General features: G+C 49.2%; 1 long non-coding RNA gene across 12 annotated transcripts; it reads left to right on the plus strand.

The window, feature by feature from the left end:
• The first annotated feature begins 29,000 nt into the window (after window positions 1–29,000).
• On the plus strand, window positions 29,001–44,174 carry LOC128852371 (uncharacterized). Of its 12 annotated transcripts, none has more exons than XR_008450172.1 (10): window positions 29,001–29,176; window positions 29,474–29,624; window positions 33,979–34,195; window positions 34,306–34,380; window positions 35,295–35,435; window positions 35,854–36,048; window positions 36,413–36,501; window positions 36,597–36,717; window positions 37,701–42,506; window positions 43,181–44,174. It is a non-coding gene; the product is annotated as an uncharacterized LOC128852371 (long non-coding RNA). The 12 variants fall into 12 exon arrangements; XR_008450175.1 differs by lacking the exon at window positions 36,413–36,501 and having other exon boundaries at window positions 37,701–41,700; window positions 42,325–42,506; XR_008450179.1 differs by lacking the exon at window positions 36,413–36,501 and having other exon boundaries at window positions 37,701–37,852; window positions 40,408–42,506.
• Window positions 44,175–71,339: the final 27,165 nt, after the last annotated feature.

Consider the following 71,339-nt stretch of genomic DNA (forward strand, 5'->3'; position numbering starts at 1 on the left):
CAGCGCCATTGCTGGGGCTGCCTGCCCAGGCTGTGGATGGCCATCAGCAAGCACAGGCTGACACACACAGGGCACGTGGGCAGTGTTGGTTGAGCATTTCTCACAACAGAAGACAGGCAAGGAAACGCGCTGGCCTAAGCTTTAAAGAAACATGAGGCAGTGTGTTTGTCACACAGCCCCCAGGCGGACTGGGACATCGCTGCCATATGCTGCTAGAGATGTCGGAGTACAAATCTCCACCACAGAGGAAATGAACAAATTCATGTGATAAGAAGGTCTAACAGTGACCAGATGTCACTGCTGGAGAAGCCTTTAAGGGGTGAGAAAAGCATGTTGCAGGAGGGAGCTGGAGCAGGTGTGGTGTGGGATGAGCGGAGGTGGTGAGGCCAGGGCCCCCAGCCCCCATCCTGAGCAGACCCTCTCACATTTCCAACTGCTGTGTCAGGTAGAAACATTTCATAAAATCATAGAATAGTTAGGGTTGGAAGTGACCTTAAAGATCATATAGTTCCAACCCCCTGCCATGGGCAGGGATGTCCCACTAAATCAGTCTGCTCGAGGCCCATTCCCCCTGGTCCTGTCCCCACAAGCCTTTACGAATAGTCCCTCTCCAGCTTTCCTGGAGCCCCTTCAGGTACTGGAAGGTCACTATGAGATCTCCTCTGAGCCTCCTCTTCTCCAGGCTGAACAACCCCAACTCTCTCAGCCTGTCCTGGAAAATGCTCCAGCCCTTCGATCATCTTTGTAGCCTCCTCTGGACCCATTCCAACAGCTCCATGTCCTTCTTACTTGGAGGTGTTGGAAGGGGTCCATTTCTCCTAGGCAACTTTGCTGTCCTAGTGTGCTTCACAGCCACTTGCAGCAAAGGTTTGGTTTAAGCCACCTTTTGGCTTCTGCTACTCCTAGACAAGAGCCAGGCTCCTGTCTGGACCCCATCACAGTCTGGAAAAGCTCAGAGCTGCATTGTCACCATAGTTAAGTTCCAAGTGCAGGACAAGGAGTGTCATAAAACTCCATGTCACATCCTGTAGAAGGGGAAAGTGACCTTTATTCGCAATATCCTTAAGCAAGTTGGTTTTGTGCATTCCTTTCGACTCTTACACAAGCACCAGATGAAATCATTCTGTTCCTGGTTCCCCTCATCTACTTCTGAAACAAAAAGAAAGCAACTGTCTCGTTCCACAAGGGGAAAGGGGATGAAAGTCTGTTAATTCCCCCCGGTTAGAGAAAACAAAAAGGTCCATAAACACAAAACAATTTCTTGCTGATACGTGCCCGCTCTACTGAATCACACCGGCAAAATGTGCACCTTCAAACACAATCATGGTGCTACCACGTGTGTGAAATGAGCAGCACCAGACACGACCCCGATGGGTGGTTGTTAAGCGAAAACGAGAAAAAGAGAGGGGAAAAAAGAAGAAAGGAGATCAGCAGTCCTGGTTCCAACGCTGACCCATCCGCCGGGAGGTTCAGTCTGTAGAACACTCTGCCTGAAGTTTTTCATAGAACCATGGAATCACAAGGGTTGGAAAAGCCCTCCAAGCTCACCCAGTCCAACCATCATCCAACCGCACGGCACCTGCTAAACCCTGTCCCCAGGTGCCACATTTTGAACCCTTCCAGGGATGGAGACTCCACCGCCTCCCTGGGCAGCCTCTGCCGGGGCTTCACCACTCGGTCAGTAGTTTCTCCTAATATCCAATCTAACCCTCTCCTGGCACAACTTGAGGCCAATGCCTCTCACCGCAGCACTTGGTTGGGGAGCCCAACACCCACCTCACCGCATCCTCCTTCCATGAGCTGCAAAGAGCGATGAGGTCTCTCACCTTCCCCCCAGTGCTGGTCTCTATCCTTCTGCTGTGACACTGCAATCCTCCCGCAGCTCACAACGAGTCAATTAGCGGCTCTTTAACGCCTGAGACAGATAAGAGCAAATGACCCCCAGCCTTTGTCCTTCTCTCCGGGTGCTAAACACCCTCTCCGGGTGCATCCTTTCCCTTTAATCCACCCTTTGTCTCTGGGATTAAAGGCTGGTGGGGCCCCAGGGTCGCTGCTCTGTCCTGGTCTCCTGCCATAACCTTTGAGGGGAGAACCTGAACTGGCTGGAGTTTTTCTGGAGCCACAAAAAGATGCCACATCAGTGCAACAGCCAGAGGGGTTTTCCTGGATGTAATTGAGAGATTTACCCTTCTCTCTTTCACCAAGCGAGGTAAAAGATGTCCTTCTGAAGGAATAAACCAGCAGAAGCCGAAGAGAAAGGACTAAAGGTCTGCGCTGGAGCTGTTAGATCATCTCTCCTGGCCTGTCCCCCTGTCCTGGGGGCAGGAGTGGCATCAGTGCCTCCTGCTCTGGGGGGAGCATGAGAGTGGGGAGGCCCTGGCCCAGGCTGCCCAGGGAGGCTGTGGCTGCCCCATCCCTGGAGGTGTTCAGGGCCAGGCTGGGTGGGCCTTGGGCAGCCTGATTTACTGGGATGTCCCTGCCCGTGGCAGGGGGGTTGGGACCAGACGATCTTTAAGGTCCCTTCCAACCCAAACTATACTACTCACGTCCCATGAGGCACCGTCCTTGTTGGTCCCCACTATGCTGCCCGCTGCTTCACTCCCTGGAGCTGCTTGCAGATCTGATGGTGGCTGGAAAGAAAAAACCGAGAATATGAGAAGTGACAAAATTAATGGAGCACATTAAAGCCAGGAATTTAACAACCATGCTTCAGTCTCAGCTGAGAGCTCACTTGAGGATGACGCTGCCGCCACCTCAAGCTGCGGGAGGCTGCACATAGCTGGTGGAGAGCCCACAGCTGATGGAGAGCCAGCGGCTGGTGAAGAGTCAATGGCAGATGGAGATCCCATGGCTGATGGGGAAGCCACAGCTTATGGGGAGCCCACGGCTGATGGGGAACCCATGACTGATGGAGAGCCCTTGGGTCTGGAAGGACTGCACACACCCTCTCCGTGTTAGTAGTTAGAGCTGGAGCTGCTGCACCCTGTGAACCCTCAGGGGTGGATGGCAAAGGGGACCCAGGTCAGGGAGCCCAGGAAAAATAGATCAGCAGGATGGTGCTGAGCTGAATTCAAACCAGCTCTGTATTGAATGCTCGATTTCCTTCAGATTCACAAAAAGATGCAGAGTGAAGCTGCGCACAATCAGCTCTTTCTATTGCATTATTTATCATTCATTGCCTCCCCAGGGGACTGAAGACTCTCAATGTGTCAGTCCGGCACTTTGTAGGACACAAGAAGCGTTTTGTCATTGAAGATATTCTTGTTCTCCTCTCCTTGAAGATGATCACATTCAGAGGAAAAATTCCCGTAGCAGAAGGACCTGTGACCAGGATCATCTCAAGTAACACCGGACGCATCTCAACAAACATGTTCCCCACAAAAAAATGAGTTCCATTTCTGATTTACTACCCTTGAAAGAGCAAAATTGGCAAGAGCTCCTGCCTTTAAACTTACATTGAAATGCCCTTGTTAGCTTTGATTGCAGGATTCCCTCTGCCCATTCCGTGTAATCTCTCGAGCCCTGCCTCACAGGGCTGTGCGCACCGTGCAGTTCATAGCAGGTTGATGACAGGCGGGCAATGCTACACCTTCTCCTTCCAAACATAGAATCATAGAATGGTTTGGATTAGAAGAGCCTTAGAGACCATCTAATTCCACCCCCTGCCATGGGCAGGGACACCTCCCACTGGATCAGGGGCTCCAAGCCCCATCCAACCTGGCCTGGAACCCCTCCAGGGATGGGGCAGCCCCCACTGCTCTGGGCAACCTGGGCCAGGGCCTCCCTACCCTCACCATGAAGAATTTCCTCCTAATTTCTAGGCTAAATCTTTCCCTCTCCAATTTAAAGCCATTCCCCTCGTCCTATCACTCCATGCCTTTGTAAAAGTTTCCTTGTAGGCCCATGACAGGAGCTCCTGGCAGTGCTAGAGCACCCCCGCACACGGCTTGCTGGGAGACCAGCTCCTGTTCGAGCCCTCCCAGTCTGGGACCCCAGGCCGACAACGCAGTCCTTGCCTCCCCGGCTCCTGCTGGTGGGCTGCATTCAGTCTGGGGTGGGGGATGGCTTGAGTCATTGGTTCTTCAGAACAATGGGAACTACAAAACCTGATGCTTCTCCTTATAAAAGTCCTCAAGGCTGAGGTGCAGGAATACCTGATGGCATTGCTGAGGTGCAGGAATACCTGATGGCATTCCTGGCGCTTGCACCACCAGTGCAATGTATGGACAGCTGAGTCAACGATCTCTCCAGCTGAAAATGATCTCTCTCGGCTGAAGGGTGAAGGAAACAGCTCACTGCAAGCCATTTGTGGAATGCATTTTCCTTATAGTATGCGCACGGCACATTGGAATTGCATGTGTGTTTGTATAAAGCTGCACATCCTTCTCATTATGGTTATTAAAAAACAGGTATTTAAAGTAAAAATCACACAGATCATTCATGTGGAGTGTTTTTTTTTCAAATAAATACACATCAAATGTATTCATTTAAAAAAAGAGAGCATAGCTACTAGCTTGAAAGACAAGAATGTATCTCATTTCCCTGAGAGGGATGTAAGCTTCGTTAAAACCCTAGTCGTGAGAGCGGGTGTTTGAAATCACACAGGAGCAAACAGGATAGAATTGAGTACGGAGAACAGAACTTTTACACCTCCCAGTGTAATTAAAGAAAAAACAAACACAGATCAGTCAGACTTCACAGCCAATTACTCGCCTAAAGAATCGTTCCTGTTTGGTCAAGAGGAACCAGAGGTAATACATCTGAATTATTAAAGAGTTCTTCATTTGGCAGTTGCACAGCAGCAGCGCGGCCCGACGGCTCTGCTCACGCTGCTCGCAGCGCAGAGAGAAATCCTGAAGATAGCTGCGAGAAGGGTCAGCCCAGCATTGTGACCCTGGAGAAGACAATGCTCTCCTCGCGTCAACTCGTGATCATTTTGCCGACCAGCGACCTGCTTACAGTGACACCGACATTGGGACTTGTCTCTCTGCAACGCAGCCCTTCTCAATGGAACCCCAGGAGCTTTGAAATCACTGAGGTTTCAGGCTCCCTGCGCAGACAGGCATTACTGCGAGTGAGGGCAGACCCTCAGGCTGGGCTCTGCCAGACTGGTTTGAGGCAGCAGACGGCACCGTGAGCCTCTGCCTGAAAACCCGTCTGAGATGCAGGGGAGCCTGGTCGGATGGGGACATGAGGATGAGGTTTTGTAGGTCTGGACAGAGGGAGTTTTTAAGCTGAGCTCATTCGGATTTGTGGCTGCCAAAGTAAATAACTAAGTGCCCTTCTCCAGCTGCGTGGATCCTCCTGGGGAAAAGCGGGCAGGAAGGCATTGCCAGAGGTGAAATACAAATGCCAGCAACAAGCAGAAGCAAAAAAGAAAGGGAGTGAGCAAAGCCAGTGCAAGATGTGCTGAGGGAGTGTGATAGGACTGGGAAGCCAGGAGTGAGCAGGCGGTGGGGCACGGAGCACCAGCAGCCTCTCGGGCACGGTGCGAGCCAGGGCGTCTGCTGTGCCCCATGGGGTGGGGAGCACCCTGGGCACCTGCCAGAGACATGGAATTTCCTCTTGGATTTTCCCTTTTTAGTTACATTCAGTCTGTGCTGATCCTTCAGGTGCTGAGGCCCGTGGCTGGCACAGAGGGTCGGTCTCAGATGCATGGCACTCAGCTGGATAGTGCCCACAGCGACCTGTGCTGCTAATTAAAACCCTTCCAATGAGTTACTGGGGCTGGCAAAATGCCCTGGTCTGCACAACCCTCGGCACAACAAGGCCCTCCTTCCTGTGGCCTCCTTTTTATTATGTGATAGAATGATTAAAATACAGTTATGGTGGGATATTTTTATTATCATTTTTATATGTATTGAGTATCCTTTCTAATTCCCCAAAAAGTAAAATCTGGAATGTTTCCTTAGGAATGGAAGTTGAATATATGTTATTTGGGAGGAATTTGAGGCAGAAATGTAGTAGCAGTAGTCAGATAAAACAACTGAAATAGTCTGTCTCTTGTCCGGCTCTGGTTCATCTCTCCAACTGTGTGTGGCAGCCTGGGGTGCACAGTGAGTTTGGAGGCAGATTCCTGATATTTTGATTTTTTGTTTTAATTCTTGTTGTTCACATAGTCAGAAACGATTTTGTCATATTGAAGCCATGCATCGGGACGAAGGATAACTTTCCATAAAGTCTGGATACTGGGATGCTTACCCTGCCCCTACAACTCCTTGGTGCATTCACAGGAACTGGGAGCTATTGGACACCTTGGACACTAGCCCTGGCCGGAGCCCAAGCCCAGGGTCTGGGGGGGACCACAGAGCCTGATGGCACAGGCAGATCCACTCCCAACAGGACCCAAGGACCAATGTACAGCACAGGAATCAAACGAGAGCAGCAAACCCGTCCAGAGGCTGTGATGGAATCACAATGTGAATATTACACCAAACTGCAAGGACTGAGATTTATCAAGTTTCTCTCATTCAAACAATTCATCACATTTTTTGCTTCCTGCTTGGATAATGGATATTCCACAGTTAATCACCAGAGGATGTCACCCTTTAAGTATGATTGCTATTGAAAGAAATAGATCCACACACAGAATTACCGTACGGACACACAACCTCCTCTTTGACAGTGCTGACTGCTCCGGGTGGGACCAGAGCCCTCGGCTGCTGGGCAGGTCTCTGGGCGGGGGAAGGCTCAGCGTGCCATGAGGAACAGCTCCAGGGAAAGCCCTGGGGTCGGGAGAGCAAACCTTCACCACTGCCACTGTGTGTGCAGCAGAATGCTCCTGGGGCCTGGGCGATGCCTCGGGCATTAATTGATGTCCATCTTGGAACTGGATGATCTTTAAGGTCCCTTCCAACCCAGACCATCTTGTGTCAGGTACTGGAGTGGTTAACAACACATCTCCTGGACTTAGGGGTCTTTTCCGTGGCCAGTCACCAGTGTATCTGAACTCCACCTAAAGCCGATGGAAAGAGCCCTGGCCACGGGACTCCATGAATCCCTGCTGAATCTCCTCTTTCAAGGAAATACTCCTGGCCGTGGTGAAACAGTCAGAGACTTTTAGATTCCCTCTGCTTTTATTTTCTGATCAGTTCTGCGCACACAAGCTCACATGGACAAGGGTGTATCTGTGCTGAGAATATCGTGATAAAGTTCATCCAGATATAAAATAATAGAGAAAGTTATCAGTTGATAAGGTGCTTATAATGCCTCACCGTACTGGTCTGATTTCCTCTCTTCCTTTCTGTTCTTCTCTTTTAATCTGTTTTGTTTTCAAACACAGGTACTTGAAACATCCGTGTTTTCAAACACAGGTACTTGAAACATCTGTGTTTTCAAACACAGGTACTTGAAGCAACTGAGTGACCTATTTTCCTGGTTACCCATAGCATTTTCATATCAGAGGCTGTGGAAAATGAGGATGTCAGAGCTCACAGCCATGGATTTTCACCCTAGAAGTTAAAGCTGATCTAAACTGGGATGCTGCAGTCCTCCTGCATCAGCTCCTTCAGGCAGTCCTGCAGCCCCTCTGTGAGGAGATTGTGCCCGGAGTGCCAGGGAGACTGGGACAAACCTACCCCAAGAGCGAGCAGCGTCTGCGCTCGTCCCCAGGTCTCTGGGCTGAGCTCAGTTTTACTACAGACTCAGCAAGAGGAGGGATGGGGTCGTGCAGGATTGTGGGGCAGGAGAGTGCCAGGGCAGTGGTGGTCCTGGCATGGATTAGTTGAAATTGCCATGCAACTGGACCCCACATAGCCCTGAGAGCTTGTGCTCATTTGGGCTGAATCGTCAGTCCCACTTAGCTCAGGTCCTGCTCTGCTTCACCTGCACCAGCAGCTCCAGCAACAGCACGCCTGCTGCCAGCTCGAGCACAGAGCAGCCGCACGCCTTTGCGGGCACAGAGCAAGAAATGTGGGACATCTGCTTCATGTTATGAAGGTTCCAGACTTGTCAGTACTTGGTCGTTGGACTTGGGGAAGGCTTGGAAACCTTTCTGGTGTTCTTTCAGCCGAGCCCTGCTGCGTGGCAGCTGCGGAGAGTGCCTTAAGAAAGGAGCGGAACGACAGAGATGGAGCAGCAAAGCCCTGAGAAACCATCTAATGGTTCATTTCAGCAACTGGGTGTGAGTTAAACATCAGAAAGTAGTTGCAAGATTAGTCCTTACAGGCAGAAAGGAACAAATTTTTCCCCGTGGTCCTCTTTGCAAGCCCCTGTCAGCACTGCCCTGCACTCAGCACGGGAGGGGGAGCCCCGAGCTGTCCAAAGAGCTTCAGCTCAAATAGCTGAGGGAAAAAAACATCTCCTTGTAATTAAAAACCCTCTGCCCAAGCTGGAGCTGGGTGTCCCTGCCCATGGCAGGGGGCTGGAACTGCATGATTGCTAAGGTCCCTTCCAACCCAAAGCGTTCTGTGCTCCATGATTCACAGAGCTGTGACACAGGGAGGCTCAGAACCTTTCCCCCTGCACCGCTCCTGCTTTTCTGGCTGTTGACGAGGTGGTTCTGTGGTGCCAGATATACAAAACAGGTTTTCGACTGCATCAATCATTGTCACCAACCAGAGGTGGGGCGACCAGGAAACAGCCAGTCCTTACAGCAGCAGAATAAAGATCTGTTCTCCCCAGTGTCAGCACAAACAGTGCCAGGCATTTGTATTGCAAGGAGAAATGCTTGTTTTTCCCGCCTGCCATTACCCACCGCTGACAAAACACATCCCTCCACAGGAGGCCGATGCGCAGAACTCCCAAACTGTGTCTTTTTAAAGAATTCTTTGCACAAAAGTGGACTTCATAGGAGTCTCCCGCCTGGGGGAGGTGCAAAGCTGCCCCTGCCTGTGCTGTTTGCCAGGGGCTCGTTAAGCACCGTTACCCTTCTGCAGGTCTGGCAGTGCCAGTCCCCATCCCCGGTGCCATGTTTAGGGCCAGAGAAGCAGTCTCTGCAGGGGAACGGCGTAGACAAAGCTAAAGACTCCTTCATAAGAAAGCATGGTAGAAATGACTCTCAGGTACTTTCCATAGAACAAAGCTACAGGAAAACTGCGGAGGGGCTTTTTCCAAGGGCCTGGAATGATAGGACGGAGGGGGATGGCTCTAAATTGGAAGGGGGAAGATATAGGTTAGACATTAGGAAGAAATTCTTCATGCTGAGGGTGGGGAGGCCCTGGCCCAGGGTGCCCAGAGCAGTGGGGGCTGCCCCATCCCTGGAGGGGTTCCAGGCCAGGTTGGATGGGGCTTGGAGCCCCTGATCCAGTGGGAGGTGTCCCTGTCCATGGCAGGGGGTGGGACTGGATGGGCTTTGAGGTCCCTTCCAACCCAAACCATTCCCTGATTCTATAATAAATGTCATGGTAAAAGAAATTGTGGTTTATGTTTCTTGTCCCCTGTGGACAGAGTGAACCACAAGCTCAGGCTGGAGGGGCAAGGGGAAGAGAGTGCTTGGCACGTGGCAGCAGCCAGCACTGGAGGCTTTGCTCTCTTGCGGCCCCTGGGGAGTCCAGGAGCTGGGAAAAAGCATTTGTAGGAAATTGCAGAGGAGCCTGATGAGTGTTGTGACATGTTTATGGGGTTCCCTGGGGAGCAAATGAGCCACACAGATAGCTGAAAGGTACACATTTCACTTTTGCGTTTTGAAACTCAGAAAATAAAAGGGAAGCAGTGACAGCATTTCCTGAAGACCTGCATTACCTGTTCCGGAGAGAAAAACGACATGGCAATTTCCACCTGCCTGGCACCACAGGTAACTTCAATCCTTACAATCACTCCACTTGTAGATAGGCATGGAAAATAAATACGCACAGAGACTGCACTGAACTTTTAAAAACAATAATTGCTTTTCTTATTAACTCTTAATCATAGAATCATGGAATCACAGAATGGTTTGGGTTGGAAGGGACCTCAAAGCCCATCTGACCTTGAATCACCCACCCGGGCCAGGGCCTCCCCAACATCATCACAAAGGATTTCTTCCTAATGTCTGATCTAAATCTTCCCCCTTCTAATTTAAAATCATCCCCCTTATCCTCTCCCTTGATGGGAGAAATGGTGCCCCTTTCATCACTGGAAGCTGCTCTAAGGTCTCCCCGCAGCCTTCTGTTCTCCAGGCTCTCCTCGTTTCTCAGCTCCAGCTGGTCGTCAATTCGCTGAACCCGGCTAACCTCTCTTCTCATGTATGATTTCTTCCACTAAGAGAAGTCATCCTGCCAAATTAATAAGGATGGCTCTTTCTCCTTGCAGAAAAGTATGGTGGACATGGGGGTGTTGCACATTTCCTTAAATGAGGGAGGTTATCAAGCGTTGATTACTCCCAAGAAAAACACCTTGAGGGTGCATTTCCTTCCTACTTTTAAAGCAAGCTTGAGAAGCCGGTGCCAGGCGAGCGCAAGCACTGTGCAGATCAGAACAATTGGTGGATTAGGATGCAGTGAGGGCTGCTATCCCACACACTGCCATTAAATCACGATTGGAAGAATGGTTCCTTATCACCCGCTCTTGTTATTACAGTCTTTGTGAATGGCAGGGCATAAATTGTCTGAATAATAATGATGGTGGGTTTGGAACAGAATTACTCCAGAAACATTTGGCTAGTTCTGGAGGGGGCAGTGAAAGTGGGAGAGGATCCTTGGTGCACAGGGCAGACATTTCAAAGTTACACTTCTTTGGAGAAGAATAATACGTGATGGCTCTGACCAGCACTAGCCAGGCTTCTTTCTCTGCTTTTCGGTTTGACTTTCTCTCATCAAGAAGACGGCAAAGCAACCGGTTTTCACAAGATGTGCATTGGTGACAGCAGTTGGGCAACACGACAGGCAGTGGGGCGACACAGCAGCCCGAGGCTCTCACCAAGGAGCACAGGCTGGTGGGGACTGGGAGCAGCGCAGGCAGAGCAGGCAGGCGAGTGCTGCCTGTGCGGTACAGACATGTCTGTCTGTCTGTCCATCACTGAGCACACAGCTGGAGAGGGAGCACCACTGCTTTGTGCCTTGCTCTTGCAGCCAGGCACGGCTGAGGATCTCGGTGCTGGTGCATGGGAAAGCTCTCCAGGAGACCATGTGGGAGCTTGGCTGTGTCTGCATTTTGACACTAAACTGCTCACTTTTCTTTACCCATGAGCACACCGGAGCAGCTCTCTGATCACCCATAACATTTTGTGTCCCACCGCCCCAGCCCGAGCCTGGCAGTCGTCCCACCAGGGTGACCAGCAATGTTTCTCTGGCCTCAGCAGAGGTGAAGCTCTCTACATCCCTATTGAGGTTTGTGAGTCAGCGTATTGTGAGGCAAACCAAGGCCTGCTCAGATAACTCTTTATAGTGTGTGTGACACCTTTGTTTTCCTACTGAGCTTCTATATATTATGCTACATTTATGATGCTATATTATGCTTCTATCTATTACTCTATAATTACGCTATATATTAAGCAGACAGAAGGCAACCCACACTGGCATCTATTGGCATGAGGGATCTCCCTGTGAGGGGTTTGGCTGTTCCTAGCAAACATCTCTGGCATGTGACCTGCCTGCAGCTCCCTGGATTCCCCCTTTGGTCTTTCCTGACAAAAGGCACAAGCTTTGCCTTTCTACCCAAACCTCCACCACCCTTTGCAGCTGACAAACAGCAACATCCTTGCTGTGACCTCTGCCAGCTGGCTCAGCACCCCAACACAACAGATACCAGATTTACTGCGCCTGAACGTTGCCACTGGGAACTGCAAATGGAATTAATATTCTGGCCAAAATATTCTCCGTGTCTGATGCAATCCCACTCTCTTTTAAATGGCAAATCATGACACGGAGGGACTGAAACATCCTGGGTTGCCATGTGCCTGTTCTCAATCATCTCCCTTTTTACATCCCCACACTGCATCGTTATCGCTGCTGGGTTACCGCTCTCCCCCTCTTCTCATCGCTACCTCTCCCAGGTATTTTATTTCACACAATATCCTACTCTCACAAGGCAGAGAAGGCAACGGAAGGCAGACAATGTTCCCCTGATGCCTTTTCACCTCATAAACACTGTCAAGTGAATTTCGTTAACACTAAAGAAATAGAATTTCCCTGGGAAATGGATGTGGCCAGCTGGAAAGAAGGTGGACTCCCTTATGCAAACAAGAAATGTCTCTTGCTAACTTCTCTCTCAGTTCTTCCCCAGGACCATGGCATAACTCTGGGAAATGCAACCTGTGGCATTTCCTGAAGGCTTTAATACCTATCTCTTCTGAAGATCATATCTTGCAAATACTCCAGTTATTAAAAAATCCATTTGAAAATCAAGAGCTATATAAAATCAAATTGAAAATCATTAATTAAAATCAAAATTAGTCTCTTGATTCATCCCTACTTTAATTATTGTCTGAGAGGAGAATTTGCTCTCTTTGTGGCTCTGCATAACGTGCCACATCCAGCCTTTTCCCTGTGATTCAGCCTGGCACAACACCTTGAAGGAGAAACTGGGAAACAAGAGATGTTATGAGATCTGGGGAATTCCTCCAGCAGAGAAAACCCACTCACCCTTCATCTCTGCTCCCTAGCCAACAGCTGAGCCTGCAGCCCATGAGAAAGCACCCAATCAGCCCAGAAGGGTGGGAGCTGTTTTACTGGCAGAGGGGCTGTAGCACTTACGGGTTCTTTCTGCTGATGTTCAGTTGTGAGCAGTGATCCTGAGAAAGATTGTGTCAAGGAACCTGGGGCCTGAGCAATGCTCCCTCTCCTGGGACCTGTGTTCACTTGAGGTTTTGAGGCAATAGAAGCAAAGTCCCTTGTAGTATTAAATCTGCATCGTCTCTGCTCTGAATTGAGGAGCGAAGATGGAGAAGTAATGGATTTTGGTAGCGAGTGGAACTGTACATGGCTGTGTGTGAGCACACACCCATGGCTGAGAATCTCCTTTGAAGGTCTCAGCTAGTGTTCACAGTCTGGTTTATATCCTGCTGTGACAAATTATCCCAGCCCAGCTGTCTGCACGGTGAATCCAGAGGAGGAGTGCGGATGGGCAGAGCTGGAGATGCCATCGTACTGCCCGGGCGCATAATCGGCCACAGACCCGAAGGAGGACGTCACGGGCAGTGCTATCCCAGGAGGTGATGCTGGGTGCTGGTGTGTGGGGAGGCTGGCGCACAGAGAAGCACGGAGGGCACACTCAGTTGAAGCAGAAAACAGTCCTCAGTCTGCAGGGATTCAGACAAGATCGGAGAAAGTGCCTTCACGTCACCAGTGAATGTCACGCACTGTGAGTGCCAACAATCCTGGGAAGGTCTGGATGGGTTTGGGTGACAGCCTTCCAGGTGTGGGGTCCTGGAAACAGAAACTGAGTCTGATAGGAGTCAGAACAGGAGAGGAGCAGCACCCTCCACCCAGGGATGAGATCCCACCCTGCTTGGGTGGTGGGATGGAAGGGAAAATCTCCTGTTGGGAGAGCTCACTGTTCACATGGGACTGTGGCCATGCTTGAAAAGATCCAGGACCCGCAGCAGGTTCACTGCTTTCACTGCAGCAGCCTGAGCGTTCCCAGGCACTGAGGGGATCCAACCTTCATTCAAAGCCTCCCTGGGATGGGATTCCTGCTCCCCGTCTCTGAGGTATATCCATTTCGTGCCTAGCACTAAGGCAGATATAAGCAGTGTGAACTGATTTTGCCTCTGTAGCACTTGACACATAATTCAGATGAACAGGATGCTTTGGAAAATGGCCCTTGTGTGACAAGAGGTGAGGAGAGGCAGGTGACAGCTCCATCAAAGCTCACGTGAGCTCTGAGGTCGGCAAGCGAGTCCGTGCTCTCAGCAGCTCTATAACTTCCAGCGAGTGAACACTGATCTCATATAGAATCAAATATTTATTCAGGACCATGCACAATAAAGCATTTATTAGCCTCTAAAAGAAGCTAAATTGTCTCAAGACAAGGTAAAACTTTGATGTTTAATAACCTGTATTATAATAAGTATCTGCTTTGAAAAATAAGAAAGGAAAATTGAAGTCTTTCAAGCACAGCAATCATTCACCTGCTGCAAATTGGTTTACAAGACATTTTAATATATCACCAAATTATTACAGTTGCTGACCGGCAGACTTGGCACCCCGGGAAGGCAGCGCTGTGCCTGCCAGACCACCCCAGCAGGCAGGAGGAGACTGTACAACAGGCTCAGGCTGTCTTTTCTGAAGACATGACTTCAGTCCAGGAATGCATTTTAAATCACCTCACAACGGACACACCGAAAGGCAAAGCAAACCATCCACCTGGGAGCCTGGTCCATGCAAACTGAGGCCAAACAGGGCATTCGCCTCTCCTGTCCCCAGCATGAGGTGCAGCTGTTTTTTCACAACATAGTTCTTTGCTCCATAAAATATTTATTTTTCAGATTTGCTGAGAGCAAATGGGTCAGTGAGGTGGTCAAACCCTGGAAGAGGCCTCCTGGAGAGGCTGTCGATGCCCCAGGCCTGTCAGGGTTGAAGAGGCATTTGGATGATGCCCTTAACACCTGGATTTAACTGTTGGTCAGCCCCATGTGGTCCGGCAGTTGGATTTGGTCATCGTGGTGTGTCCCTTCCAGCTGGACCTATTCTGACCTAAATTAGGAATGAGGAATAAAGAATTCTAAAAGAATGGGGTTTTTTTGAAAGATGTGTGCTGTAAGGGACCGCTGCCTCGGTGCTTTCACCAGGAAGCAAGGAGGGTCCTAGCAGAAACATCATGGAAGCTTCAGTCACCCCAGAAGCTGCGAAAGCTCTTGCATGCAGAGAAAGCCGAGAATAAAAGCCCACAGTCCAGAGTTGGGGGGGGTTGGAGGCCGAGTGCGTGCTCGCTCACAGGATGGGGTACTGAGCAAAATGTTTCACAAACACTAGAAAGGGAATCACTCAAAGCAGAAGAGAAAGTCCTAGAGAGGAGATGTAAGAAAAGCAAGACAGTTGTTTGATAATGGGCAAAACAGCAGACATCAACATATCCCAAAACTGCTAGCACAACCAGGAACAGGAAAGTTCTGGACAGCCGACGGTGAAAACAAACAATTACATAGGAGATTGGAAACAATTCCTTGGCAGTAAAGGTTTGTAATGAGTTGCTCTCGTTATATCTTATCGTAGGCTTCTGTGTGGTGGTTGAACTCTGAGTGAGCAAAGGGTTTCGTCTGGTCTCCTCTCTGCTGAGCGTCTCTGCCATCAGACTTTCAATAGACCCCAATTAAAATGGACAGATCATTTTGAAATGCCCAAGTAAGGAGAATTAGGGCATTCTATCCATGTAAATGCAACAGCCAGCTCCACAGCTTCAGAGATAATATAGGAGGGAAATACCTGGGATTGTAATAAAAGGCGAATCCTCAGCACTCCCTCAAGTGAGGAGCAGCCCAGGGTTTGTGCTGAGGAGATCATCCCTCTCGGGGATGTTGGACTGTGATGCCAGGAGCAAGACATTGCAGGAGGGATGCTGCTGCTCCCACTGGCCCCTTGGAGAAACCATGGGGCACTCTGCTCCACACCGCACTGCAGGGCAGCTCCGGGTGAACCCCTCGCCCTGCACACAGCTCCCAAGACCCGGCACCACAGGGCACGAGCAGCAGCCTCCGCCACACCATCCCTCTCTCTGCTTCCTTTCATTTTGAAGGCAGAAATAAAAGATTTAATAACATGGAGCAAAAAAAAAGGGAAATTTAATGAGAGCTGTAGATCTAAATCTTCACCTTTTTTTCAGGACAATGTGTAAGTAGGAAAGAAAAAAATCACAAATCAAGAGAAAATTTGTTTCATGCCAATCATATTTTACTGTAATAAAGGGAACTAACATCTCCAACTAAGTTTGTCATATTTAGGGAAAGCTTCTTTCTCTCACGCTGTCATATTATCACTCATTTCCTCAGTTTAATTCTCCCTGGCTCCGTACATCCCTTCTCTGAATGCTTGCATGCGGGCTTGCCAGCTCGGTGTCTCCTGGGCGAGCAGCAGGTCTGACAGGGAACGCTCTGAGCAGCAAGCGCTGTGGAAAGGTGTTTATCCATCCAACACACTCATTCTTGGATAAAGGCATACAGGATTTGACAGGGACAAATGTTTTCCATGCGTAAGGAGACATAAAACCTATAGTACATTCTACCAGGTCACAAGCACAGTTGGGGGTTGGGGTTTTTTGTTGCGTTTTCTTTTGTTTTCTTTTTTAAGCAACTCTGAATGTAAGTGTTTCGAATTCTTGCAAGCTGATGAAGTCAAGCCATGCCTATGTAACCACAATACACAATGGGGTATAAAATGCAATAGGGATGAAGCTGCTTCCATTGCTGAGCCTCACGCATCTCTGCTCACACTGCAGTAACTCAGGCTCTGCAGGCAGCACCTGGTGTTTGCCTCCCCACTGCTCGGGAGATTCCCACCTTTGGGGGTCGTAGCCGGGCTGGCAGCGCTCAGCATCCTCCCCCAAAGCTTTCCAATAAATGGAACAATTCAGCTTTCTCGACTCCTAGTGAAGGTGCTGGGAGACCTGGCTGCTGGCAGAGAGCGATGACAGGGGTTACGGATTATCTTCACGAGCTGCTGTCCACTTCTCGGGCCCTTCAAACACCTCCTGCTTCACAGCGATGGCAGGATCTGAACTCCTGGGCTCTGCCCGCTGTCCCTGTCAGCTTTCCAAGCTACACATGTTCTCATCACCTTATTAGAACCTTCTGAGGATGCATATTGCGATTCGACTGCTGGCACCGAGCGGCAGCACAAAAGGTCCCAGGGATCAAAGTGATCTTTGCTGCTTGATTTTTAATCTGTGAACTCTTACAACTGGACATGGATCAATTCTATTATAATAGTGCTTGTATTGTATTTTTATCTCTTGTTTTAGTTTTTCAACACAACTGAAACTGTGTTTCTTTTCTCTGATGCTGCCGTAACAGTTTCTCTTCACCGCCCCAACTAATACACAGATTTTACTTACATTTCCAAGGTGCATCTTGCAAATATTTTCAGTTTAAAAATAATTCAGTTTTTCCCTATTACCTTTAATCACAAAATTAACCCCTCTGCACCCAGAAAGCAATAAAAATACTCCTGGCAGAGTAAATTTCCTTTGTGTAAGATATACGGGGAGGCAAAATTGGATTTTCTGAGAGGCTATGGGCTCCTGCCAGCAGTGGGAACGGTGGGTCTGCTCACTGACACAGGCAGTCCCCAAAACTCTCCAGCGAGCAGAAACAACCTTTGCCACTGTGAAATGAAGGACACGGGTCTGCTAGAGCGCATCCAGTGGAGGCCACAGAGATGATGTGAGGGCTGGAGCACCTCTGCTGTGAGGACAGGCTGAGAGAGTTGGAGTTGTTCAGCCTGGAGAAGAGAAGGCTGCAGAGAAACCTTAGAGCAGCTTCCAGTGCTGAAAGGGGCTCCAGGAAAGCTGGGGAGGGGCTCTGGATCAGGGAGGGCAGGGAGAGGATGAGGGGGAATGGTTTTCAGCCAAAAGAGGGGAGATTGAGATGAGATCTCAGGGAGGAATGTTTTGCTATGAGGGTGGGGAGCAGTGGGGAGGGTTGCCCAGAGCAGTGGGGCTGCCCCATCCCTGGAGGGGTTCCAGGCCAGGTTGGATGGGGCTTGGAGCCCCTGATCCAGTGGGAGGTGTCCCTGCCCATGGCAGGTGTGGGACTGGATGGGCTTTGAGGTCCCTTCCAACCCAAACCATTCTCTGACTCTATGAAAGCGGCCAGCACTGTCTCCATGCAGGCCACCAGCTGTGGATTTTGGGTTAGGACAACAACTCTCGCTGTGCAGCAAGCCTGCAGGCTGCTCACCCTGGAGAGCCCAAGCCTCATGTCCCTGCAGGAACCCCATCCCAGCTCATCCTGACCAGGGACCACCGCAGGCTCCTGCTTGTGCTCCAACCTCCTCACCACCTGCCTTATTTTTAATTGATTCATGACAAAGCTCTTGGTCTCGCAGACAACCCATAGGTATTGTAAACAGCAGAAAGCAAATATTTATAATCAGAAAGGGAAAGCAACATTTGCAGCTTCCTCACAAGTAAACAAACCTTCCCCATTCTCTGGGTGCTTTTTTTCCTCCTCACCTGCCATGTACCATGCTAAAAAAGAAACCATGAAAACAAAATGAAACCAATACCTCGAAAATATTTTCGTTTCCAAGAGAGTTTGTTATGGTAGCTTCAGCTTTATAAGTAACAACAGAACTGGTGCTGTAGTGTAGGAAGTTACAGTCACTTTTTTAAATGTTATTTCAACGTGGTCTCAACCCTTCTGTAAACATTTCCAAGATAAACTGCACTACCTAAGAGAGAAATCCCAGAACACCTAAAATGGGCACTTGTAGCGTTCACATTTCCATTTTGGTTATTCCTGTTATGGGTCCTGAAGGGAAATAAAAATGCCCAGAAGTGGTTAACGTGGAACCCCAATGGTCCCAGTGGGCAGTTGGGGTGTGAAGGACTGGGCTCTGCCCCTCTTGGTGGCAGCCGTCCCTGCTGCACAGCACAGCTCTGCCCAGGGAGCACACGATGGAGCCCGGCACCACGGGGGGAGTGCCCAAAAACTCCTTTGCATCAGCCTGCGATCAGTGTTCAGGCCTGAGGCTCAGACAGGAGATCTGCCCAGCACAGAGCAGCACCTCACCTGGCACAAAACACTGAGCTTGTCCAGGTAAGCTGAGAAATTTGGACAGAGAAGACTCTTACCTGACCGGCAGCAGGACCTTGAAGCAAGGCTCAAACACAAGGAAGCAAAGTTTTCTGGAAGGCACTACTGCTCCTTCTTTCTGGCTTACAAAAGCACAGGCTTTTTTTGTGTTTTTATCACCCTGTGAACTGCCAGGATCTGGGGTTACTTCGCATCCCAAGCTAAACACTGGCTGGTTTTGTCTTACTATTATGGAAAAAACAGCATCTTGTGACTGAGGAGGCACTGAGATAAATAAGCCCTGCAGGAAACCTGATTTAACACTTATGTTTTGCTAGAAAGGCTGCAGGTGGCCTGGTTTGCTTACTCTGGGCTCCCTCTTCCCTGGAACATGGTGCCAGCTGGAGGCAATCCAGAGGAGGGCCATAAAAATCTTCAGGTGGGCTCAGTACCTTCTAGTGGTTTCTAGAAGAAGTCTGTGCTGTTTCTTCTTCAGGTGGGTATGAGTCAAGAGAGGAAGGAGCTGGGTGCTTTAGGCTTCTCTGCAAGGTTTTGGTGTCTGCTGGGGCTACAGGGTTGGCTTCAGTGTGGAGGCACCAGAAGCTGTTCCTACGCTGGATAGAAGGACCTGCCGCTCCCTAAAGCTGTGCCTGTTAGTGTTGGTGGTGATTTGAGGTCAGTGGAGAAGGAGGTGGGACTCCAGGTTCCACAGCAGAGATACCCCTGTAACCCCTGGTGATGCAGTTTGCTCCCCTGCAGCCCACGGGGGGTGATGGGGGAGCAGGTGCCCATCTGCAGCCTGTGGACAACCCTGTGTTGGAGCAGGTGGATGTGCCTGAAGGGGGCTGTGACCCTATGGGAAGCTTATGCTGGAGCAGGCTCCTGGCAGGACCTGTGGGGAGAGGAGTCCATGCTGGAGCACTTTTTGTGGTAGAGATGGTGACCCCATGGGGGATCCCCACTGGAGCAGCCGCTTCCTGAAGGACTGAGCCCTGCGGAAGGGGCCCACTCTGGAGCAGGTAATGAAGAACCACAGCCTGGGGGAAGCTTGGGAAGCCCCCTCATGTTGGAGAAGCTGAGGAAGGGCTCCTTCCTCTGAGAGGGACCTTGAGCTGGAGCAGGGGAAGTGCTTGAGGAGGAGCAGCAGAGACCTTGAGGAAAATTTCTGGCAGTAAGAGTACAAGTAACAAAACTACCAAGCGAGGCTGTGAAGCCCCTGTCATGAGAAGTTTACGGTGGGGAAGGATGCTGCTGCCATGAGACGGAGCACGACGCAGCAGCCCCCAGGGCAGTTCCATGGCTGCGGCTGTGCCTCTGCATGTGCAGCTGGTGAGCAGAGTCAGGGCAGCGTGTGCTAAAGGCGTCACAAAACTCATCTAGTTCAACAGGTCTGAAAAAAAAGTGGTAGGTAAAGAGGCATGATGGCACAAAGGGCTTCTTAGCGGGGTCCTGCAGGGGTATTTTCCTACTCGGCTGCCAGTCTGTCTTGTGCCGTGAGTTGAGGCGTGAGTACAAATCACAGACAGTGAAACAACGGACGAGGATGGGTTCTGTCTGGTGGGTTTACTGCATTGTATGGCAAAATGAGACCACTTCCTTCAGCCCTGGGGCTTTATAGGGATGAAACCCAGCGTTCCTGCTGGGGCTAATGGGGAGAAGCGTTCTTTGGAAAAAGGTAACTGCAAATGATCCTGTGGTTCACGACCCACAGGCTTTGCACAGGCTGTGAGGCTGCATTCTGCTTTTTAATAGCATGAAGGGATTATCTGGGCAGTAGCCTTGTTGCTGGGGGTTGCAGGTCAGAAGGCTTTATCTGTGTGTCAGTGCAAAAACCAGGAAAGCAGAACTTGCCAATAATGGCTGGAGTAGAAGCTTTTTGCTTATGTGTGTTTAACTTTTGCCTGTTTGAACATAAAGGCTGTATGTCTGAGACAAGAGACACAGTGATCTTTGCTGCTCTGAATAAGAGGTTTGCCGTGTCCTCACCCTGGGCTCCCTACTAGATGAAAATGTCGTGGAGCAGTTGGGTAGACAGTGGGTAGCACCGATCCTCTGGGAGGAGGGAGGGCTCTGCACAGGTGTCCTGGGCTTTGCTTGGAAGCTAAGGTGTGGCTCTACTGCACAGAGGGCACTAAAAATTCCATCTGTATCGTAGAACAGGATCGTGGAATGGTTTGGGTTGGAAGGGACCTCAAGGCCCATCCAGTTCCACACCTCCCACTGGATCGGGGGCTCCAAGCCCCAACCAAGCTGGCCTTGAACACTGTGTCTTGAAAGGGCTCACCTCTCAGCTTGGCACTGGAATCGCTGTAAAGGCAAAGGTGCTGCTGAGACTTCTGTGAGGAAAAATGTTTCAGTTCTGGTGCCTGCATTTCAGGAAGGCTGTTGAACAGGAGGACATGGCTGTGCAGAACCCACCTGGGGGCTGGGAACCTGCTGTGTGGCGGGAGTGAAACAGGACACCCCTGTGTGCAGCCTGGGGGAAGTGGCATCGGGCAGGGAGTGCTCCCTCCTCTCTGATCGAGCAGCTATAAGAGCCAGTGATGGGGAACTAAAGTGAGGTGTTTCCAGCCCATATTTAAGAAAAATAACAGTTATAAACAATATTTTTTCTGGTCACTTTCTTATACACCTGTGTTGAGCCAGGCTTTATTTCCTGCCCTGCAGAGCGCTCCAGTGCCTTCTGTGGGACGTGTTTGCATCAACGTGGTGTGTGGCTTTCCCAGCTGAGTTGGAGGAGACTTTAAGGCCACACAATTGGGTCTGCAGAGTTTGTCAGCTGTTGGGTAGCTGTTGCTTTCAATATAAGTCTTATGTATGTGTCTAAAATCAAATGTTCCTCTAATCAAAGCAGTATAGATGTCATGTTCATTTATGTAAAACTATTTTGGGCTGTCTGTAGCTGAACTGAGTTGTGTAACAGGAAGATAAAACTTATACTGTGTGTTTAGTTGATTGTTTTGCATTGTTCTCTTGCAGAGAAGAGGCTTCTAGTGCTGGTTTATACGTAGACCAGCACTGTGGAAGGCACCACTCACCTGACTGTTGGTAAAAGCACTTGGTTTAGAGAGTTCTCTTGACTTCGAAATGGCTCACTCTGTAAGCAGGCACTGGTATGGGATGTAAGTGAGGAGCAATGATAGCTTGAGAGAGGCTTTGGAGGAGCCTTCAGGAAGGCTGTGCCAGTTTAATGTTAATGGCAGCTTAGGCTCTTAAACACTTTTCTTAAAAAACACTGATCACAGTGGTCTAATTAATCAATTCATGGCAAATGAAATGCTGTGACTGGTTTCACGTCTCCCAGAAACTTGTTACCTCGCATCCCCACCTGAAGAGCTGCTGTCTGCACCCAGCTCTGCCTCCTCTTCAGGCTGTTTCATGATGAGAAGTGTCACCTGCAAGGCCTGGCCACACTCGGGCTCCACCGTGCACAGGATCCCTGATGTGAACCAGAATTATATAACCTTGGAATCTGCATGATAAAAATACGTCTGAGAATGAGACAGATGCACTGACGTATGCCACTGAGTCATGGTGTTTCTGGAATGCAGCAGAGTGGATTTAGACCCTTGTAGCCAAGATATTAAAATGGTCCCACCGTACCCAAGCGTGTTTTTTTTGGGGAGACAGCCCCACCAGCATAACTCTTCTGGGATTTTTCTTTTTTCTTTTCTGCTGCGATTCTGGAGCCTTTAAGGTTGCAGTTACTCCGTGGTAAGCACACTCTTTATCGCACCCCACAGGCCCCTCTGTGGGTGCTCTGAGTTTCTTCTGTGCCTGCTGATGTAGTAGAGATGTCCAGAGGTTGTAGCTGCTGCAACCCTTCAGTGCCTACGGGTGCTCAGGACAGGATCCGTGAACTTGGGTGAGGCTCTTGGAGGTGAGAATATACTCAGACTTCCATCTCTTACAGTGGAAGGGGCCAGGCTTGAAAGAACTGGGATTCATCATCCCAGAAGGAATATGAAATGAGCAGATGTCTTTCCACAGATGCACAGCTTCTCTTTCTACAAAGAAACTCTGTCCTTTTCCAGTTTGGTCTGACACAGAGCAGCTAAGAGTAAAGAAAATGAGCTGGAAGCCACAGAGCTAAGCTGACAAAGGGGGATTTGTGGTAAATGTCATCTGTTTTACCCTTCCCTAGTTTTATACCTCACTGCTGCTTGTAGGTCACTCCTGGAAACAAAAGGATGAGTGTGTGAGAAAGGGCATCACTTCTTTGGAAAAGGTTCAAATCATGAGATTTCCCAGTATTGGGCACGGATTGCATCGTGGCAGGAGAATTGTGATGACAAACATTCTAGAAGCCTGCTGCCCAAATAGTGTTCACGGAGCAGTTTGGGTCAGAAGAGACCTCCAAGCCCACCCAGTGCCACCCCCTGCCATGGGCAGGGACACCTCCCGCTGGATCAGGGGCTGCAAGCCTCATCCAACCTGATCATATCCATGAAAGATGATTGAAACAAAGTGAGCAGCAAGTATGGGTTCTGAAGGGGCTTTGAAATGGAAGAGGAGAGTTTGGCCACACCTCATTTCCAGGTACTTCTGGCTTAGGGGCAGCCTGCATTAGTTTCTGCTTGGTGGAGGGAGTGTGTCATGGCATCTCTGGCATGACTTTGGGAGCCTCTGAGGGTCAGTGGCTGAAGAGAGGTTCCTGAGCAGGGTGGTGGGCCTGGGTTGTTGCTGCTGCTGTAGTACTGGGGATAGATTATTTATTGGTATCTTTCCTTTTGACTGAGACAACACAATAATAAACGTGAGCTAGGCTGAAGTTGTCCTGAATTTTGGAAGCAAAATATTCTAGGGATTTCCCTGCCTGTCCTGCACACTCACGATCCTCCCTGTACTGCGCAGGTTAATGTGAGCTGCCACGAGGTCAGTCCACTCCAGTGATTATATATATGCTTAAAGAAAAAGCGGTGAGTTCTGGTGTGATGTTTGTAATGGCTAAATATTACCAGCAGTGGAGTCCATCTATTTTCAAAGCAGTAAAAGTGGAGTTTCCAGTTTCCTTCCTGGATCCAATGAGGTACGAGTCGCAGGAAGCCAAGTGTATTGCATCAACAGTGATTTGCATCCATACCTGGTGCAGAAATACCCAGAGAAATTTATTGCATGTGGTGGTTCCTTTGTAATGCAGGGACAGAGACCCTGAGCTGAGGTTGGCTCAGGTTACCTAATGGCACAAAGCTATTTCTGCTGGTATTGCTTTTTTTCAGACGCAGAATTTTGTTGTTGTCATTAGCCTGAGAAGCAGAGATTGGAAAGGAGTTCCTATGTTGTCAGTGTCTGTGAGGAAATGAGTAAATTTGGCATCGAGATCTCTCCTGGGACTGAGAAATCCCTGACATCGTCTGCACATAGTACTGCATCTGTAATTTTGACAGAGATCAACAGCATTGATCTTTTGCAAAGCAACAAATTAGGAGGTCGAGCGAGACCCATGAATCAGGTTTCTCTGTCACTCTGTGGGTTTTTCACCTTTTCCCAAGGAAAGATAAAACAAAAGAGGCATCTCCTCTTTATGTTTCTGAGGCTGGAAGCTTAATGAATAAGATCACTGGAAGGAGCTGCTCTCAGAGACCATTCACAGCTTCTTGATACTGTTCCAACATCTGATTACAGGATCTGGAAACACACTGCCTTGAGAGTCCTGCAGCCTCACTGCTTGGGAAGGTCTGTGACCCCCACAGGGCCTGGGAGATCAGCGGGACCCACCTCTCACGTGTCATGCTCTCATGTGAGACGTGGAACACATTGGACCAAGCGGTGCTCGACCTCTGCTGTGTAAATACCAAAGAGCTCTCACTGATGGACTCTTTTCTTCATCAATGCCAGTGCCGGGATGTACAGGGATCCGCCTGCAGACTTCAGCCTTCATCTTCATAGGGACTAAGGTCACATCCCTGGAGAAGATCATAGAATCATGGAACACTTCGGGTTGTTAGGGACCTCAAAGCCCATCCAGTCCCACCCCTGCCATGGGCAGGGACACCTCCCACTGGATCAGGGGCTCCGAGCCCCATCCAACCTGGCCTGGAACCCCTCCAGGGATGGGGCAGCCCCCACTGCTCTGGGCACCCTGGGCCAGGGCCTCCTGACCATCATTGTGAAGAATTTTTAGCTCATATCGAATCAAAATCTTCCCATTCCAATTTAAAGCCATTCCCCCTCATCACTCCAGACCCATGGGAAAAGCCCCTCTCCAGCTTTCCTGGAGGCCCTTTCCGTACTGGAAGCTTCTCTAAGTTGTCCGTGGATCCTTTTCTTCTCCAGGCTGAACAACCCCAGCTCTCTCAAACTGGTTTGATGTCTGCGGTGAGTGATGGAACTGGTATTTTGTACATAAAAATATCCCAGGCAATGGCTTTTATCAGGCTGTTCCTATGATGTATATTCCTGCTCCCTGGCCCCTCACCTGATTTTCAATTGTAGTTAAACTCAGCCCTTCCTCTGCCCTCTCAGAACCAGCTAATCAATACCACAGTATCTGAGCTGGTCCCTAGTTGATGTACAACAATAGAAGCATTGTGTTCATGTTGAAGACAAATGACTTCTCTACTGCTGAACAATGCTGGCTGATAAGTATCTTCTAGATCTACAATAGACCAATCCACAGACAGGGGGTTTAATGGGCTGTCTGCTCGCCTGAGATATTCCTATGGAGCTATTTGTGCAGCTGTCTCCCATGTTTTGATAGCAGGCTGTATTAATCTTTGCCATTTTCATAGTATATGTTGTGGAGAGGAAACTATAATTGCGTATTTCTCTGAAAGAAGATGGGGAAAATTCAGTCATGTTCTGGAATTCCTTGCCAGCCTCCCCCCCGCAAAAAAAATAAATAGCAGAAAAATGAAGCTGAAACTGGAGTCTGAGAAGGTGTGAGGAGAGACTGAGCAGGGGGCTTGTGCAACCTGGAGCAGCAGAGGGGGATCCTTCTGCTGCCTTCAGCTCCCTGCAGCAGCCCATGGAGATGGAGCCAGGTTTCCCAGGGTGCCACGTGGAAAGCTGGGAAGCAGGGGCAGGTATGAATAATCTGATGTTATCTCTGAGTTTAGTGCTCAACTGGAGACCTCTGTGTCTCTCGCAAACTGTATTTTTCCACAACTACAGTCTGAATGAGTGTAAAGTCGTAATTAAAAGTGCCAGTGGGATCTGGGAATATGTGAGCAGAGGGATGCCTGGTAAAAGCTAGAGTGGCTGCGGGTGGAACAATACCCATACCCAGCATCCAGAGGTGTTTGAGGTGAAGGCCTAAGAATGAGGGAGGACCTTATAACAGGCTGTATAAAAAGCCATGAACTCCATAAGCCTTTCTTCAACCAAAAGCTGCTGAATTTCCTCATCTGTAGGTTTTCACATGATAATTTGGTGACAGATGAATTTGCGGAGAAACAGTTAAGGGTGTAAGAGCATTGAAGAGCTAAACAAATCCAGGGAAGGCATCCGTCATCTCCTGCAATGAGCACTGGGCAGTGGAGCATCGCTATAAGTTAACAGAGCACAGGTGTTGGGTTTGTTTGTTTGGGGGGTGGTTGGTGTAGGGTGGGGTTAACTCTGTTTTGTTGTGGAAGAGCCCTTCCCATTCTGAGGGAAGCAGAGCCCAGGGATGGTGGGAGGCAGACAGGATAACCACCACGCTTTTGGCTGCCTCTGGTTAAAATGCTCAGGAGTGGCAAGGAATCCCTCTGCACTTGTTCCCTTGTAATTGCCTCACCTACCAGTGACTAAATCTGGTGTTTCTGAGACCACAGATGATGTACTGTGACTCATTCATCTCTCTGAAAACCTGTTTGGTTTTGCCTCGCTACTTGGGAAGCAGTTATATCAATTGCCTTTTTTTCTTGAACAATTTATTATTATTACAGCTCTATTCTAGTTTTAAAATGTCTGTAGTTAATCATGAGTGCTATTAAGCCACTTTATCCCAAGTAGCTGTGAATATCTGGCTTTATCAGTGGTGATGCAACAATTCCTGTAACTCCAAGATGATGAAAAAGCTTTTATGTCTCATGTTAGAACCCAGAACTGAAGAACATTCTACAGCCAAGGTGAGAGATGAGCATGTTTTTTCCTGTTTGAAAAAGCGCTTCTGTGAGAAAGGAGTGGCACCTCAGAAAATATTCCTCCAGATCTTACACACCAAAACCAGTGAAGGTAAACTCAGATTGGGGTTTTATTTATAAATGGTTCTCAGAAAACCTTTCCAAATGCAAAATGTTCAGGTTTCTCGTCACCTGGACTGGGCCAATGAAACTCCCAAAGAGCAAAGCTGTGCCAGCACAGGCTGCCGAGTTCACTGTCTGTGGTTCAATCGTCCTTTTGTCTTTGCAGAGGGAGCGCAGGAGCTGGCTTGAACCAGTCTGGGGGCTTATTGAAGTTTGATGGGGTTTTCCCCCAAATTCAGGGCCCTGATCTCCTTGGAGATGAGTTACCTCAGTGCTCACAAGCCCAGGGCTGGCAAACAAGCATGAGATGAAAAGCCTGTGATAGTCAGGTGGGCACTCAGAGCTCTTTAATCTCCAGCTCGTTAATCAGTTGTTAACTATTGGCTTGATAAAATTATCTGTGGAAAGTAATAGCAGAGACAAGAGCTTTAACAATAACATTCTCAGGGTTTTCCTTTAAGTTGATCAACAATGTGTAAGCAGACAGAAACTCTTCAGCTGCGGATGAGATCAGAGCGGGCTGGGAAGGGATTTTTTTGGGTTTTGGCAGAAGATGGAGGTTGTCATTCCTTGTTCCTCACAGTAGGAAGCATGTTGGGATCAGGCAGGGCATCTAAAATGAGAGAATGCTTTAGTTTTTTGGCCTCTTAAGGTATTAAAGGACTGAGGAAAAAAAGCTATGTGAATTAGATCAGGCCACATCATGAAGTAATACAACTGTCAGCTGATATGAACATCTATTTCCTAGGCAAAACTTCCACGTGGGGGGGAAAGACCAACCTTTGGATGAGCCAGGGTAGAGAAAGGGTCATCCTTTTTCTCCTGAAGGCCCTCAAAAAGGGTAAATGTCAGCACCTCCAGGGGTGTCGCCATCCCCTCCCTTCAGCCTGTGCTTTTCGGGGCATGTCTGTAGGAGAGGACAAAGCTCCCCCGGGCCCAGAGCTGCCGGCGCTGCCACTGCTGTCTCCCTGAGCCCCCATCTGCAGCTACGTCCTTGTCCTGCCTATGGACCAGCGCAGGTGTCTGCACCCATTTCCAATACGGTTACCACAGTGAGAGCGGCTTGTTTGATGGGTGCTCAATCTTCCCAAGTCCCAGTTTCCTAAACCGGAGCATCCATCAGCCTGCACAGTCTCGGACAGGACCTGCTGCACAGCTGCAGCGGTTGGTGCACCTGCTTTTGCTCTACACGCGTCTGGAGAATGTCAGTGTGCACCAGAGAGATGGATGTGATATTTACCCCAGGAGCTGTGGGCAGCTCATTAGTGGACTTGTTGGAGTCTCACTTTGCTCTGTTATTTCCATTTTCTGATTGTACTGATCTAGGATGTTTCCCCTGAATGACATCGGTTATTAGAAGTTTTCTACAGTGATCTTTATATATCACCTATGCCATAAATATTTTATGACATTTTCAGTGGCAAATGATGAGTTTAATCAGACTCCAGAGAAATCCAGCTGGGAGAGCACTCTAGGACGAGGCCTCTTAAGAGAACATGAGTGCAGGTTCCTGCGAGCTTTCGTGCCTTTCTCAGCTAACGACAAACGCTCTTCCTACTTACACCCTGGAAAAGAGCTGGAGATGTTCTCTCCCACCACCACTGTCTGCTGCGTGACTATCCTCCTCCCGCAGTCGCGGTGTGTGACTGTCTCTGTTTTCACTGCCATCAGGGATCACATCTGCTGCTGCAGCAGAGTTCAGGGCAATTATCTCTCTTGCTTTGTCTCGCTGGAGCTCAGCCAGACCGAGCGAGGTTGCACAGCTGTGCAGTGACAATGCTGCTGCTAAAGCACAGCCCGAAGCTGGGACCTGCTTGGGCTCATGAGCTGGTGGTGTCCTCGTCCAAGGGAAATGCTCAGGGGCTGGATGTGCTTCTGAGCTGCCTGCAGCCTGCCTGATGTCCATGGTGTTGCAGCCCCTTAATCCTCTGCGTCTTGCTCAGCTGGAGGGGAAGCAATTTCCTTGGTAGCCCTGCTCCTCCAGATAACTTAATCTCTTCATTTCTTCACCCAGAGGACGTTGCCTGGGACTCAGTTGTGAACATCTTGACCACGCTGTTTCTGGAAGTGAAAGGCATTAATACTGTGAACGAGTCAAAGTGCAAAGCCTTCTCCCGTATATTTCTCACATGATCCACCCTCCAGGTGTGATGTTAAATACACTATAGTGATACTGAACATCGGTGTGGTAGATGTCTCTGATAATTTGCTGTAATTGGTGATTACAAAATGCTTGAAAGATGCCTTCGTCATATTTTAGTTAATACATCTTTGTACCTGGAAATCTCCATAACTTCTTTTTCACAATATAAGCTTGCCAGTTGAGGGAGAGCACCAGCAGCGGCACAGCCAGCCTCCAGAAGGGGTTTTGCTGTGGTCTCCAACACCACCCCCGTGGCCTCACCAGGGAGCTGCGCATGGGGTAGGTGGGGGACTGGGAGAGCTTTTGGGGTTAAAAGACTGCCTGGCAGTGTGAAATCCAGGGTTATGAGCAGCGTCCCTTGGGAATCAATTCTTTGTGTTTTGGCCCAAAATTGGGTGTAGGGCTGTTCCCAGGCAGGGTGAGACCATGATGGAGGATGGGAAGTGCGGGGGGGACCGACTGCATCCAGCAGGGAGACTGGGGTGCTCACCCCTCTGTCACAGCATGGCTCGCTTGCATTGTGCTGTGAGATGAAGAACTCTTTCAGACTCTGTCTGTATTTTTTTCTTCCATCAGAATAAAAGTTCTGGAATCTCTATGTAAAAATTTGGAGAAAGAACTGCCTGCTTTGAGATCCTTCTGTGTGATGTGCTTCCCCCTGAACTAGAGCCGATCGGACAAAAAATTATTACCTGCATTTTGGAACAAATCTCTAGAGACAATTAAGGTACAGAGACAATTTTATCTTGTGATTATTTCACGATGTGGTGGCTGTTATTCTCAGTAAGGAGGGTCCTGCATTGTAAGCTTCCCTGCATGACCCTTGTTGCTTGAAGAACTGTGGGCGCTGGGGGAGAGAAGCTGCCATTTACTTGGAAAATTCCAGGAACGATGAGAGGTCATTGTGTCTGGAATGTAACTTCTCACAAATGAAGCACAGAAAATGTACCTCTTCTGTGTGGGATGAATTATTTAAAGTAAAAAAGAAAAAAAAGAAAGTCCCTTTAGCATGAAGAGGACAAGTGGAGCCTCTTCGCTCGCAGCGAGGTGCAGGGTGGGCTGGGGAGCTGAAGGCTACAAGCAGCCTGGCAGAAGATGCTTGAGATCACTCAGATGGTTACAGAGTGCTAGTTAGTGTTCAGGAGGAAGGACTGCTGGTAAATGTACGTGCTCTACCTCTGCGAGTCCCCGTCTGCCCCTCTTCACGCACCGGGAGAGGCTAAAGAGCAGCAGTGGGTAAGGTCAAAGCCCAGGCAGGGACTGCTTTATGTCCATAAAGAAGAGGGCTGCTATTAAGCTTAATGAACAACTTTCGACTTGCAGGAATGTTGCTAATGTAGTGTGTATTTATTATCAGGCCCAAAGCAAAGGGAGAGACCGTGAGGCACCGAAGCAGTGGGACAGCCCCCACACGTGGGCTGAGGAAGCAGCTGGTGCCGCGGTGCACCGAGAGCTGCCTGGAAACAGAAAAACTTATAAGCACTTCAATACTCAGATTCTGCTTGTATGGTATTTCTTTTGTGGCCAGCAGGACAAGGGAGGGGATTGTGCACTGCCGAGATCTCATCTGGACCCCTGCATTCAGTTCTGGAGTCCTCGGCACAGGACGGATGTGGGTCTGTTGGAGAGGGGCCAGAGGAGACCATGGAGATGATTGGAGGGCTGCAGCACGTACCACACGAGGACAGGCTGAGAGAGTTGGGGTTGTTCAGCCTGGAGAAGAGAAGAAAATTGCACAGAAGGCTCTGGGGAGATGTAGGAGCAGCTTCCAGTACTGAAAAGGGCTTTAGGAAAGCTGGGGAGGGGATCTTGATCAGGGAGATGGGATAGGGCAGGACATGGGGGAATGGTTTTCAGCTGCAAGCTGGGAGATTGGAATGAGATCTTAGGAAGAAATGTTTTGCTGTGAGGGTGGGGAGGCCCTGGCCCAGGGTGCCCAGAGCAGTGGGGGCTGCCCCATCCCTGGAGGGGTTCCAGGCCAGGTTGGATGGGGCTTGGAGCCCCTGATCCAGTGGGAGGTGTCCCTGCCCATGGCAGGGGTGGGACTGGATGGGCTTTGGGGTCCCTTCCAACCCAAACTGTTCTGTTGTTTATGAAGTGAGGTGGTTTTCCCTTTTCCTGAAAGGGAGGAAGAAAAAAAAAAGTAAAAGGAAAATTTGTTAAATAAGAAACTTTCTTGGCAAGGGCAGAGGTGCCAATTGTGCTCACTGTGCACAGTCCCCGATGGACACGGGCCAGTCCGCACCCGAGAAGGGCTGAGCCAGCACGACCTTTGCCACCACTGCGAAGTTTAACAGCACTCGCGGCTCACTCGCTGCGCCAGCGGCGGGAGCTGGGATAGATCTGCTGGGTGGCAAATATTGATATGAGAAGCAATTTCACCTACTCCAGGCCTGAGAGATAAGCTGCATCCTGCAATGACTTTACATTAGGGAAGTGCTCAGATCTGAAAATAATTCTTGAAATCAGCCAATTCCTTGACTTCCAAATAAAACCCAGTCTTGTATCCATGGAGCAGAGAGGGTTCTCAGGTGCTCTTATGCTGGGATTTCTTTATAGGTGCTTTCTTTTTAAGACTGCCAGGTGGAAAACAAGTTGGACTTGGGAAATCCAGTGGTTTGCGTTGGTAACTGTGGTGATGCAGTTTATCTGCTTGGTTTGGTTTGGTTTGCCTTTGAGAGATGCCGCTTGCCTGGAAGCCTCCTGACCCCCAGGAGCTGCGGGCATGGGGAGCAGCACAGCTGGTGGTGTCTGAGGGAGATGTCCAGGTAAAGAGGACACAGCAGCCACCTTCCCGTGCCACGCTGTTGTAGGAAGCTGCCTGCAGCGGAGCTGCCGAGGGGCTGGTGGGTGGCATGGAGGAGCAGGATGCTGTGTTGCACCACTGGAACAGCTACGGAAAGGATGAGAGTGAGTTCCTTGTTGATACGGTTTATTACAAGGGCACAGTCTATAGAAAGGAGCGCATTCCCTCCTGTAAACAGAGGAGACGTTTGCAGTGACAGAGCTAATTAGGCTCTTGGGAAAATTTATTCAGAGCTAATAAGAAGCAGAACTAAACGTTGTCTTAATTTACCCTCCAGCTCACAAAAATGTTGTTCATTCAAGTTGCACTAATTAAGCCAACAGCCATTAACCCTTTCTTCAGAGGCAGAGACCCTTGGCACTGAAGAGGAATTAAACTGCGTGCTTTCCAGTGAGCACCTTTGTGTTTCTGCGAGTCTTGGAGCTCCTGTCTTCATCCTGTAGTGAGCATCTGTGACGTTAACTGGTGCGGAGAAATGTTACTCCTCTGCCTTTCCCAACTCCAGCTGCAAGGCTGGCTTTTCCAGCCCAGCATCCCAGAGTGCCACTGCGCAGTGCCCCTGCCTGCAGCTGGGGCGAGGGTTTGCACTCCATCTGCCCACAGCTCTTGGGAGCTCCAGGATGGCTTTGAGCCCTCCTATCAGTTAGAATCATAGAACTATAGATTACTTTAGTTTGGAAGTGACCTTGACGATCCTGCAGCTCCAACCCCCCCTTCTATGGCCTTGAACACCTCCAGGGGTGGAGCAGCCACAGCTTCCCTGGGCAGCCTGTTCCGGTGCCTCACTGCTCACATAGTGAAGAAATTCATCCTTATGTCTAGTCTAAATCTTTCCCTCTCTAGTTTATACCTGTTCCCCCTTGTCCTATCACTACCATCCTTTGTAAACAGACCCTTCCCAGCTTTCTTGTAGCCCCTTCAGGTACTGGAAGGTCGCTATAAGGTCTCCCTGGAGCCTTCTCTTCTCCAGGCTGAACAACCCCAACTCTCTCAGCCTGTCCTCACAGGGAGGGTGCTCCAGCCCTTGGATCATCTTTGTAGCCTCCCCTGGACCCGTTCCAATAGTTCCATCTCCTCCTTAGGCTGAGGATTCCAGAACTGGACACAATACTCCAGGTGAGGTCTCACAAGAGAGGAATAGAGGGGCAGAATCCCCTTCCTCAACCTGCTGGCCACTTTGTGAGATAGGGCTTTGTGTTCCACTGCGTCGGTCAGAACTGGAGAGTTACTGGCACTGAAGGTCCTTGTGTGAGCCTGTGATAAAGTTCAGCTGTTCCAAAATGTCACTTTTTCACACCCAGCTTGCTGCAAGAGATGGCAAACGTGGTGAAAATCTTGCCTAATGTTTGTTGTCGCAAGAGTTCAAGTTCAGTTTTGGAGGCTGTGATCAGGGACAGTCTGGGCAAGGTTTAGGCAGCATTTCAGCCTTGGAGTGCTTGGCTAAACTCAGCCTTAGCTCTGAGCATTGCTCGTCTCCAGTAGTTGGGAAGTGACTGATAAACTAGAAAATGCCAGAAGTATGAGTGCTGTAAGGAAGAAAGGAGATTTAGTGGGTTTTACCTTTTATCTTCTTTCTACATAGAGCAGTGAAAGCACGTGATTAAGAGTAATCTCAAAAATAGAGTCCTCATCTACTGCTGTTGCCTTTATAGCATCATTTTTATGTGAAGTGCTTTGGCAGTAACTCATCCCTCAGTCAGCTGCCCCGGCTCAAATGTGAGGAGCAGAAAGCGGCTCCCTCTCTGTACTTGAGGAACATTACAGGAGTTCAAACTGATCAGGAGAATGAAAAGGGCAAAAAATGATATTTAATGCTCCCATGCTTTAAAAAGGAGAGGTGATCCTGGTGGCTGCAGCACCAGGCGGAGGGCCCACAGTGCCTTATTCCGCAGAACAGCAGCATCTGACTTCGTGCTTTGTAATGGAGATGAGCATGAAACGCAGAGCCTGGGGCTGCTTTTTGATGTCTTGCTTCTTTGTCTGATTTTGGGGTGGCGTCTAACAGTGACAGAGTGCTCTCCGGGAGGGGCACTGTGGGCTGTCTCACTGCGGGTTATATTCACAGTCAACATTGGGTGTTTTAATTTGGGTGTAAGGCCTCTTGCATTGGCTTCATATTTTGTTTTGCAGATCTCTCTCTTGTGAAGAAGGAACACCACTTGGTCAGCACTGCAGGGTTCAAATTCATCAGGGTTTGTGTTTTGGGGTGGGTTTCTTTTATGCTGTTTTGTTTCTGGTAACAACATCATCTAACCCAATATTTTGCACTTTTGAGGCTGTTTATTTACTTGGAGCAAATGCTGTGAATTACGCTGGCTGCCTGTGCTGCCTTGCCACGATTCCTCGTGCGGGGGTGGCTGGAGCTGCGTGCGGTGAGAAGGAAGCAGCACGGACGTCGCAGCCAGCCAAGAGGGGAATCTGCATGTCATCACTCAGATGCTGCATTTGGCAAAGGGGACAGAGAAAAACTAGTTACTTGTCTGACTGAGTCGGTGCGTGTCCTAATATTAACCATCAGGGCACGGCCTGAAATTCTCTGCCAGTAATCTGGGAAATTCCAGTGCTGGAGCTGTATTTAATGCTGTCATTTTCTGCCTTCCAGACAGGTCATCCCTGGAGACCAGGATCGGTATGAGACAATGCCTTAAAAGAGCAGCAACACCGATGTGAAGAATGGGTAAGCAGTCTCTAGAGGTCATCAATTACTTCATATTCCAAGAAATCTCCCATTCGCAAGGTTGCTCATCAAATAGAAACTCCATCTGGCATTGGTTAAGAATGTTTTACTTAAGGTAATTAGGTGGAACTCTCGCACCACTGTTGATTTCTGCAGCTGTCCCTACGGAGCAGGGTGAGCTCTGCAAGAGAAACTTAAATGCAGCTCTCTCGCCAAACACCTTCATAACAACCGAGTGTGCAGCCTGGAGCAGAGCAATCCAACACAGCAAACAACTTGCTCTTCCCTTGAAGCTGTGGAAGAAGTTTTCAAAGTAGTCTGGTTATTGACATGAGGAAAAGGAAATAAAGCTGAAGTTCTCGTCATTAGATGTGCTCAGCAACGTCTGTCCCTGTGTTTGTGTCTGTCCTCATCCCCACACCTGTGGCACTCGAGTCCCTCACCCCTGCCCAAGGGCAAGCAATAGTTGTGGTGAGGTCACATAGCAGGGTTTTATTATTGTGTCTTTTTATTGCAACTTTAATTGAAATGACTATCAAAACGATCATTTAATTATTTTAGTGTTAATATTCCTTTATAGGCCAGGGAAAACTCCAAGCAATTGAGGAAAAAAAAAAAAAGCTTTAATAAAAATTTAGGCCATTTTTTTTTTATCTTTAATAATTCAAATTGCTTTTTGTTCTTTTAATCACCTTGGTGTAAAATCTTGCAGTTTTACTACACGCATTGTTACTACCATATAGTATAGATTTGGCGTGCATGCGTGTGCAAACCTGTAGGCTATGTGGGGGTAACCCGGCAGGAAGACTTTTGTGGCACAGTTCAGTACCTTTATCACTTTTGTGACTACTGCTTCTTCCTTCAGGTAGGAGCAAAAGTCAAACGTGGATGGCTTTTGGCTTTTTTTAATATAGAAACCTGAGGCATTCCCTAAGTGTTGCTGGTGAATCCTGCTCTGAGTTGGAGGCGAGAGCCAGGGAGGCATTTGCTGCGTCGTTCCAAGGACACAAATTGCTGCAGGCATCTCGGAGAGGGCACTCATCAAAACTGCGCAGGTTTGTAAATGAGCTGGTTCCAAAATCTATTGATGCTGAATGCGAGCCAGGACTGATCAGCAGAAACTCCAGTAATTGCAATGAATTTTTTAGTCATTTTAAGTGTTTCTAATACAACCTCAATATTGTATTACGGTGCTATCTGTGTTTGCAATCATAATTTATCACCTACTAGCAACTCGATATAATATTTTTCAGATATAAACCTTTCCTCTTTATTGAAATGGGAATATGTCTAATAATAATGAGAAGGATGGATGAAATCATGTTAATGTGTACGTTGCCATTCTCTTCTGCTGTTTCCTGCTGTATCTCTTGATGTGAAATCAAATTCACGCTTTGGCTATCGTCAGCAGGGAAATGCCGAGTTCTGCATTAATGGAGATGCATCTCCTGTGATTTTGTTCACACACGCCAGGGCCTTTGGTGCTCGGGCACTGTGACTGCAAGGAAGTGAAGGGAGGCGTTGAAAGGTTCTTCGGAATCCGCTGTTTTGCACCGTGTTGTGCTTATTGGGAGACAAGGAGTGCTTGTCTGCTGCAGCATGTGATCTGTTTAATGGTACTCTCGCACTTATCAATGCCCATCGCTTATTCCACTGAGGACACGACAGGTACGCAGAAGTCCTGTTTTAGGAAACCTGTCCTCAGCTGCAACCTGAAATGGTTAATAAGGAGAGATCTCATCTGTAACGAGTCTGGGTTGTAGAACTGGGAGAAAGCCCAGATTTTAGACGCACCTTCTCTACCTAAGAATGAGAGAGAGGGCAAAGCCAAAAGCCAGGAAAAGTAAATGGAATAGTTTAATTTAATAACAACGTTTGTTGTCTGATTAACCTAGATGAATTGTGTTTGTGTAATTCTCTATTTTCCCCGCTTCCATGTGCAGTTGTTACTTTGCACGCTAATGCAGGAAAAATCTCTTTCATTTGCAGTAAATAATTTTGCATATTTACCAAGGGAATTATTTTTTGTCAGCTGGACGCTCAGTTAACTTCATGCACTGCTGATGGATGAGTTTCTTTAAGCACTGGTGGTTCACGGAGGGGGCAATTGCTTTGCTGAAGGTTGTATTGATTTTTGTGTATTTTCATGGTGCTGTAGGACTGCATACCTGTTCAGCCCTAACAGTTTACCTTGTTTTCACTCTTTTTCTACACAGACCATTTTTCTGGGGCTCATTCCTGGTGCTACTGAAGCCAAGGGGTTCATTGAAGCATGACTGGACAAATTGTTTGGGATTTCCAGTCTCGCCAAAACTGGGTCAAAACATTGGGTCTGAGGTACGTTAAGACCACTTCCCACTCTTACAGATGCTCAGTAATTACAATGAGGTCATAGCAACCATGAGCTGCTTACAGACCTAACTTGATGACGTTACATTTCCTGAAGCACAGAGGGAAGCTGAGTCCTCAGCACTTGCCCCAGCACGGCACAGCCCTGTCACTGCATTTTTACACACACATTAAAAAAACATGTTTCTCTTAGCACATTAAAAATGCAGTACAATACAACTTAAAAGTGCATAGTCGTAGGCAAGAGTGATACAGAGCCTCTCTGCCTGTGTTGATGTGTGAGCTGGTACACCAGCCATCCCATCCTCCTCAACAGGTAGAGTCATAGGATCCCTAGGTTGGAAAAGACCTTTGAGATCATTGAGTCCACCCATTCCTGTCCCCTACTAAACCAGATCCCTGAGCACCTCATCTGCTCAGCTTATAAACCCCTCATAAAGTCCCTCCAGGGACTAAACCATCTCCCTGGGCAGCCTCTGCCAGGGCTGAGAACCCTTTATGTGAAGAAGTTTTTCCTAATGTCCAGTCTGAACCTGCCCTGGTGCAACTTGAGGCCATTCCCTCTCATCCTATCTCTGTCACTTGGGAGGAGAGCCCAACACCCACCTCACCACAACCTCTTTCCAGGAGCTGCAGAGAGTGATGAGATCTCCCCTCAGCCTCCTCTTCTCCAGGCTAAACAGCCCCAGGGCCCTCAGCTGCTCCCGGAACCCCTGAGCTCCAGACCCTTCCCCAGCTCTGTTCTCTTCCCTGGACACACTCCAGCACCTCATTGTCCTTCTTGCAGTGAAGGGGCCCAAAACTGAACCCAGGATTGGAGGTGCAGCTTCACCAATGCTGAGCGCAGGGGCACAGCCACTGCCCTGCTCCTGCTGGCCACGCTCTTTCTGACATGAGCCGAGATGGAGCGGTGCTGCTGCTCTGCATTTCCACACCCAAGGCTTGTCCATGCTTTTCTTTGTGCTTCCCAGGCAGACCCGAAGCTCAGAGCACCACAGTTGCCTGTCCTGGAGCTGACCACGAAGAACTAATATCCCTCAAATAAAGCCTTCAGCTTCTTTCCGAGGAAAGGGAACTGTAATGAGAGAGGAAAGCATGACAGAAGAGAGGGGCCAGCAAGAAGGTAACTGCAAACTTGTCTGGAGGAGTACAGGGTCAGCAGCGGGGAAGCTTTGCCTCTGCAGCTGCCCCTGGGTCACCCTTCTCCCACGGGCAGCGCCTCTGCAGCACACTCTGATGCTGATCAGCGTGGGGAAACGTGCAGTAGTGAGCAACCCGCATCACGCTGTGCTAACAAACACGTGTTCCAGAGATCCTGCTTCGAGAGGCAATAATGAGAATGCTGGTGCAACCACAAGCCTTCGAGGTGCTGCAGTCCTGCTGGTGGCAGTGACCCCTTCCTCGGGAGCCACGTTTGGGTGCCCTGGGATGGGCAGGGGGTTTAGCAAAGCAAAATAAATGCAAGGAGGAGCTGTATTTCCTCTCTATCAACACATCAGTGGAATAAACATTAAAGAGGAAGCAAAATTAATTAAATGAAGGGAGGCTCTCATGCTAAAACCAGATCAGTGCAATGTGACCGTGAGTGTTTTTGGAAAGGGCAAATGAAAAGGTGTTGGCATCACAGCAACGAGGGTCAGAGTGAGCTCTGAAAGTGGAGGAGAAAAATTGACTTCTCTTTTGATGAAGCTTGCTTGTTTGTAACCGAGGCTGGACCTGTTAGCTGGAGAACATCAGCTACAATGTGATGCGCTGGTCCGTGTCTTCATGAGCAAAAGTAACTGCTTCTGAGACTGTTTTTCCTCTTTCTTCTTTTCTACCTTGTAATCCTGTTAATACATTTCAAATGCAAAGACAGGACTGGAGAAGTTCCCTTAAAAAAGAAAGGTAATTTTCAGAACGTCATACTTGTGGCTTGTCTTCTTAACGAAGATCTTGTTATCAGACACCTGGTGTGTGCTGGTTCTCAGCTGGGGACCGCCCGCAGAGGTTCCCGGTGTCACAGCTCTAACACCGAACTCAGTTTTCATCCTGCTCTGGGGTTTCCAGGTAGCTTCCATCCCCAAAGAACACTTCTGCTGAACACGGATTGGGCTTTAAAAGGCAGCAGTTTGTTAGTGTTTGGCTGCACCAGGTCTCACAGGAGATAAAAGGTGCAGCATGCTCTTGAGTACCAGCCCTGGGCATCAGGAAAAGGAAAGTATGGATGGGTGAAAATTTCTTGCTCTTTCTTCCAGACAATCAATCATAGAAATGATAGTCATGCCAAAGCAGCCCAACGTCCCAGAGCACATCCCTGTGCATCAGTGGTACCTCCTCTGCATGCAGACAGCGGTCTGAGCCCTTCTTAGGGCAGTACAAACAGCCCTGTTGAGGCGGGGGTGAGGTAACCAGGCTGTGGGATGTGCTTATTATCCAGAAAAATGAAGAAAAAAAGACCACAGAGGTGGGATCAACAGTCAGATGGCTATGCCACACCCAATGGGAAGCTGGGAAGTGCTCTCTGTTTAGCACTCTGCTCAGCCATAGATTTCCATATACTTTTAGAAAGAAAATGAAAGGCAGCAGCTTAATAGCTTAAGTGCGGAGCTTACTGTCAAATCCAATCCCGTGGACAAGCAGCAAGACGCTCTGCGCAGATAGATGGCAAGGTTTACCTGTGAGCAATTTCCTGCTCAGCTTCTATTACCCTTCGATGAGTGGCTTTACTTGTCTCTACATCTTTCTACTAGTCTTTCTATTTCCTGAAGTAGGAATTAATGTACAGGAGAGAAGGGCAGCAATATGTCCGGGGCACCCAAGGCTGATTGTTGGAAAGCTTTTCCTCTTGGATGACTGGAAAGAAGCCTGGCAGCCCGGGAACGAGCAAGCTGCTGCTTTCTTGCTGAAAATGCAATGTGTCCAACAGATGTAGCTAAATAATGTATACAAGTCAATCAGGTTCTTCCAATTACCGATCAGGAGATGTGGAAGGACAGACAGATGGGCGACAGTCCACAAGACGTTGAGTCTGCTCCCCCTCCATCACCACCCGCCTCCGCTGTGCCCACACTCTTGAGTAAATCAGAGGAGGCCTCAGAGATAATGCGAGGGCTGAAGCACCTCTGCTCTGAGGACAACCTGAGAGGGGTGGGGATGTTCAGCCTGGAGAAGAGAAGGCTGCAGGGAGACCTCAGAGCAGCTTCCAGTGCTGAAGGGGCTCCAGGAAAGCTGGGGAGGGGCTTTTTCCAAGGGCCTGGAGTGACAGGATGAGGGGGAATGGCTTTAAATTGGAAGGGGGAAGATTTAGATTAGACATTAGGAAGAAATGTTTTGCTGTGCGGGTGGGGAGGCCCTGGCCCAGGGTGCCCAGAGCAGTGGGGGCTGCCCCATCCCTGGAGGGGTTCCAGGCCAGGTTGGATGGGGCTTGGAGCCCCTGATCCAGTGGGAGGTGTCCCTGCTCATGGCAGGGGTGGGACTGGATGGGCTTTGAGGTCCCTTCCAACCCAAATCATTCTATGATTCTATGATTTTACTGAAAAGACATTTTATGAACAGAGGTTGTTGGTGCCTGCACGCAGGTTCTCTACACTAATGCATCACAGAGCCCCCCAAAGCCACCAGGTTTTGCCAACACCTGCTGATGGCTCGGCAGCAAGTTGAGTTTCACCCACAGTGACTCAAATCCTCCTGCTTCAGGGCTGGTCATTCGGCAGCACAACTCACTTCAGATCCCGAGTGGAAAGAACCGAGCTCCCTTTCACTTTGGATGCAGCTGACCAGCGTGACCGTGGCTCACTTCACTTCCTGAGCTGTGCCGTGACCGGCTCCCGAGAGCAGCCAGGCCAGACTCCAATAACAGTTAATCAGCTTTCTCCTTATCCATAATTATTTCCCATCACTCTCTCTTCTAACCTTTTCTTAAATGACAAGGTTCCTTTAGCCAAGGTATTAATTTCCAGCTCCCCAAAAGCCTCTGCTGTGTACCTTGTGCGTGTAGCATCGCTCACGCCAATCTGCTGGGGAAAGCGCTGCTTTATAATCTGACAGCCCTTAAATGAAGCAGTTTTGTGTCAAATAGCAGCTTTTGACAAACTCGCCGGCTGAAAGGCTTCTTCCTTTTGTGTGACATTTCACCACTTCTTTTTCTTCAATATTTCTGACACTTTTCCCATTACGATGATGAAGTTCTAAGGCAAAAAGAAACTAATGGTTTGTTCTCCTCATGGAAAGAATGAAAAGAATGCCATTAAAATTAGAGGAAAAAATATCTCGCATTGCTGTAGTCAAGTGGAAGATGTAGGCTGAGGATTAGGGAGTGTGTACGTGGGATAGTGAATATGAATGCTGGTGGTTTAAGGTTAACTGTGCAATAGCATTATCTGAAAAAAGAGCATTCGGTGAACATTATTGCCTATTTTCCAAAGGGGAATCCATTCCTGTTTCTTGGTGGTTGGTATGTGGCTTGGTTTCTGATGCTCTCCATCATAAAGCCAGCTCTGGGCTATCATATGGCACCTAGAAATGCAGATGTTTAGACATTCTAAATAGAACATGTCTGTGTACAAATATGTTTAGCGTGTATAACGAGTGGTGGAAATGTCCAGTTTCATTTTTATCACTGTTCTCACAGCCGTGTAGCTGGCTTCATGATGTTTTCATTCTGCTTTCACATCACTTTGTGCTTGCACTGTCAGGTTTGCAGGGCAGAGCCCAGCTCCTCTCTGTTCTGACCAGCGTTCCAAAGCCATCACCTTGCCAGAGTCTAAACTGTTCTCCTTGGAGGCAGGAGAATTTCTTATCCATTTCCTGGGTTGTATCTGAACAATGAGGCTGTGAATGTGGCTTAAGCTGTCTGTTTGGACTCTCACTTTGAATCTGCAGTGGCGACAGCTATTTCAATTCATTTGGGGTTGGTTCAGCGAGGCAGCAGCAGCAGCAGCAGCAGCCTACATCGAGTGGCAGTGGTGGGGTCATAACCCAATTTTGCAGGTAAGGATTCCTCTGCTGACGTTACCTTTTCTCTGTGGAGCATTTGTAGTTGGGGATAAAGAACTTCTGGAAACTGGGGAAAAAATTACGTCAGTCCCGCCAAGTTAATATTGGGGAAAAAATAAATGGAAGGAATCCCAATACAGAGGTAAGTGAACCATTCAGTGCGGTCTCCTGCACCACAGGGCATCCGGGCAAATCATAGCATCACAGAACCATGGAATGGTCTGGGTTGGAACCTCAAAGCCCATCCAGTTCCAACCTCCCTGTCATGGGCAGGGACACCTCCCACTGGACCAGGTTGTGGGTTGGATGGGGCTTTGAGCTCCCTGATCCAGTGGGAGGTGTCCCAGTTGGTACTGGAAGAGCCTGGGCTGCGGCGTTTGCAGACAGCAGAAGTTAATCCCCGCTTCCTGCGCCGCACAATGTTGCTTTCCTGCAGAGCAGCATCTCAAGTGACACACATAAAACCAAACAACTGAAATGTGAGGGCTGAGATTTCATGTCCTACATATCTAGAATAATTTATCACTGGAGACTGAGGAGTATAAAACGTTTTTTTGGTCAACATTAGGTTGATTTAAACATTTTGAATATGTTTAACAGAGTTTAAATTATTTTTAGCACAGACTCAACGGCTCTAACAGGACAGGAAAACTTCGAAGAACTTCGCTAGAAGAATAATTTATAGAGCTGCTTTATGCTGTGATGCACCTTAAATCATTGGGAATGGATGCAAATGATTTTTACAGCTCCTCTCTTTGCGGAGTATTTTACCAATGCAAACTACTTCTGAAGGACAGCAGGTGATTTGAGTTTAGTTTGTATCAGTGCATCCATGATTTAGAGATCTTAAATGGCAAAAGCCAAATTTATTTCTTCTAGCACGAGAGTATTTTAAATCACCTTAAATACCACTAGAGATTTATTCCAGTTTAAGGGATCCCATAATTAGCCCTGTAGAATACATAAGTCGTTCCTGCAGAGCATCACAGATTCCAGGGATAGGTCAAATGAGTGAGATTTTGGGTTTTTCATCCTGTCAAGCATAGGAGGGCAGCACTGCCGGCACCGGGGTGCCCACATGGCCCTTGTCAGAGTGACCTGCTCTGCCCATGATGTTCATGACACCCATTTCTTGTGTCACATTAGACCTCTGGTCCCTGATGTGTGCATCGCCCCAGCCCCATCCAGAGGATGCAGCTCCCACAGGAGCCTCCCAAGGAGAGGGCTCGGCTGCTGTGATACTCCCAACAGAAAGCAGCAGTTTAAGAGGAGAAAGATCTGGGATTTGCTTAAAAGAGAATGGTAGAGAGGGATGTGCCTGAAACCCTAACTCTTGCTGAAGTTCCTGAAACATGTGGTTTGTTTTGGATGAAATGTGGAGTGCAAGTAATTTCATGAAATGTTGATAAGTTGTTTTTTTCTTTTCCCTTTTCTGTTCTTTGCTTGTGTGTGTGTGCTCATATGGCTGGAGAAGATGGACAAGATGATGATTCTAACCAGCCAGGTTATTTTTTCAAGGTGCAGTTTTGACCTCACACCCACCATTGCTGAGCTGTTGTCATTTAAAAAAAAGGGAAACAAGGCTGTGTTTCTGTTCAAGCAAGAGATACCTTCTCCTTACCCAGGAGGGAGAACTGACTGGGTCATCGTTAACATCTGTCTCTCCAAAAAAGCAGTAGTTTTCGATTACAGCATCAGAAGATCAAGTACAGCCCAGTGTCACAGGGTTCCTCTTAAACACTGTGCTCTGCACCTTCTTCAACCACTCCTTGAACGCAAAGCCTTCATACTCTCAGAAAGAAACCTTTCTAGAGGTTTAGGAGACTTTATGCCACCAGGAAAAAAGCACGAGAAGCCGTTCAGCACCAGAAGCCCATTTTGAACAGCAAGGTTGATCAAACATAGAACAAACTGCTACGGCACTGGCGGGGAATCTGCCCGTTGGCATCACAAAATCAGGACAGATTTCTTATTCAGATGATGGGCTTGAGCTAAACACAACCTGTCAAGTGCAACACGGGGCAAGTGCTGAACCCAAATACCGTGTCACACAGCGAAGGTCGCGTCAGCTGAGATAACAGCTCCTTCCTACAGGACACCAGGACAGTTTCTGCAGCTGTTCCTGAATGACAAAGCTCCCAGTGTTGAGTCACGCTGCTCCCATCGCATCTCGACACTTGTAAGAGAAGGACAGTCTGGGGGGGAGGTTGTTGGTTATTTGTCCCTTTCCCTATAAACAGTTTGGAGAAGCGGACAGAAGGAATAGCATCATTCTAAGGCAGAGCAGCTGCTAGCAAAAAAAACCTGTAGAAATGATACTGCAAAATCCAGGAGACAGCAGCAGCACAGACTCAGCACAGAAACTTCAGGAGAGTGGCTGGCAAGCTCCTCTGATTTTCAGCTTCTGCCCAAAGCACCCCGGGCAAGGGTACACCCCCTCCTTCGCTCAGGGCAGCCCTACCACAGCGCCGGGGGATCACAGAAAACACCAACTTTACAGCGTCTGTCAGGGGGCTGAAACTGCTGACCTAAGGGAGGACATGGTGAGAGCCTTTCCCAGCTGGAACTCCTCCTTGCGCCCCCCTCCAAGGCAAACTAACTCAAACTAAAAGCAGGCTTCAATTTTATATTTTTAAAGACTTTTTTTGGGGTGCATTATAGAAGCAAAAATCATGGAATGGTTTGGGTTGAAAAGGACCTCAAAGCCCCTCCAGTTCCACCCCCTGCCATGGGCAGGGACACCTCCCACTGGATCAGGGGCTCCAAGCCCCATCCAACCTGGCCTGGAACCCCTCCAGGGATGGGGCAGCCACCACTGCTCTGGGTGGAAGAGGAAATCTAGTGCAGCAGAGGGAATCGAAAGCGATGCAGCATAGGCTTCAGCTGTAGAGGGAGGGCAAATACATCACAGTCCTGGGTCTCAGGTTGTGCCGGTGCCTGAGACCACACAGCCACCCCAGCCCACTGCTCCACACCACTGTACACCTACCGACCACCTTCCTTCATATTTCTGCCTTGCAAGCTTCTTTCCTGAAGCAAATTTCTTACTTCTGCTGTTATTTATTTCTGTGCTGTGCTTTTAAGATTTACATTTACAAGTTTGTGCTCTTCCTAATTGCAGACATAGCTTCCCCAGTGCCTTAACAGAGGGCACCTTATAGATACAATAATTATAATTAAATAAAGATAAATACTCATTACACAAATAGCATGTACAACAAATAGGACCTTTCCATTTAAAGGCTAAATGACAGCCTTGATGATGAATGATATAGACTAATTACAGGTTTCATAACTCATTAGCATCAAAAAGCAGAAGCGCTTTAAGGCAAGAGAAACTGGGCAGGGTAGCCGTGCCGATCCAGGCGCCAGCCTGCCCGCTGGGCAACTGTGGATGCAAAGGAGATGAGGAGTTGTGCTCCCCCTGTTCCCCCGCACCTCTGCTCTGAGGATGGGCTGAGAGAGTTGGGGGTGTTCAGCCTGGAGAGGAGAAGGCTGCGGGGAGACCTTAGAGCAGCTTCCAGTGCTGAAAGGGGCTCCAGGAAAGCTGGGGAGGGGCTTTTTCCAAGGGCCTGGAGTGACAGGACAAGGGGTAATGGCTTTAAATTGGAAGAGAGGAAGATTTAGATTAGACGTTCGAAAGAATTTTTCCACGCTGAGGGTGGGGAGGCCCTGGCCCAGGGTGCCCAGAGCAGTGGGGGCTGCCCCATCCCTGGAGGGGTTCCAGGCCAGGTTGGATGGAGCCCCTGATCCAGTGGGAGGTGTCCCTGCCCATGGCAGGGGTGGGACTGGATGGGCTTTGAGGTCACTTCCAACCCAAACCATTCCAGGATTCTACAATGATCCTTGCAGATGTGAGTGCCGGTACCATGGCCCCAGTGCTGCTGGTGTGGAGCAGCTTTGCGCGGCTGCAGGACTGCACATCCTGCGGGAAGCTCTGCCCCTGCTTGTGCCCATCCCTCACGGCACCTGCGTTCATGCATACAGCGCACGCAGCAGCTGTGCTGAATTATTGATGGGGCTGCTTTAACTTGTGGGCATCTTCTCCACAGGGTGGAAGGTGAAGCCGATAAAATCATTGCGCAGCAGCACCGCAGCCTGTCTCGCTGCTCAGCTGCTGGATGGCGAGCGACAGACACTCACCGCTGCTGAAGCTGCTCCACACAGAGACAGAACAGGAACACACCATTAGCTTTGTTCCATCACTTTTCAGCCACGCAGGAGAGACTCAGGCTGCTTTGCTTGGTTTTAGTTTGTTTTTCAAGCTGGTGTAAGGGTAGGAATTAACCGCAAGAGCTAACGAAGGAATAAATGGCAAAGAGGGATGGCTGGGACTGAGATCTGTTTAAGAAATGCCCTGTCAGGTGCAGCATGAGGACTCCCTGCAGCTGAGTGGTGAGGTCCTGTCAGCACAGGACATAAAATAGAAGGGTAACCTGGTAACCTGCCCACTCCCTCCCTAACGCTTGTGTGCCTCTGCACACGTGTAGTGCTTTAAACTTCCTAAAAGTGAGGGGTTGCCAAACACGGCTCCTAAAGTTCATCAGCAGTAATGAGGGGTAATTTAACTGCCACTATGAACAAGACAGGTAAAAACTTGCAAAATTGCTGCACTCAATCACTTCCTGGGGTAAGCAGCTATTGAGGCCTTTTCATGCGTTGTCTGAAAAACAAATATTTCTTTTGCTATGGTTTGACGGAAACAACCAGGAAAATTATTGTATTAATCAGGCTGTGATGTGACCATTTATGTACATTGGTTCCTTGTAGCGGAAAGAGAAGGACTGCATAACTGAGCTGTTTTACCATTATCTATCCGTTCCTCCATCCCCCCATCCCTCCACCCATCCATTTATGTCCTTACCCAGGCATGTACTTACCTATCTGCCTATTTTGTGTGCAGCAGACCTGTGAACAGACGTATCAGATGGAAGATCCAAGGGATAAAATTAAAACAGTAGAGAAATTCCCTCTTCCTGTAGTCAAAACTCTTGTGGTTTCCCTAAGCGCAGGGGGCCAAAGGAAGGATTGCGGGTCTGTCTTCATGGCAAGAGCAGCAAGGCAAGGTAGCACCGTGAGTGGAAATTGCGGAAAATCGCAGAACAGTGTGGTAGAGACCTGCTATCAATTACAGATTGATATCAGCTGTACCTGGTGCGGAGTCCAGCCTGAAGGTCCCTCTCCTGCTCGTTCCAAACTATCACAAAATCATGGAATGGTTTGGGTTGGAAGGGACCTCAAAGCCCATCCAGTTCCATGGGCAGGGACACCTCCCACTGGATCAGGGGCTCCAAGCCCCATCCAACCTGGCCTGGAACCCCTCCAGGGATGGGGCAGCCCCCACTGCTCTGGGCACCCTGGGCCAGGGCCTCACCACCCTCAGAGCAAAACATTTCTGCCTGAGATCTCATCTCAATCTCCCCTCTTCCAGCTGAAAACCATTTCCCTTGTCCTGTCCCTGCATCCCTAATGAATGGGTGGCAGCTCTTGGTGCTGAAGCCGTGTCTTGAAAGCCACCCCTGCAGGTCACTGGTGGCGCCCCTGCCCTGCGGTCTCTGCAGGGTCATCCTGGAGAACCTTACAGGTAGAACTGCTGAGTAGGTCTGCAGGAGACATGGAAAATAATCCAGATGGAGGAGACCACAGCAGCCTCCCTGGCAGTCCTACCTGGAGGGCTGGTCCTGCATCGCCAGCCAGATCCACGCAGAAGCCTCGGGACAACCGGCAAGAGCAGGGTTTGGATTTTGATAGAGCTTTTGCTGAGCTGATAGAAATCTCCCGCATAATGAGGAGATAAACTCAGAGCTTTGTTGAGAGATTTACCTGGCTGAGAGAAATCCTTCCAATTTGGAGATACTGTACTTGGGAGGGAAAAGTTGGAATGAATCCTTTCACACCTGTGACAAGTGATGTCAAAATGATGTGCACCAGGAATGTTCCATGTGATATTATTAGAAAATGATGCCGATGCAGCGTCCAGGAAGGAATTGCAGCTATGGACGTCCGTGGAGCAGTCAGATTTCCTGGCACTCAGGAGCAGACGTCATCAGACCCGTCTGAGCAGTCACAGCAGCTTCGAGACACGGAGCCTTGCTGGCAGTGGGGTTTCTCGGGTGAGACAGAGCCCGTGGGGTGCTGGTGGCCGCGGTGGCCCTGCCTGGGTGCTGGGGCTGGGGCTCCCTGTTCAAGATGTGGCAAGGGGCAGGGAAGGTGCCCAGAGATGCCCCTCAGCCCTGCAGAACCTGAAGCTCCATGGGAAGAAGGACAGAGACAACTGTCCACGGCAAGCTGGCCGCCTTCCTCCAGCACCTTAGTGATTATCGAATCATCGAATCATAGGACAGTTTGGGTTGGAAGAGACGTCACAGCCCATCCAGTGCCACCCCTGCCATGGGCAGGGACACCTCCCACTGGATCAGGGGCTCCAAGCCCCATCCAACCTGGCCTGGAACCCCTCCAGGGATGGGGCAGCCCCCACTGCTCTGGATGACAAACCTGTCCCTGTGGCCCAGAGGGACATTGTGACCATCTCCTGCTCACACAAAGTCAATGCCAGAAAAACACCAAGGAAGCATCTGAAGGCTGTGAAGGAAGGAACCTTGCTGTGCTTGCAGCTGCCTCTGAGGTGGCAGCAGCAGCACGAGCTCCATTTTAGCTGAGAGGGATTACAAATTGTTCAATAAAAGCTGTTTATTGCCCCAAATCCTGTACACCTGCCTGTGCTCTGCCCGTGGATGCCACCTCCTCCTCTGCCCGCTCCTGCATCGTTGTTCTTGGCTGTGCGGGCTGATAACATGATGACCCCCAGTATCTGGGTGGGGAACCATCGCTACGTGCAGTGACTCTGTAAGACAGACTGTCAGTGACATTCTGAAAAACACACATTTATTTCTAAAAATTAGCCTCAAACTAAGAAAGAAACATGGAGCGGTCTCACAAACTATATCTGAATTTTAGCTTTATTTATAGGAGCAGCTGTTGTAAAATCAAACCTTTAGATAATTCACACTGAAAGGTGAGTCTTGTGGGAATATTAATTACTGGCTGCTATAGCTTATTTTTATTATGTTGTCTTGTTACTCTCATTTGTTAGGCAATATCTGCGACACTTTGATAGCAATGATGTACAAATCCTAAATTTCCATAGCATGGGTGGAAACGCTGCCTGCAAAACCCAGTAGCCCATCACAGGGAAAACCAGGTGGAAGAGAGTTGCGCTGGAAAGGGCAGCTCTGCTGCTCAGGGGCAGAACGAACGGCAGAGGCAGTTCTGACCAGCTGCATCTTCAAGGTGCAGGGTTAGAGCAGCCCCGGCACCTGGAGGTGTCAGACCTCTTTTCTTCCTTGCTTCGAGTTCAACCTTTCGAAACGTGATTAACAGCTTTGTACTGGGGGAAGGAAGGGAGGGAGGGAGGGAGGGAGGGAGGGAGGAAGGAAGGAAGGAAGGAAGGAAGGTAGGAAGGAAGGAAGGAAGGAAGGAAGGAAGGAAGGAAGGAAGGAAGGAGCCTTTCAGAGCTTCCCAAGGCAAACATGGGGAAATGGTGGGGAATCTGTCCGTTACATCTGAGAATTTCTAAGCTTTTTTCTTTATACCCAAGTTTTTCTCTCTCGCACCCCAGCCTGGGCTGTGAGGACCTTGAGAGCAGCTTGTATGGCCTGGAACCCCTTCAGGGATGGGGCAGCCCCCACTGCTCTGGGCAGCCTGTCCTAGGGCCTCCCCACCCTCACAGCAAAACATTTCTGCCTAAAAAATCATCTCGATCTCCCCTCTTTCAGATGAAAACCATTTCCCCTCATCCTATCCCTGCACTCCCTGACCAAGAGCCCCTCTCCAACTGTGCGGGTGAGGAGCACTGCCAAGTGACCCAGTGAGAAAGCAACAACTGGATAGCACTGGGAATCCTGTGCAAGACACAGTTCTCGGTTGTATGAGCTTATTTTTTTACTGAAGAGAGAGAAAGCTTCAATAATTGAAAGGTTCCTTAAGTCCTTTAACCTTCAAATGTTTCTTCTGGGCTGTGGTGTCACTGGACTGCAGGTCTCCAGCTCTCTAAAGGGGTAAGAGTCAGAGAAACTACAGCTGGGAATGGTGCCAAGATGGCCAAAACCTTTCCGGGTTTTTTGCCACTTAAACAAAACGACATGCCCTTCCAGATACCTCAGTTCTGAGGCCGTGGACCTTGTGAACAGAGACTTCTGGTGTCATTTTAATGTGTTGCTGAACAACCATTGTGAGATGACTGATGGGTGTTCTCTGGAATATATGTAGAAATGTGGAGAGATAAAACAGCCTTAAAAACAAGCGGGAAAACAACAAAAATAAAGCAGCTGAATGGAATTTGCTCATGACAGCTGTTGGGAGCGACACTAACGGCTCACTGCTGTTGATAGATGCTTGGGCACATGAGTGTGTTTCTTCACCCCCGCTTCCAAGGCGCAGCAAAAATAACATAAAAGAACACTCATTAGCCACAAAGCTCCTTGTTTGCATGCAGATATGGGTGAGCATTTGCATATAAATAATCCACTCCTTCAACGCTTTAGGGAAGACAGACCTAGTTTTATGGGTGTTTGTGACGACTGTGCAGGAAAAGAGGCGGTCAGGCTCAGGCACAGCGGCTCTCTGGAAGGCACAGATGTTGAGGAGTCGCAGACTGCAGCTAGACCAGCTCTAGAAATTAAACAGAGCGTTTGGACCTGGGGAGGACACAGAAAGCATCAAGTATTCCCATGCAACATTTTATATTCTCTTTTCAAAGCCCGATCAGCCAGAAAATGCACTCGCAGCCCAGGATGAAGTCCTTGCTCATGATTTATAGGGGCCACTTGTGCAAGAATTTCCTTTTCAAAAGGAAAACAAGAGGGCTGACTCCCTATTTCTGTAGCATCTCAAAAGCAATATCTGACCTCAGATATTTTTTCTAAAGATTCCAAGAACGTTGATTTCCCATCAGATTGATGCAATAATGACTTGTATGATACCAGGATTAATCACTCCTCTGGTCACTGGTCACTTACCCTGTTATGCAGGCCAGGAAGCAAAGAGTGGTGCCTAATTTAGGACAGATAAATCTATTTATCCCTTGCATTTATTTCACTGTTCAGCACCAATTTTTCATACTAAGTTTCATTTACTTCTTACTCTTGACCAAGGGAGAATTGATACACATGGCTTTCTTTTAAACACCATTAACCTGATCATGTAACAAACATAAAGAAACCCATTAATTTGAATATACCTAATCAAAAAGTCATGTGAACTAAATTAGACATACAGTTAGAGCAAGGAATGCCATCTGTTCAAACTTTCTAAGGGCTAAAGTAACTGAGATGAAGCCAATTTCAGTAGGCAGTAATAAAATTAGTGCAGAATTACAGGCTCTGTCTCTCACAATTTATTCCCTTTCTCTGAAACGATTTCTCTAAATCGTGTGGATACAACCACCTCCATCCATACATTACCTGTTCTGCCTTTTTTTTGACTATTAAATCCAGCAACCTTTGACAGTGAAATGTAGAACACAAGTCTTATAGGCATTGAAACAGCGTAGGAAAATGTGTCATTAATTTCCCAACAGCAGTAATTTCAAGTCTTTTGTATGTTTTCTTCCAGCGGTCACCACTTCTTCAATACAAAGTGGCAATACCACTTCTTCAATACAGGCAAAGTAGATGTTAAATTATAGAGCTGACCCTTACATCTAATGCATTGAATACTGCTGTGTTTGTGGATGTGATGCTATTCTGCACAAACGTTAAGAGGTTTGAACTGGTACGCGCCCCGGCTGCCCCATCGAACAAAGCACCTGGGAAAGCCCTCGGTGAGAAATTAGTTTATAGTTCCACCAATTTATTGTTTCAGACTTACACAATGTCACTTACATAAACCAGACCTGAATGTTCCTCCCAGGGAGGCGAGCAGCTCCGTCAGCCCACGGTGTCGGGCTGCCACCCCGGTTGCACACGATCCCAAATCCATGACCCCGTTTGCGGTGCCGAGCCCCGGGGCCCCGCCAGGAGGGCAGCCCACCGCTGGGCACGATGCGGTGTGGAAGGGCAGCCCTTGCAGCGAGGGCAGGCGTTCCATCCACGCTGGCTTTTTGCAGGTAACGGAGGCACCAAACACCCCGACCTTGGTGGGGCTTCAAGCCCTCCCACCCTGGAAGCAATATGGTCTTCCTGAATCAATTCTGGGGAAGCTGAGCGGAGCCTCCTGGGCGATCCTGGGACTACAGGGAGTAAATTCTACTGGAGAGTTTGGGGTGCGCACTCTGGTGTGCTCTCACTGTTGTTTCTTATCTCCTCACCTGCAAAACCAAACACCATAAGGAGATAAGGGTAGCTTCTTAAATATCCATTTTCTTCTTGGAAATGAAATCACAGATGAGGAGCTCGACTCTCCGCCATTGAACTGCAGGAGAAAGGGCCGTTTCCCTCATCTGGGTCCCCACTCTGGGTTTGGCTATCCCAGACACTCCTTGTACAGTTTGGGATTTGGATCAGGGCAAAGGAAAACCCCAAAGGAGAATGTGGGTGCAGCCATTCCCTGTTGGAGGGTGAGAGATTTTATGCCAGAGAATATCCCAGGACGCCGGATTTGTGAGCGCAAAGACAGGCATCGCGCCCAGAGTTTGCTGTGCGTGTTCCCTCAGAACACTGTGATTCCTCAGATCTTTATGGACTGTCTGTTTCTGGGCAAGTAACCACGTGTTTATTCTTAGCAGGCGTCATCCTTTGATGTGCAGGTCTCTAAACAGTGAAGAAAGTCTTTACGTATAGAGTGAAAAGGCCAGAGAGCCCTGGAGCCCAGTGAAAAGACATAAAAAGCACTGATTGCATGGGGTCAAAGTGCCTGCTCTGTTTTAATTGGGTTTAGGGATCATGGACTCATTTAGTCTAATTTGAATAAAATTCTACTTGTCTGGAAAAATGACAGTGAAACAATGAAATGCCATGAGCCCAGGAGAGGCGTCATTTGGGAGCCTGGGAGGGTCAGACTTACGGAGAGGGTGTTGTGGGATGTTCCCAGAGCCCGGCACCCGTCCGCAGGCTCTCATCTCCTGTCCCCATGCAGCCTCTCATCCAGCAGCCTCTGGTGATGGAGACCAGGCTTGTCCATGTGCCCATTCTAGGTTATAAAAGCGTTGCATTTCCCCATGAGGTGCTCAGAATTGGCTCTTTCTCTCTCAGAGAGGGTACCGGTATCTCACGTCTCCATCAAATTGGTGTGGGAGGCCTTAAGTACACACTTAAACAAATCATGCTCCCTGCGTGCAGCCGTATGTGTAACTGACTGTCCCTCTCCCCGGGCAGATTCCATGAAGGACATTTTTTATTTCTCGTCAGGCTCAAATAAGAGAAAAAACAAAATTGATTGACCAAGCATTTAAGGTTTAATTTTTTCCTAAAGGAAACACTTCCCTCTCATTTAAATTTGTTAAACCTAAGCTGTGGTAAAAGGAAAAAAGCAACAAACATTATTAAGTTGAAAACTGGAACAGGTTCCACGGTAAAAACACAGCATTTCAATTACTATTTATTTGCTCTCCATTTTTTTTACAGTCAGAAGGATCTAACGCAGCCATTACAATTCCACGAAAGCTATGATTGATCCAGAAGTATTTTGATGATTTAAATATCTGCCCGGCACTGGCTTTGCTCAGCTGCACTGTGCAGCAGCGTTGCAGCGCTGTCGGGGCGCAGACGCCGGGTCCGTTAGCGCTCACCGCGCTCTGCAGCGCAGCGCAGGCACCTGGGACTCAGCTGATTTCTCTATAATGAGTGCCTTCTACACGGGGTCACATCGAATGCTTGTGATGACCAGCCAGGAGGGAGGGAGGTGGGATTTGGACACTGGTTTGCACGTTTGTGCCCCTGAAAGCAGGGGATTTGAGCCGTGGGAGTGCTGCAGACAGGGATCTGGGTTCAGACCCAAGGAGCACTGCAGGGACACAACCCCGCGCTGGCATCTGCACCCTGCTCTCAGCTTGGAGCCGGACCAGCATCTCCACCTGGAGAATACGGAGCTGCTCCACAGATTGGTCTTTCTGTCTGGGTGTTTTCAAACGAGCCTCAAGGATGGACTGAGGAGCTGAGTGAACTCCCCTCTCCTCTCCTCTCCTCTCCTCTCCTCTCCTCTCCTCTCCTCTCCTCTCCTCTCCTCTCCTCTCCTCTCCTCTCCTCTCCTCTCCTCTCCTCTCCTCTCCTCTCCTCTCCTCTCCTCTCCTCTCCTCTCCTCTCCTCTCCTCTCCTCTCCTCTCCTCTCCTCTCCTCTCCTCTCCTCTCCTCTCCTCTCCTCTCCTCTCCTCTCCTCTCCTCTCAGGATACATCTTCAAGGAAAAAAATCCTCATTTCCTGCCTCAATAGCTTTACTGCTCTTTTTTTGTGTGATTTGGAGGCTGCACCTGTTAATTAAACACAGGAATGGGCACCGCATTGCGAGGGGGAGTGGTGAGCAGCAGAGAAGAGGTGTTGGAGGAGGAGTGCTGCTCCCTTGGCTCTCAGAGGCACTGGCACGGGAGGAGCTGTGCTCTCCCAGAGAGGGATGTGTTCTTATCTCCTGGGAGCACAAGCGTGCTCTGTGCCAGGAGAAAGCTGTCTGTCAGAGAGGACAAAGCAGCCCTGTCAGCATCAACCCCATTCAGCATCCGACAGAACAAAGGCTCCTGGGAAAAACGAGGCAATGAATAAAGAACGGATTTTCATTGTATTTCCTAATCCTGGTCTGGGTTGTTGGATTCCACCTTCCTCTCCTCCAGCCCCGACTCAACAGCTCGAGTCCCTGTGCTGGGCTCGCCGTGGTCGCCATGTCCCCAGGTCAGAAAGCTGACAGACACATGGGTCCGTGAATTCGCCGTGCCAGGTCCAGGGAACGAACCCCCAGCCCGTTTTGCTGAGCGTGGTGGCCAGGAGGTGGGGTTCAACCAGTTCCAGTGTTAACCACCTGTCTTCAGAGACGTCAGCTTCGAGGTCAGGCCAGAACCTGAATTAACCATCAGCTTGGATAGTTTGCCTCCATAGAAGTAAAATGATGATGTAATGCCCCAAAATTATATTCTTAGGATCAGATGTCAGTGTGAGCTTCCTTAAAATAACGCAAGCTATTCTTCTTTTTATTTGGTGTGACCAGAGTTATTGTCCAGACCCAAAACTCCACCTGCATGTCATTCTCTTAATATTTTGGGTGATTTTGTCTTTCTTTCCCTCTCTGCTACACTACGACCCAGCAGGCATGGGGTTTGTTATTATAAATACATTCCCATTAAAAGCCTCTGGCCTAAATATTCCTCAGGGAAACAAGATATCTAAAAAAATAATTTTACCCTGCAATTCTTGATCTGTAACATAAATCCACTTCCAAGATGTTGAGCAATATCAGGTGATGTGTCGTCATCCCTCTGAATTTCAATTGCGAGTGGCATTTCCGTAGCAGACAGAGGCGGCTGACAAGGCGAGCGTTGTGCTGCTGGCAGGGTTCAGTGTGTGACCTCGGATCTGGAGCAGAGCTGGTGTCTGCCTGGAATGTCAATGGGTGCGGCCACGGCGCTGCAGCGTTTACCTGTGTCCCAGAGCACGCAGCTCCTCTCCTCTCAGCTTCAAATTTCCTTCTCAAGTGCAAACCACTCTGGTGAGACCCCACCTGGAGCCTTGTGTCCGGCTCTGGAATCCTCAGCATAAGAAGGAGTTGGAACTGTTGGAACGGGTCCAAAGGAGGCCATGGAGGTGATCCAAGGGCTGGAGAACCTCTGCTGTGAGGACAGGCTGATAGACTTGGGGTTCTTCAGCCTGGAGAAGAGAAGGCTCTGGGGAGACCTTAGAGCAGCTTCCAGTGCTGAAAGGGGCTCCGGGAAAGCTGGGGAGAGGCTTTTTCAAAAGGACGTGAAGTGACAGGATGAGGGGGAATGGCTTTAAATTGGAAGATGGAAGATTTAGATGACACACTGGGAAGAATTTTTTCACGCTGAGGGTGGGGAGGCCCTGGCCCGGGGTGCCCAGAGCAGTGGGGGCTGCCCCATCCCTGGAGGGGTTCCAGGCCAGGTTGGATGGGGCTCGGAGCCGCTGATCCAGTGGGAGGTGTCCCTGCCCGTGGAAATGAACGGGTTTGATGTCCCTTCCAACCCAAACCATTCTATGATTCTATGATCATAAACCAATTTTTTTCTGTATTTTTATCCATCATGCATTGTCTTTCTCTTTTTCCAGATTGTTTTACCTGGGGTTTCTTCATGTCTATTTGTGTGGGGGACAGGGAGGTGGCGCAGCCATCAGCCCACGGTGGCAACCAACGAGCGGTAACTGGAGAGAATCCTTTTTAGCCTCTTAGGGAGCCACAGGCGGGAGCTAAGGATGTGTCAACCAACACTAAAGTGTTCACAAACCAACCCAGCAAGGATATTCAGCATTTTTCATCGATATTTATGATTCTGTGGAATTAGCAAATCATATTTAAGTGTGTAAGTCTTCTTAGCCTGGAAACAAAAACAAAGTAGGAACAGCTTAGTGTAAATCTAGAACACTGAAAGTGAGTCAGGGGAAATAACAAACCTTGTTTAAAGATGAATTCCTAATGAGATGTGACAAGAAACTAATCCAGTGTGACTTGGGTAATAAACACAACAGCTCTGGTTTATACGGAAGAGAGAATGTAACTTTGCTATGGTCTTTTCTGGGAAGTTGTAGGCAAAAGTGTCAGTAACTGCACTCAGCGCAAACTGCCCATGACAGCAGGAATTTTTTAATGGCCTGGGGAACTGGGCTGTATAAGGGAAGCGTTTAACACCACAACAAATGGATTGAAGTATCCCAGAGCCTTCCCTTATCTCCAGACAGTGGCAGGGTCTCATGACCCAAAGACCTATAGCCTAAGTGTTTCAGATATCTTCCTCTTTGGTGTTGCTTCTCTGCTGTAATCCTGGTTTCTCCCTTCACTGCCACTATATTTTCCCATCCAAATTACATCTCCCTTCCTCTGAGCTACCCTCTCTGGCATCCCATGAGATGTTAATTTTGAGCTTAGTCCAGGTATACCTTCACACTGAGGGTGGGGAGGTCCTGGCCCAGGGTGCCCAGAGCAGTGGTGGCTGCCCCATCCCTGGAGGGGTTCCAGGCCAGGTTGGATGGGGCTTGGAGCCCCTGATCCAGTGGGAGGTGTCCCTGCCCATGGCAGGGGGTGGGACGGGATGGGCTTTGAGGTCCCTTCCAACCCAAACCACACCATGATTCTATGATTCTATGAAATGCTCTGAAATGCATCATCATTTTATTCTGGAGAAGAGGAGGCTGAGGGGAGACCTTATTACTCTCTGCAACTGCCTGAAAGGAGGTTGTGGAGAGGAGGGAGCTGGGCTCTTCTCCCCAGTGACAGGGGACAGGACAAGAGGGAATGGCCTGAAGCTCCATCAGGGGAGGTTCAGGTTGGATATCAGAAAAAAATTCTTCACAGTAAGAGTCATTGGGCACTGGAACAGCTGCCCAGGGAGGGGGTCGAGTCACCTTCCCTGGAGGTGTTTAAGGAAAGGGTGGATGAAGTGCTTAGGGACATGGTTTAGGGAGTGTTAGGAATGGTTGGACTCGATGATCCAGTGGGTCCTTTCCAACCTGGTGATTCTGTGATTCTGTGATTCTGTGATTCTATAATATCTGAACCTGTCCCTTCTTGCTGGTGACAGTACTGGCAAACGGGTGATGCAAGGACCACTGGCCTACAGATGTTGTCACTGGGAACTTCTAATTAAAATAACTGCTAAAAACCCTCAAATAAAATGTGATTTACAATGGCTTTTTTTCCCCTAGAGAACACAGCAAGCATAATAACCAGCTTACAAATAAATGCAAATGTAAATAAAAGCGGGTGCTGTAATGAGAAGCCTGGGTCCTCACGACTGTGGCAATAGTAAAAGTTGCCACCCTGGTGGAAATAAATTACATTTATGTGTTGTGCGCGAGCAGGCGATTCGGTACAGAATAACAGCCAGGGAGAAAAAGCTTTTACAATTCTATTAGTTGTAATGGATTTTTAGGTTCAAACATACCTTTCATCATCTGAGTTCCACCCAAAATGAAAAGCAATACGTAGAGCTAATTAATTACCAGGGCCGGTAATTAACTATTCCCCAGATGTTTGTATTTTCTGTGAGATGAAAAGCTGGATGCCATTCAGAGTGTGACTCCACAGGAGCGTGGCGTCGCGCAGGAGTTGCTGGGGCAGCCAGGGCTCGCCTGCAGCAGCATCGGCCAAGAGCCCCCGTCCCGCACCCACAGCCCCGCAGGGCTCGGCTGCCGGCGGCTCAGCGGGCAGCGAAGGGTCACCCTGGTACACGGCACAGCTCGTTCTGCCTTGGGAGGGTGGCACGGGTTGATCATTTTATCCCTGCTTCACGCTGTAAACACTTTCCTAATATCAAAGCTCCCGTCGCTGGGCTGCACCAGAAGTTGCGGTGCTTTACAGCTCAGGCAAGCGTCACCGCAGAATTAAAGCCAAAGCCTTGATTCTCCCGAGCCTGTGTGCTGGACGGATTAAACACACTCCTCAAATGCTCTTCTAAAGCTTCAAGCCAGGAGAAAAAAAGGAACTTGACTCTCTAACAGCTGTGCCTTTTTTTATCAGCTGGAATAAAGCTGATGCACTCTGCTCTTCAGGAATGCCTCAGCGCTGTGTTCCGTGGGCAGAGGGTAGGTGGCTGCGCAGCCCTGCCCGCGCTGCGGGGCTGACAGCACGCAGGGCTCGCTGCTACCAGCCCACCCCATGGAAGCATTCCCTCTCGTCCTATCTCCACAAGCCTTTATGAACAGCCCCTTCAGGTACTGGAAGCTGCTCTAAGGTCTCCTCGGAGCCTTCTCTTCTCCAGACTGAACGAGCCCAACTCTTTCAGCCTATCCTCATAGGGAAGGTTCTCCAGCCCTCCTATCATATTTGTAGCCTTCTCTGGACCTGTTCCAACAGCTCCATATTCTTCTTACATTGAGGATTCCAGAACTGATCTACCCTTCTTCCAGTCACCAGGGATTTCTCCTGACTGCCATGACTTTTCAAATAAACAGTCAAAGTTTTCTGCATGCAAAATGTGTCTTCCAGTATAGATCAGTCACCACGGCGCTGATGCTGATTCACCCGGTCACCTCAGTCCTCTGGCAGACTCCCTGATTAGCAAAGCAAGGATCATTTATGCATTCTCTAGCTGGTTTTTCTGGTGTCGGTTGCCGGGGCTGGCAGTCTGGAGCTGCCCTGCCAAGCATGGAATAACATTTCAGATTTATAAACGCAGAGGGCTGCAGACACTAGGTGAGAGTTTTCACGGGGAAGGTGATTCACTGTTATAAATCACAGGTAGAAGACACATAATCATTTGTTGCTAAACGAACAGAGGATAAATCAAACACTGGATGCAACTTTAAAAAACACCGCCAAAACGATGGGGCAGGTACGGGCGCCCTGGCAGGAGCCGAGGCTCCGCGGGGCAGTCGCTGCACTGGGTCTGGGAGCAGGAACGAGGGGGACTGGCACCGTTCGACGTGGCAGGGAAAGTTTGCTGTGCTTACATGCCATGACCTGCGTTATTGATTGAAAAGATGCAGCTAATTGGGATCAGAGTGCAAGTACCTGGGAGCTTACAGGAAGGAGGGGAGGAAGTTCTGTACCTTCTGTTACTGAATCAATCACACTTTATGGAAAGTGAAATGAATAGTGACCCGTACCCAGTGCTGGAAAGGCTGTGTGCGAGCAAGGTCTGGATCCTCACCAGTGTCTCCCTGCCGTCACTGCCTCTGGCATCCTGTGAGCAACTCTGTTCCTCCAGATAATGCTATGACTGGGGCACATCCCCAGTTTATGCTGGTTTATGGGCAAGGTGTTGGGAATGGCATGAAAAAGGAGGTGTATGGAGATCAGTTCTTGTGGAAATGGACTTCTTGACAGCAAATAGGAAGAAAAAAAGGAGCAGTAGAATAGCTTTCCTGCTCCCTGCTGAAGCAGCAGAAGCGTTCCTAAGAGGGTCACATAGCTGGTGTCATGACAGAGCCTCCTCCCACAGCATCTCTCCGTGGTGACTTTAACGGCTGTGCTGGGCTGAAGCTGCACAGTGCATACACTCCGTCCCACAGGATCCTGCTCTCTGAAGGAGCTTTTCTGGGCTCTGTGGAACAGCAGCTCCACACCAGAAACAGTGCTGATTTTAGTGAAACTCCTGGAGAACTGCCATACCAGCAATGCACAACCTTTTCTTTTCCCACCCTCACCACCGCTGCCTTGGAAGATTTGTGTCTGAGTTCCCAATCTCTCCTCTTTTCCCATTTCAGGCTTGCTTCCCCAGGTGCTGGGGAGCCCCAGCAGCCAGAATGGGCAGTGGGAGGCTGTCACCATGGCTCAGCACCTCTGCTTCTGCTCCTGGGTGGAGGTACGGCCAGCACGGACTGTGCCGGTGGATCCCTATGTCAGCCAGCACCGCTGTGCACAGTGCTGACCCACAGAGTCATAGAACTGTAGAATGGTTTGGGCTGGAAGGGACCTCAAAGCCCATCCAGTTCCACCCCCTGCCATGGGCAGGGACACCTGCCACTAGAGTCACAGAGTCACAGAATCGTTTAGGTTGGAAAAGACCTTTAATATCAAGTCCAACCATAAACCCAGCACTGTCAACTCCACCACTATACCCTGTCCCACAGCTGCTTTCTCTGCCTGCAAGGAAACCCTGGTTTCCTCCCTGCATCCGAACATCCCGGCAGAGGGGGAGCACCTGGTCCACCCTGCTAAACCGTGTGCTGCTGTAAACAAGGATTAACCAGTGCTTGGTACCTTTTCAGTGGGCAGAGATGCATTCACAACCGGTTAATTTACACTAGAATTTGCACTGGATTTTTGCATAAGAAGAAGCACAAAATGAAGACTGCAGAAAAACTGCCATCACAACTCTGATGCGCCATCCAGGCTGCACAGATCCCCTCCCTTCCTGGCTTACCAGAAGCCCCACTGATTTACTTTTTAACTGCATCCTCTTGTTGTTTAGTTGTCTTAAAATGTTCTCATGGGAACAATCCTCAATGTGAAGGTCAGACTGACGGCAAAAATCCATTAAGCTCTCAGCAGTGACCCTGCTGACAGAACTTCACTGCCCACCCAGCGTATGTCCTGGGGGGTACCTGTGCCTCCACGGGCTCTATAATTAATAAGGGAACGTCATAGTTACTGCCACAAGAGTGACGAGATCCTGCTCTGCTGATCCACATCTGTGTTAAGCCACTAGACACAAACTGGATTTGGACATATCTCTATCCCATAATAAGGCATACTGCAGCATCTCAAGCTTATCTGCATAAAGCTTTGATATGTTACGCTACCTCAAACCTAAAATCTCATTCCTCAGTCACAAACCATTACGACTGACGCTCATTAGCAGTCTGCAGATTGTCCCAACCTGCTTTATGGCTACAAGTGAGGGAGAATAGAGTTGTGATTTCCAGAATCCACATTTGCATCATTCTGGTATCGATTCCTTGTGCAGAAGGAGTCACTCAGCCACCCAAGAATCAGATGTGAAGAATTAAGTGGAGAGAGCTGCAGAACTGCTGAGAAGGCAAACAGGATGAAGTGCAGAGAGTCTGCTCATACCCACGGCATAATGAAGTTGAAGAAGCTTTGCTGTACAGAGCTCGAAGGCAGTGCCACACTGTCATCTTCAGCGTTCACAGGGGTGCAAGACCCACCACCCTGGTGCTCAGCCCCAGGGGTTGGAAGGGCTCTGCTCGCTGGAGGGACCCTCACTGTCCCCCGAGTGCCATCCCTGTGGAGCACAGCAGCACAGGCTCCTGCAGGAGGATCACCAGTGCCTCAGCGGGGGTGAAACCTGGGGAAAAAACATCCCTCTGAGACCATCCACTGTTCCTGGGCTATTGTTCTGCTGGCTTGATTTGTTTTGTGATTTTTTTTTCCATTTGTGGATCTTCTGAGCCCATTTAAAGTAGGGCAGCAGAATACAAATATAACAAATGACATGCTGTCTTCTGGACAAGGCTGCTGCCACCTTAATAGACCCTCACAGCAAAGGAATAAATTGGGGAAGATAAATCCAGAAGGTTATACAACGCCTTTGGACATATTTTTTATTTCTCATATTTATGTTTCTCACAATGCAACACACAAAAGCTGTTAAATACAAACGGGATGTTCATAATTTGTATAAACTCTCAAGAAAATGTTTTCCTTCCAGTCTGACAATAAATACCCGTGTGCATGTGAAATGTGTTTAAATGTAAATAACATTTTCCATCTGACATGTAATGCCAGAAATTATCTTGTAAAATGCTGCAGTGCAAGAGTCGATAAAAAATCAGATACAGAATTCAAAGAAAAGGCAGCATCGCAGTGGCCACCGCTCGGAAAAAGAGGCTGATGTGAACTTCTACAGCACCTGAAATTTGAGGGGGAAAAAGTACATTGAGTAGGGCATGAAAAAAGAAGGATATTGATGTCAGAGCAGCTCATGTAATATCTTGCTGTTCAGGCAAAAGGGCAGCACTTCTTCTGGGCCCCCTGGGGGGGCAGCTGAGCTCCTGGTAGGAGGGTTGAAGCTCTGGCAGGGTGAACAACACCTGGGAAGGCAGGCATGGCTTGCTCCTCGCTCAGCACGCCTGGCTGGCTTGGCACCGCGCGGTCTGGGGGCACGGACCCATGGGTGCTCTGCTCATACAGTGCTCAGCCCGGCTCAGGCGGGGCACGGACCCATGGGTGCTCTGCTCATACAGTGCTCAGCCCGGCTCAGGCGGGGCACGGACCCATGGGTGCTCTGCTCATACAGTGCTCAGCCCGGCTCAGGCAGGGCACGGACCCATGGGTGCTCTGCTCATACAGTGCTCAGCCCGGCTCAGGCAGGGCACGGACCCATGGGTGCTCTGCTCATACAGTGCTCAGCCCGGCTCAGGCGGGGCACGGACCCATGGGTGCTCTGCTCATACAGTGCTCAGCCCGGCTCAGGCAGGGCACGGACCCATGGGTGCTCTGCTCATACAGTGCTCAGCCCGGCTCAGGCGGGGCACGGACCCATGGGTGCTCTGCTCATACAGTGCTCAGCCCGGCTCAGGCAGGGCACGGACCCATGGGTGCTCTGCTCATACAGTGCTCAGCCCGGCTCAGGCAGGGCACGGACCCATGGGTGCTCTGCTCATACAGTGCTCAGCCCAGCTCAGGCGGGGCACGGACCCATGGGTGCTCTGCTCATACAGTGCTCAGCCCAGCTCAGGCGGGGCACGGACCCATGGGTGCTCTGCTCATACAGTGCTCAGCCCGGCTCAGGTGGGACACGGACCCATGGGTGCTCTGCTCATACAGTGCTCAGCCCGGCTCAGGTGGGGCATGGACCCATGGGTGCTCTGCTCATACAGTGCTCAGCCCGGCTCAGGTGGAGCACGGACCCATGGGTGCTCTGCTCATACAGTGCTCAGCCCGGCTCAGGCGGGGCATGGACCCATGGGTGCTCTGCTCATACAGTGCTCAGCCCGGCTCAGGTGGGGCACGGACCCACGGGTGCTCTGCTCATACACTGCTCAGCCCGGCTCAGGCGGGGAACGGACCCATGGGTGCTCTGCTCATACAGTGCTCAGCCCGGCTCAGGCGGGGCACGGACCCATGGGTGCTCTGCTCATACAGTGCTCAGCCCGGCTCAGGCGGGGCACGGACCCACGGGTGCTCTGCTCATACAGTGCTCAGCCCGGCTTAGGTGGGGCACGGACCCACGGGTGCTCTGCTCATACAGTGCTCAGCCCGGCTCAGGCGGGGCACGGACCCATGGGTGCTCTGCTCATACAGTGCTCAGCCCGGCTTAGGTGGGGCACGGACCCATGGGTGCTCTGCTCATACAGTGCTCAGCCCGGCTCAGGCGGGGCGCGGCGACACCCAGGTGCCCTCTGCTGCAGGTGTTGGGGCTGGGAGGGATGGCCACTCCACTTCGGCTGAGCTCAGTGCTGTGCATTGTTTAGCATAGACTGGACCGTGACCATAACCATCCCTCCAACTGCGAAGGAAGATGTGGGTGGCCCTCACCGAGCACGGCACTTGCTGGTCCCCGCGTGTCCCCTCCCGACAGCTCTGATCGTACTGTCTCAGCCTGAGACAGAATGCGAGGCACTGATAAGGAAGTTTTCTCCACTGTCTCCCCACCGCTGTATTCTGTGCTCATGTCTGAAACCTCTTTCTCTTTGCAAGGGACTCATAAATGCTTTTTAGTTTTGCACATACCGTCACAATCCCAAACTTGCCTCTGACATGGAATTATCTAAAATATTGACTCAGTTACAGGGTTAAAACCTCAGCTGCAGTTGTACAACTCCACTGTAATTCTCTCCTCCTCTTTTTTTCACCTGCCTTTCTATAGCCATGTTCAATTTTCAGTTGCAGAGGTTATGAGTGTAACCACAGTGCGAGTGTCACACAAAATAAAGCAATAACAGCGCTTTCTGCTCTGCACCGTACGGCTTCTCAGAGCTCATTTATCACCGCAGTGCCAGAGTGCTCTCCAGAAATGCATCAAACAATGCAACGAGTACATCTCACGTGGCGCTAGGGCATGCACTCCTCCTCCAAGACAGAGGAGGGGAAGGAGAGCAGCAGCGAGCTCAAATACAACTTCACATTAATTTTGACAGCATTAAGAGTAACGCTGCCTACTCTCATTTTTTAGATGGTGGGAGGGCTTCCAGTCCCTGGGACTGAAGCTGCATTTTGTTATGTGCCATATAAGGCATTATTGTCTGTGGATATGTTGGAAAATGCTCTTCTGCTCACTTTACCAGAGCTGTGCCCATCAGCCATGAATGCACGTGCCATTATCCACCTACCAGCTGCTGTCCTCACGCATCGCCCCGGCAGAATTCAGTCACCGCTTCTCGTGAATAAAGGATTTGGGTTCAGCTCTGTGTCCGTTTAGTTGCAGGATCCGACTGAGCAGGATGGTGGTGCTGACGTGCTCCACTCCAGCAGACAGGCTGAACAGCTAAACAGCATCGCATCCTCTCACTGTCAGGACAGCCGTGCAGAGCAGCTGGACACCAGCAATAAAGCGCTAGCAATGATCATAGAACCATAGAATCATAGAACGGTTTAGGTTGGAAGGGACCTCAAAGCCCATCCAGTTCCACCCCTGCCATGGGCAGGGACACCTCCCACTGGATCAGAGGCTCCAAGCCCCATCCTTGGTCACCAACCCACAAGTGACTTCAATAAATTGTACATAAAATATGCTTTCAACTCAAGTTGAGAATTCTGCATATTTTTTCTGAGCAGCCAAACTTGCCTGATCGATGCAAATAAGTTTAGGAGCTGTCTGACTTGTGTGTCCGCTGTGTTGCACACATGTGCCCGCACGATGCGACGGCAGTGAAGCCAGCAGCCTGTCCCGTGAGCAGAGGCTGCTGCTCGAAGCCTCCCTCCACTACACAGATGGTTTTTGGTGTCCCATTCATCTTCCTTCTGCACAGACAGAGCACTCCACGCAGACATCAGTCGTGGGGGCAGTCAGTAACTGTGGAGGCTCAGCTTGAGTCTTTGGTCTAGCAGCTGTCTGGGACTCCTCCTCTGTTGACATAATGAAAGTTTCCTTGACAAAAGCCCCAAAGTACTCGTGACTTTACCCTAATGCTCCTTACCCTCTGAACACATTTAGCTGTTGCATTTTGCTTATTGCTCATTACTTGGCAATTAATAGTCATCCACCTGTCCTCTTCGCTGAGTAACGTCAATGACTGTTCCTCCCCTTGCCCATAGATCAGTGTTGTCAGCATTGCTTTGGTCACAAATCTAAAGCACAGCCCCGGGAGGAGCCACTATGAAGAAAATTAACTCCATCCCAGACAGACGCAGCACCAGTTTCTAATCCATATCAAGATCCAATTCCGTTTTTAATGACAGCATCACTCCAACAAGTTACTTTACACAAAAGAACAAGAGGAATTAGAAGCAGAAAGATGTATTGGTGATGCAATACATCTCCTTGCCAATGCAAAACCTGTTCCCTGGAGTCCATTTCCCAGGGACTTTTTAAATAGACTCAGATTAAATGAATTTTGAGACCTGTGCTCACTGAATAGTTGCTCAGAGCTCAGTGTGTGAATCGCAGCTGTATTACAACAGTCAAACAGGAATAATGTTAATGCAAAAGTCCATATTTCTTCCTGGTTACTTAGCAAATCTTAACTGGATTTAAGCAATTTCCAAGTAGCTTTGGGACCAAACTGCAATGTAATTCCTAAAGTTGCACTCAGTGAATCAGGAGCCCTTAAAGGTGTGGTAGAATCTTATTTCATTATGCATCACTGTTAAATTGTATCTCACGTTCTCATTTTTCTTCTGAAATACAATTTCAATATGGATTACGGGTAAAATAGGATGCACACGTGATTTTAAACGCCGCCTGGGGAAGTTCTGTTCACACTGGAAGGGAGCAGAGCATTCACGATTCAGCGGGAGCACAAAGCTGGTGTAAACAGTCAATTTAACTCCTATTCAGATTTACCACATTCACACACAATACCCCACTTTCTCTGAGATTGTAAAGAACTGATAGTTCAATTTTCTTCCCAGAACAGTCATCATGCGAGATGAATAGAAAATGGAATAATGCTTTAAACTTCATATACTTTTCCCCACCTGTTTTGATTTTTATCATAAGAATCAAGTAGCCAGCAGCACCGAAACCAATGAGAGGATGAAACATGATGCTCTTTGTTAATATCCCTGCATTAATTTGTGAATCATGATAATTTTACATCTGATAAGTGTCTACATATCAAGATTATCGGCCTCTGAACAGACAGATCAGATAGGTAGGGAAGCAATCAACAGCAGCGGCTGGTGACAGACTGACAAGGCTATCATAGCAAATAATATCATCGGGAAATTTTCAGTTTTAATTGTATAGAAATTGAATTAAAATATTTAAAAACATGTGTTAAGCAACCATCAGCTGACTGGTGCAGGGAAGGAACTGGCTGGTGTAAGGAAAAAGCTGACTGGTGCGGGGAAGGAGCTGACTGGTGTCAGGAAGGAGCTGACTGGTGCAGGGAAGGAGCTGACTGGTGCAGGGAAGGAGCTGACTGGTGCGGGGAAGGAGCTGACTGGTGCAAGGAAGGAGCTGACTGGTGTCAGGAAGGAGCTGACTGGTGCAAGGAAGGAGCTGACTGGTGTCAGGAAGGAGCTGACTGGTGTCGGGAAGGAGCTGACTGGTGTCAGGAAGGAGCTGACTGGTGTCAGGAAGGAGCTGTGTGGTGCGGGGAAGGAGCTGAGTGGTGCAGGGAAGAGCTGCCTGGGGTAAGGAGGGAGCTGCTGCACTTCCCAGGGGCTTGGGATGCTGGCAGTGAAGCTGGAGGCTGAGATTGGGACTGGGCAGCCACTGCCTTTAACCTACAAATACTGTTAGAGGACATAAGGGACAGAGAGAGAAAATCCTTCCTTGGGGACCAGTTTTAACATTTGCATCATTATGTACGTGCAGCTCTGGGGAAGAGGACAGCGATGTCAAACACAAACACTGGGGCACGGTTATTTAGACCAAATTATGGAAGCGAGCCAAGCAGAGCACTGCTGCAGCAGTCTGAGTGCTTCCAAATTTTCTGTCCTTTCCCAGTTTCTTACTTTCCATTGGCCACTAACAAAGGACTGAGTGCACAAACCACTTCATTGTGTGTAACACCGAGAGAAAGGGAAAGATTATCTGCTGAAGCACAACATCTAAGAACCTCTGAGGTCACTGAGCTCTGTTCGCTCTGTCAGACTCTATTCCAAGAACTAATCAAATTTCATGCAGAAATGACTTTGCAGTGAAAAACTTTTCCAGAAACCCAGATAGTTAAAAATGTTCATGTATAACCATTGGGAAAAACTTCTTCACCAAAAGGGTTCTTGGGCCCTGGCAGAGGCTGCCCAGGGAGGGGGTGGAGTCCCCATCCCTGGAGGGGTTTAAAAGATGGGGGGATGAGGTGCTCAGAGATCTGGTTTAGTAGTGGGCAGGTACGGTTAGACTTGATGATCTCAAAGGTCTTTTCCAGCCTGGGGATTCCACGATTCTGCAATCCTATGATCAAATGTGTTCACAGATAGTTCACGCTCTTTCTTCTAGTGACAAAATTAGCCTCAACAACCACATTTCTATCACATAAAGTAATAAAGAAACTTTTAGTACATTTAGATTTCAATTTTTGATTTTTTTTTAATTTTTTTTTAATTTTTGATTATTTTTTTTCTGTAGAATTTTCATCTTAGACTCCTGCTAAAGTTGCCTTCGGACCCATTTGCTCTCCACAGGAGTGCACCATGTACTGGCTCCCTGTTCCCCCTTTTTGTGGCACAGAGGCCCCGCTGGCACTGCTGGGTCTCGGGTCTGAGCTGGGGCAAGGGGCCACTGACTCAGGGAGCTGACACTGACCACTTGTTGGGGGCCAGAGTGCTTCAGAAAACTGCAGTGGTGCCGGTGTGTCAAGTCCTCTGGTGGTGTTCAAGTTGCAACCTTTCTATTTTAGTGCAAGCAACTGTGTTCTGTAATGAAAATCTTGCAAGTAGAACTAATACAGTGTACAAAGTAATTTGAGTTTGGGGTTACTTGGAGTGTAAATCATGTATTTAAATCAATTTACTGCTGCTGTCACGTGCTGGTTGCTGGCAGAAGCTGAGGCCAGGGCTGCTTGCTAAGGGGTGGGCTCAGAGCACTGCAATGGCACTATGATCACAGCTTTGGGGGTGCCGAGCTGGTACCTGAGCTTGTGGTACTGCTGAAGTTGCTCTAAACCTTCCCCTGGGCATCCTGCCCAGGCTGCAATGAGGTACAATGTGTGTGCAGGAGGTTTGGGAGTGAAAGACCCCAATTAGTAATTCTTGAAGAATGGTACCTTCGTGTAAATCAGTAACAGAAATAAAAACTTGCAGAATGATCCACAAGTTTTTTTTCTTTTTTGAAACACACCCTTTTGTTAGCAATCGAATGATTTAGTCAGTAGTTCTCTGAAGGCTGAGGTTTTAAGCAAAGAAAACACACCTGAAGTCCGTGCTGGATCTCTTCACCACACAAAACACAGCATCCTCGATGCAGAACTGGTGTGTTGGACAATGTCCTGCTGCAGGAACCAACCATCACCTCTTAACAACCCTTATTCACAGAGGAATTAGACTTTTCCATCCCTTTGTTCATTCTTTGTATTTTCCATTATTCTGTGGTTAGTACATCAGTGAGGTTGGGAGGATGCCTTTCCTTTCAGTTAATTGTGCTCACACACAATCTGCAGCCTGGCAGCGAGCATACACCAGCCTTACAGCTCATTCCTGGACGGACGTTATAAATGTCCCCCTAAATCCTCTGCGCAATTTGCTACCAATGCATCCACACCAGCTGGAGAAGCAGAGCTGATGGGGAGGCAGCTCCTCTGTTACAGAACAAACCTGTTTATTTCCAACAGATGCCACTGCATTTTAAAGGAACTCCGTGAGTACATTTGTTGGGCTTTCCTGGGTTCCTAAACGAACACTACTGCCCACACAATTACAGTGGAGACATACCGCAGAGCGCGGCTGGCTCCTAACCGGAGGCTAACAAAAATCAAGTGCTCTCAGTTCCTTTGTTCTGCACAGATTTGTCGCCATCAGGACGCAAAAAGAGAGTAAGAGAAAAGTGCTCCTCTGCCTCCCACTGCTCCGTCATGGACCTATGCCTGGGGATGGTCCATCCTGCAGCACTTCGCTTTCCCTTTCCACAGATCCCAGAAATGATGCCTCGGCGGTGCAGCTGTAGGGTGAAAGGGCTGTTGCACAACACAATGGACTTGCCCTGCTGATGGTCTCACTTTCTGCACCGCGGGGAGCTGACACCCCGTGTCACCGGGACGCTCCTAGGGCTGCGCAATTTCATATTGTTTACTGCCAGAGTCACTGCAGAAGCCCTCTCAAAACTGCAAGAGGAGAATGCCCTCGATACTTAGGAAGGGAACAGTGCATTAAGAGTGGGAACCAGTTGGTTGTAGGGTAGCAAGCTCGTTCCCTGCAAGTTTCTGGGAATTGGGGTGTGAAATGGACACCTACCCAGGGTCAAGATAACCACATCTGCCGGCTCCCTGTGATAACGAGGATAAAATCTCCCTGCAGCTTTGGAAAGACCTTAAATTCTGGACCAAAATCAGAGAACTCTGGGTCTTAATTTCTTCATTCATAGGGTTAAAAAATAACTGTGAACAGAGAGTGGGTTTATTTAACAAAGTAAAGCCAAAAAAAGAGGTAAAGAGGATAAACATTCTTCTGACCACCTTGGAATTGTGATGAACACTTTTCCACCTTTGAAGCACTCACAGCCTTTTTATCTGTCTCATCAAAAGCAAACAGAGTATTAAACCAGAGAGATACCTGTTCCCTGGTGTCTCACAGTATGGACGGCTGATTGGAAACCTCTCAGTGAAATAAATACTCTCAGATCAAAAGAGTATCCAAAGCAGTTTGGCCAGCAGGGAGAGGGCAGGGATTCTTTCCCTCTGCTTCACTCTCCTGAGACCCCACCTGGAGTCTCGTATCCAGTTCTGGAATCCCCAACATAAGAAGGAGATAGAACTGTTGGAACGGGTCCAGAGGAGGCCACGGAGATGATCCGAGGGCTGGAGCACCTCTGCTGTGAGGACAGGCTGAGAGAGTTGGGGTTGTTCAGCCTGGAGAAGAGAAGGCTCCATGGAGAACTTAGAGCAGCTTCCGGTGCTGAAAGGGGCTCCAGGAAAGCTGGGGAGGGGCTCTGGATCAGGGAGAGCAGGGACAGGATGAGGGGAAGGGTTTTGAGCTGAAAGAGGGGAGATTGAGATGAGATCTTAGGGAGAAATGTTTTGCTGTTCAGGTGGGGAGGCCCTGGCCCAGGGTGCCCAGAGCAGTCATGGCTGCCCCATCCCTGGAGGGGTTCCAGGCCAGGTTGGATGGGGCTTGGAGCCCCTGATCCAGTGGGAGGTGTCCCTGCCCATGGCAGGGGGTGGGACTGAGTGGGCTTGGAGGTCCCTTCCAGCCCAAACCATTCTATGATTCTATGAAATGCGTTACCAGTCCAGATTCTTTATTCTGACAGGAATTACAGCGTGCTTTGGATTCTCCACTCTGCTGTATACACAACCCTGACTGAAATCAGTTTAAAATCATGGGAACCTGAGCGAGAATCTCAGCTGCAGAAGGAAGTGGAGGACTGAGGGTAAAAGAAATGCTGAAGGGCACAGTGGCTCTGCCACTGCCAGCAGGGGCTGTTGCGCCGCTGGGCCTGAGCCTGCCACCCTCGGCTCTGCTCTGGCAACAGCCTCTGCAGGAAAGCTCCTCTGCTGTGGCACCACCAGGACGATATTCACCCTGCAGAAGGCCTGTGCAGCTGCAGATGGTAGGAGAGCACAGACCCATCATGCACACGCGATGGACGCTTTGCTGGGCCTGTCTTTTCCCACCGAACACATCCTTACATTATCCTGTGCCAACAAAAAAGAAAAGATGTGCCTCCAGTGCATTGTTTTTGCTGGTTCATCGTTTATTTTCTGTGCTAGGAGAGAAGCACTTCCCCCTTGCTAAACACCAGCTGTTGCGGTAAGGGCTGCTCATGTATAAGATATTACAACACGGTGCTTACCACTCGCTTCGTGCCTACCTGTCGCCTC

The sequence above is a fragment of the Cuculus canorus genome, chromosome 5, assembly GCF_017976375.1.
Source record: "Cuculus canorus isolate bCucCan1 chromosome 5, bCucCan1.pri, whole genome shotgun sequence".
Lineage (NCBI taxonomy): Eukaryota > Metazoa > Chordata > Aves > Cuculiformes > Cuculidae > Cuculus > Cuculus canorus.